The sequence below is a fragment of the Anser cygnoides genome, chromosome 6 (genome assembly GCF_040182565.1).
Source record: "Anser cygnoides isolate HZ-2024a breed goose chromosome 6, Taihu_goose_T2T_genome, whole genome shotgun sequence".
In the NCBI taxonomy this organism is placed as follows: domain Eukaryota; kingdom Metazoa; phylum Chordata; class Aves; order Anseriformes; family Anatidae; genus Anser; species Anser cygnoides.
Window position 1 is genome coordinate 40,235,741 of NC_089878.1, and position 51,992 is coordinate 40,287,732.

The following is a 51,992-nucleotide window of genomic DNA, read 5'->3' on the forward strand; positions in this document are numbered from 1 at the left end:
CAGCACCACCTCCGTGGCACTTTCCTGCAAAGCCCAGGATTGTGGAGCGGGGCTGCCGCAGGCCTGAGGCCAGCTGAGGGCCTGGGGGCTCAGCAGTATTGGTGTAAAACCTGCCTGTTTTGGGGCAGGAGCAGTGGCAGCGCTGGGACAGCCTTGCCACGGTAACGCCACATCTGTCACCTCGCTCACACAGCGCAGGGGCCCTTTGCTGCAGCACTGCACCGAGTTTCGTGGCTAACATCAAGAAATCCTCAACTTCATTTACAAATGATGTAAGCGTGGAGACGACGAGCTCATTAGCCGAAACAAAGTAGGGAAAAGCGTTCCCACGTTTTACAGAGAACAGTGTCTCAGAAATGAAAACATTCACTTTACTTACTATTCTGTACAAACACGCCTTAAAGACTCACAGCCTAGCACATTCTCAGAGAATAAACGCTATCTCGTGCTTTTTAAATTAGGAATTAAAGTCTTGTCAGCCCTGGGAGACTGGGAAGGAAAGGTACATTATAACATCACAGGCTGAAAGCTGGGAAAAGACGGGGTTTGGAGACAAATGGTGTAGAAATGCAGTTTTAGGTAATGACAATCCCTTCCAAACTCCAGGCGAATATGACATCTCATAAAAATTCAGTGTCACTGGTTCCCAGGTTAATGCTTTACAGCCAGCAGCATGAATGTGAGAGATCCTGACCGGCCTTTCGCCAAAATGAGGGGAAAAAAAAAAAAAAACAGAAAAGGCGTGTCTGCTTCCTTTTAGCACCCAAGTTTATTTTATCCCATGACATGCCAGGACACAGAGGAGACCTCAGCCACAAAACAATTTAATAAAGTATTTAAAGGGGGGTTTCTGCTCCTCCGACCTGTCGCCAGCCCAGCAGCTCACAGGCATGGGATCGCTCCATCTGCTCCTGCAGCTTGCGCCTCGACGCACTGATGTGGGCTATTTTTTGTAATAAATGAATGAAAAGTCGCTTTGTAAATTCGGGGCCGGAGCTGACTCATAATCTCTGCTGACAAATCTCTGTCGATGTTTACTGCCACAGCCAGAGATCTGTAATGTTTAAAGTATCAGTTTTTATGAGAAAGCTGCTTTCAGGAAGTGTCTGGAAAAGTGCAGCGCACTTTCTCACATTCTCTCATTCATTTCTGCCTTGTCCCAGCCATGGAAGTGTGGGGCGTATGCACCGGCAGGAGGGAGAGGTGAGAGATGCTGGGTGCCGGTGTGGGAGCCCCTCCACGGGAGCTCCGTCTGCAAACCCCAAAGGGGGAAGCGTGTAACAGGGCCGCCTGGGGAAACCTTTTCTGCTGGGAAATGCATTTTTTCTGTGGTCTGCCATGGGAATTGCTTTGGTTTTGCAGCTCCCCTCGGTGCTGTGCATCTCAGCACATGTCCTGCATCTCCCATGGGCAGCCCATGAGCTGTGCATCGGGAATATACCGAGCACAGGGGAGGAAGAGGAGCTTGGAGAAGCTTCCATAATGCTTACATTTGCGGTAGGAGGAGACACTGTTTTTTGTTTTTGTTTTTGTTTTTCAATATATATGGCTTTACTATGCAGGAAGGACAGCACGAAACTAAGCGGGTGCAATTAGCAGACAGCTTTAAAAAGCCCCAGCCAAATTCAGTGCTTGTGTCCCCTTCCCTGTCCCACAGTCCCACAGCTTTTGGGCTCCGGCTGTACGCGATGCAAATGTGCAAGATTTCCCTGGATTTACTGCCATCAACTACCCCAGAACTTAGCATGCATTAACAGCATGGGCTTTAAATCAAAGGAGCGTTTCTTAATACATTATTTATAATGAATCAATTTTTAATAGGAAAAGCTTTTTTCTCCCCTAATAAATTATTATAAACTCTGCTGTAACATGCTGTAGCAATATGTACTGTACAAATAATGTTATATGCGTTGGTTCATGAGGACTTTTAAACAGCTCACTAAAATGTTATCTATCAGAGGTTTCAAAGCACTGTGCTCGCTTCAATCTTGAGCAACCAAAGCTCCCTACTGCAGGTTTATTTGGTTTGCGGAGGGGCAGGTACTTCTGTAAACCACTTGATAAATATCTCTATTATTTACATTGCAATGTGAATAAAACAGGGGGTTGTGTTACTGCAGATACACAGCCTGACCTGGAGGAAGCAGCAGCGTGTTCCCGTGAGGCCTGTGTGGGCATCCTGCCTAACCCCTCCTGGCGTATCCAGCATCTTTCCCTTTATACTTTTTCTGTTTTCTCCTTTTTTCTTCGCAGTTTGGGGCGCAGCTTATGTTTTCTCTCTGTTCTCAGGCCCGGCGCTGTGAGCAGAGGCCAGGCTTTCCCTTCATTTGCCCTATCTCGACCCCGTGGCTGCTCCTCGCTGCCCGGTGGGGACTTTGCTCGGAGCTCACTGCGGGCTTCATGTTTGCTCTCTTTCTGTGAGTGTAGGGCAGAGAGAGCCTGGAAAACGTCCTCTTCCCTGCTGAGTATTTGCAATAACCACATCACAACAGTAGGTCCAGGCTTGGAGACAAACACCCATGAAACACGCAGTGGTTCCTCTGGTACCTCTGGCTCTTGTTCAGCGCCCAAAGGCAGAGCTGAACTTTGTGGGCTTTTTTCTGCCATCTATTATTTTACATTGTTTAACTCTCTAAAGCCCTTTTCCTTGGATGGAAATTTTAGGACTGATGACAGATGAAAATATACTTTCCCATATTTCATTATTTTCCACTTATGTTCCCGTCGGCCAGCAGATGTTGTAAAACATCCAGCCCTGTTCCAGGGAGCGGCTGTTCTTCCAGGCAGCTGCCCTTCCCCCAAAATTCAGTGCCAGTTAGCACCAGGATATAAGGACACAATATTCAATGTCCAGCACTTAAAATGTGTGGCATCACTTCTGGAATTCATTCTCTTCTGGAGGAGCCCCCACGTGGGCACCCAGGGGTGCAGCCAGGGAGGACGTGCACGGTGTGACAAGGATGGGGGTTAGATGCTGCAGGGGGCACAAGATGTGGGCTGGCAGGCCAAAAAGAGCCAGTTTGTGCTGTAAGTCTGCGCAGTAATTATGTTGTGCGAAGCAAGCGGTGGGTCCTTGCTAAGAAAAAACAACTCAGATGGCAGAAACGAAAGGGGAGCTCCACCGCCGCAGCGGGTGTCTTATTTACCAGTCCCCGCGCTTGCTTGGGGTTTGTGTGCTCCCACTTGTGAGGATGCAAAATTTACCCTCCCAAACATCCTCGTTAATTTTCCTGTGTGCTTTTAGAGGCCTGATCTCTCTTTGGCCTAAATCCACACGGTCCCAGCACACTCAGCAGCCGTCCCAGAGGCTCCTCAATCCCCAGCACGTCCCCGTGTCAGTGGTGATTACCGCTGGGATGAAAGAACCGCAATCAAAACTCAGCTTGTATCATCATATCAAAGCACATTTGAGAGTCTTCTTTTTAATTGAATGCCTCTCTTTCCTCACTTTTGGTCACTTTTGTTTTTAATAGCGCCATCTGCATTTCAGATCACAAGTCTGTTTCTCAACCAGCCGTATAACAAGGGTGGCACGAAAACATCTTGCAAGGAGAAACTTGCGTGTTTTCAGCAGGTGAGAGGCAGCCCCTGGCTTAGCCAGCTCTCCCAGTGAGGTACTGGGAGGGACAGGAACGGCTTTGCCACAGGACAGCCCCTGAGCAACAGCATTTGGGCCAAAATCTTCATGTGTTCACGCAGGAATATAAAAAGCAACACTCCTGCTCGTTGCGGTGGGTGGAGGAGGCTCTTCTGCCTGGTGCTGTCCCCGGGTCACAATGGAAATTGTTAAATGGGAGCGGTTCCAGGGGAGAGGCGCGGGGATGATGAAGGAGCTCACCTGCTAATGAACGACGCTGGGAACTCAATTTGTTTTCTGTAAAAAGGAGGTGAAGAGACAATCCGCTCTCAGCCTCTAATTACTGCTGGAATTTAAATGTGATAATGGAGGGCTCCCCAGCCGGGCAGATGAAAGCACACACAGCCCCGTGCCTGCAAGATTCAAATTCGGGTTTAGATTAAAAGCACATTTTTAACGGTGCAGGTTATTAACCACGGAAACAGCCGTTGAGAAATCTTCTGATTTGAAGAGGCATTTTATTCTTCGAGACCTAAAGCTTTAGTTCAAATAGAAAAAGTCCCCAGGCACATTTTACACGGGAGTTCAGACCAGATAATCACCTTATAACGTATGAATATGCCGTCACCCTTCTGCCCTCCTTTTATGCTCTGCTCATCAAGCAGCAGCTCTTTCGGTAAACACCGAATTTCTCCAACTCGTCACCAGGAGGGCTTTTGCCTTCTCTCGAGCTGCCCCTGGGCTGCGTAGCGCTGCTGAGCCGCGGGCTGTTCCCCTTTCCTTTGCCCTGCCCCATCGGGTCGGTTTGGTGCGAGCAAGGCACGTTCCCAGCACGCAGCCCCCACCACGGGCCTGCAGCCCCCCTGCCCGAGAGATTTCTGGTCTCAGCATCACAAAAAACAGGCAATGCCCTGAGGATGCATCTGTCCAGCCTCAGCCCTCCGACGTGCTCAGCTCCACCAGCCAAGGAGGTCGCACCAGCTCCTGTCCTCATGGGTGAGAATCTGAGCAGGGTGACCAGAGCTTGGGTTTTCCTAATGCACACCCAGAGCCTGACCCTGGCCTCAGGGGTGTACCCTCTCAGGGGGTTCAGCTTGGTGCATTTCTTTGATTTGTTTGCTCATAGCTGCTGGGCTCAGGAGGGATAAAACACGGATAACCTGTAGCGTGATGTTTGCTGCTGCATGGGGTTCTTGAGGCTGTTGTGATAAACTTGACACCATCCACACGTGCCACAGAAAGCATCACCAAAGCTTGCTTTTCCTTCCAAGCAAGCAAAACATCTAAATACATAAATAAATCCCATAACATTACAGCCCATGGGATGGGTAATGAAGCAACAACCTGTTTGTGGAAGATGCTTGGACACCCAGTGATATATATATACTATATATATATATACATATATATATATATACACACACACCTATACATATATATAGGGATATAGATAGGTACTCTGAAGCATGGAACATGCCATCCTTTTTTCAGCTGCTTACAATGTACACTGTACTCTGATTATTTACATGAGTGCCTGCTGAGTACTTCAGCCTAACGACATCAGGTGGCACATTAGTCCTCAGACTACAGGATTTAACGCTAAAGAAAGCTCCTTCTTTTGGCCAATTTAATTACTTTGTTACCCAGTTCACCTAATTCTCTTATTCTAACTTGTGGGAAAAAAAAAAAAAGTGAAAAAAAAAAAAGAGAAAAGGAAAAGAAAAAATGACTGAGATTTTCCTTACCTGTTTTATCCCCTCTTGATATCTAAACTACCACACTTTATCAAACGTGAAATAAAACTAGCCCCATCTAGTTTAAGTGCACATCATAAATCAGTTCCTTTAACAAGGTGACAGGAAAAATCCCCCAAAGCATGTTTCTCACTTTGTCTTGCCCTTCCCCGAATGTCTCGGGACAGAGACATTACAGCAATCTCTGAAAGCCAAGTTGACATCCTCTATGTTATTCATTGTTTTATGTATTTTTTACACGTGCACTTTATTTTGTCTCTTGTCCTCACCTCCTAGCTGCATTCCCCCAAGGCCTTCAGAGGCAGTACAGGCAGAGAGATAATTTTCAGGTTGAATAAATCCTTTTCATTCTAGAATAAAACCTGTGTATCAGAAGCTAAACTCAGTGCAACTGCTATGTCCGAGAGCTTCTTCGTCCCAGCCGTGCCTTGCTTCAGGCTGGTAAGTGTTTGCGTTACTGCCCGCCTTTGCCCACAGTGCTTCAGGAGGCTGGGCTATCACAGCAGGAGCTGCCACCACAACGGGAGGTGCTGCCACCAAGGTGGCAAAATTATTAATATTTCAGCTTTGAGAGGTCTGCCAAGAAGCTCCCTGTACCTAAAAGCGCATCCCCTTTGCCTGAAATCTAGCGGTCTGTGACTGCTTCCAGCCCCGCTCCTCAGCTCGGGTAGTACTGGACGCGCCACCCAGAGCCGGCTCTCCGCAGGGGAGCAGAGGGGAAACGCCACCTGCATGTTGTCCCTCTGTGGTCGTGGTTAACACAACTTCTGTCTGACCTGTCCGAGATTGTACTTGTGTTGGGATGCACTTGGGGTCCTGATGTTCTCCAACACCACGACGGAAGGTGCTGCCACGATGGAAGGTGCCGCACGAGCAGGGACAGCAGCGGGATGGCCCCGTGCTCTGAAAGCAGTGCCTGAAGACTGCCCTGCCACTGGAAGGAGCAGACGAACATCGGTCACAGCTGGTCTCCGAAAAAGCCGGTGCTGCGTGCTTGCAGGGCTCTGCGCAGGCACAGCAACGTGGGGCAGGCTCCGGTACAACAGCTCCCCTTCCATGCACCTGCAGTCCTGCTCCGGAGCATGCCGTCTCTGAGCAGAACACCATTCCCACGTGGCTTGCTTTAAAATTCATACATAGGACGTAAATCAGCTGAAATGTAAATGGCTTTGGTTGTGGTTTGTGTTTTTCACACAAAGCAGCAGGAGGGACGGAGCAGCAGGGGCGCCCAGCGGCCGTATCCCCCACTTCTACACATCATTTGTAAGAGGTTCGGTGATTTTCAGCAGCGAAGGATGAGGTTGAGGAATTCTTCTGCCTTTGAAGGAATTGCACAGAAAAGACACCTCCATGCAAGACCATCCTTTCCACTAGAAAGCTGCTGCTCCTGTCCGTCCCGGCAGCCCAACACAGCTGGGGATCGGAGGGGCAGATCTGGCACATCTCCCCATAGACGAGTGACTGGAAAGGTTATTTTGACATCCTGCCAACGCATGAAACCATCGCTCACGTTTCCACACGTCAGCTGCTTTGGGTCCCAGCTGTGCAGCACTTACATCAGCGGCACTTACCGGCGTTACCAACAGCAGTGGCAGCAGCCCTGTGGCTGGGAGCAGTCTCACCCAAAGCCGCTCTGATGACAAAGCTTCTCCAAGCCCTGCCCACCTGGGCTGGCCTGGGAGCATGAAGGCAGCTGAAAAGCTCAAAAGCCTACAAGCCATCAGGGCAGTCTGGCTACAGTACCAAAACCTGCTGTGAAAAGCGATCCGCCCTGCCCCATCCTTTGCTGCACTGTCTCCAGTTTCTGCTATCCACAGCTCACATTTTTCCGCCCTACAGTTCTACATTTCGCATTTATTTTCCGCACATTCCTTGTGCCTTTGATGTACACTTAATTACAATATTAATCAAAGACCTCAAAAGAAGTTCCTATGCAAATGAAGTTATGAAATTGCAGTTTGGGGAAATTGTAAAAACCTATTCATTCTACTTATATTGAAATATTTCAATGTATTTTTAATGCCTTGGCCCTGGCAAAATGCATTTTCATTCAAGCAAATAATATATTGAGCAAATATTATTCTCCTAGGTTTTATTTCTTTGTCAAATAATTGATTTTTTTTTAAGTCTCATAGTATAGATAATATTACATAAAATGCAGAGAGAAGAATTGTTTGGTTAATGCACATTTTTCACAAAAGCCTCGTCACAAGGGGTTACAAGCCCCATTTCCACAGAAGAAATTGTGTGGGCTGGGGACTGGCTGTTTTTAACCCGAGAAAAGGATGCTGCTGTCTGTAGAAAGTTTGTGAAATCATGTTTAGAATGCCATATATATATAAATATATATAAATATATATATATATATATGCACAGTGCATGTATCTGACTGTTTCTAGATAATCACAGCCTGCTCCAAAGAAAAATCCATGCTGTTTTTCAGGGGAAAAAAATGGACAGCTACCTCTGCAACTTACTCAATGGCCACACACAGGGCCAGAGCTTGTCAGACATGGGAAAATAAATATTCAGAAAGAGCAAGAGGAATGTGTGCCAGGAGAGCAGCTTACCAGGACGGGACCTGAGCCCAGGCTCCAGCCCAACGAGACCAAAGGGTGAAAGCCCCGGGCAGTGACTTGTGCCAGGGCTGGTCTGGGCTCCTCTGCTAGAGGCTGGGAATGACCAGGACAGAAGCAGCATTTATTTCCGTCCCCATGGGTTCGGTTACCCCAGCCAAGGGACCTGAGCGAGCACCTTTGACGTGTCCCCGTCCCCGTCCTCCCCGCGTGCCTCTGCGCAGGTCCGCAGCTGAGTTAGCTAAAAATACCCCTCCGCCTCGTGCTCCCTGCCTTCCTGCGCAGTTTCTCTGTAGACAAAAGTGGTGGTCGCTGCCAAAATCAGACACTCGGGGACCTCTCCTGCTTGTAAAACCAGCCGCTAGCACGTGACAGCTGCGAACATCTGGAAGCCATCTCCCCCCGGTGCGGCCGGGCTCCAAGGGGGGCTCGCAGGGCTCGTGCGGCCTTCCCAAAGCCGAAGCAGCGCCTGCTGAAAGGGCTTCGCAGGTAACTGAAATTTCAGAAAAAGTGGAGAACAATTAGCGCTGTCAAAAAGACCAGGGGACGGAATGATTTTGGAACTATTTGATGATATTTCTTTTAAGCGAAGGAAAGCTGCCCAGGTCTCGCACCTCGAAGGGACGCCGGCTCCTCCCGCAGTGGGTGTTTGGGAATCAGCCCTGCGGTGGTGCACAGGCTCTCCTGGCCTTCAGCGCTCAGGAATTGGTAACAATTTATGGGTGGAAATGCTGATATCCAGCACAGGCAGTGCCCCTTTTCTGAGGGAAATGCCAGCATGCCGTCTGTACGTCAGTGTCAGGTTAATGCCTGACTTTCAGTCGGTATTACGGGGAGTAGAGCTTGCTCCACTACCAGGCACTCAGACAGCATCACCCGGACGGGTTAGTCCTAAAAATTGCTTATATGATTTCATAACACAACACATTGGGGTCGGACCCATGCCAGGGGAAGAAGAAAGATCCCGGGATTGATGAAAAGGGTGCGGAGGACTTAAATCCCACCTCCTGGGGGCTCCCGGACTGCTCTGGCAGCAGTGCGTTCCCTGTCACTGCTGTTGCACGGATCCCGGTGCCTGGGATTAGTCCTCTGTGGTCAGAAAGAGCAGAGTTATGCCATTATTGTTGTGCTCTCTCTCTCTGACTAGCGGAACTGTGATTACTTTATCTGGAGGAGCCGCTCTGTTCGATGCAACCGAGATGCTCCCCTTCTCCCGCCACCGGGGTCCCTAAGCGCATCCCGGGGCACAGCTCGAAGCACTCAGCCCCTGCAGAGGGCTCAGGAGCCACCCCGGGCTCCGCAGCAAGCTCTTCCCTTCCCCTAACCCTGCAGCTTTCCTTTGTGCTCAGGCACAGGTCCCGCGGGCCTCCCGGCTGACTGCGCGCAGCTGAATCGCTGTCGGAAACATCCAGCGAGCCGGGGGAGAGCACGGGAACAGATGAGCAACCCCACAAGAGAGGCATGGGAAGAGAGAGGAGGAAGACACCTGCACTGCCGGCTGCTTCCCAATTAATATTTAAACGTTTTACACAGAGCTGGGACCCTCCCAGAAGAGTGCTTCGGAAAAACTCCGCGGTGCTTTAAGCCGGAGCTTCCCCAGCTCCCCAGGCAGGTTTTATGTGCGCTGCAGCCGGTGCCCAGCTCTCTCCCCTCCCCTGGCACAGCGACGAGTTCCTCCTCTGCAAATTACTCTCACACTAATTAGACCACAGTAAATGAAGAGCAGGATCGGCGTGCAGCCCCAGCATGGGACGAGGAGGGCACGTCAGCCCCACTGGCGTGCAAGTGGGTGCAGACACCCAAAGGGCTCCCCCACCACGCATGGCCGCGGCCAGCACAGCCCCGGGGCGCGCAGGAAAAGTGCCAGAGGTCATCTTCGAGGGGCATTTTAAAAATTGTTTTTAATGAGTTGTTTGCAGCCATTTGAGGTGGCAGGAGATAGTGCTCGGCTGGACACAGGCCACACGCACGAGGTTTGCAGAGAGCGAGCATGGGGCACATCTGCAAGCTCTGTGCAGCACGAGAGCAAGTCCAAATTGTAGTCATTGGCTTCAGAGAAACTGCAGGTCTTATTCACATGCAAACTGCACTGAAAAAACACTGAAGCATTACAGATTTCTATTTTTCCAAGTCTTCCACCTGTAGATGGCTAAATCCCTGCTGCCTGCTCTGGAGGCAAAGTAGACTCATCCACTTTCAGGCCTGTTGAGAGGGGATGAAACTTACGGGTTTTTTTCCTCTGTCCACATGCGCTGTGACCCCATGCACTTCTTGCAGCCAGAGCTGCCTGGCCTTGGAGACTTTGCCCCATCCAAAAGGCACCGCGGCACTTCCCAGGGACGCTGCCAGCCAGGACAGGTCACTGCCCTGCCTTGCTTGCTACGGCGTCTCCTCCTCCTAAATTAAATATGCAGTGCTAAAAAAAAAAGCCACAACCATTGCCACAAAGCAGGGCCACCCTCTGCCTGCTGGGACGACCTCTGGGTTTTCCCTAAAAATGAGACCTTGCACCACCTCGTTTGCTGACCCCCAGATTGGCCCCAAACACAGCAAAAATGATGCCCGTGCACACAGCGCTCCCAAACATTCACAGAGATGGTTCGCATTCCTCTAGCACAAACGGATTAATACATTTTTTGCAGAGCGTTTCCTCTTGTATCACATAACTTGTCACAGGAGGGGAGCCCTCTTCTCCTCGTATCTTGTTCCCGGCGAGCAACACCCTCGCGGCAAGCCGTGCTCTCGGCAGTCAAAAGCTTCGGTTTCACTCTGGTTTATATCCCCCAAAGCTATTTAATAGCTCGCACATTCCTTCCCATAAAGTTTTCCCTCTCTGCAATTTACAGCTCGGCTGTGGCGAGGGCAGCCAATGTGCCAGAGTTGCGCTCCCCGACTGCAGCATGCACCGAGTTCCCCTGCTGCCCCCGGCCACGCGGACACCATTGCTTCCTCTCGGGCACATGGCATGGGGACCTGAGCCCCATTCAGGGAACGCCATCGCAGAAGGAGTGAGGAAGACCATGGTCCAGCCCTGGGTGGGCTCCCCGACATCTGCCCGCCCCCTCCACCTCGCATAGCCGTCGTGCATGCTATGCGGCAGGGCGGGCGGCGTCCTGCCTTTCCGAAGCAGTCTCCATTTCACACAAATCGCGGATTATGTGCCAAAATTGGGCTGTGGGGAGGTCGCCTGGTTGCTCAGCAACTGTGTTTGTGCTGCGAAGAACTCGGGGCTGTGCTCAGCTGCCCGCAAGCACCCACTGGCAAAGGAACCGGCCGAGACCCGGTGGCAGCGATTTGGGTGGCAGAGCAGGCACCGCTCACCGGAGAGCGGATGAACCCCGGTTTAATAACCCCTTAGTTAATAAAAATCAGCACTAGAGTGCTGCAGGAGGAGCAAAATACTCTCAACTCTGCCAGCTGCAAAGCCTTGGGTTGGAAAAGTGTCATTTTGGTTTGTCTGCTCTTCACCGCTCCATGGCTGTGAAAGGGAGGGGAATAAATAGCAAGGGAGATGCTAAATTCCCGCCTGTCCCACCCTGTCTTTAGCCTTCCAGCCCAGCACAGGTCATCTTAGGGTTTCCATTTCTTGCATTGAAGTAGAAACTACGTGCCATCGGTTGTGTGGCAATGGGTGTGCAAAAACATGAAGGAAGCGCTCCTGATACCATGGGGTTTTTACTTTTAAAATGCACTTTTTGAAGTCATAATATTTCAAAGCACATTTATAATATGTTTGCAATATGGGTAAAAAGATTACTTTAGTCTCCTGGAAAATGTAATTTCCCAGTAATTGGTGTTCTCCTACAGTAGCTCATATACATGCATTAATCCCTCTCCTCCAGCCCCGCACGTATTTCTTACTGTGTTACTCTACAGCAGGCTGCTAAACCTCCCCAGTAGCTCTGATTTTTAAACTTCCACTAACTCCTTGTAAAATCAGCTTTCCACAAGGGCAGAGAGTTTCTAATTATCTGTCACGTGCGCAGAGGTTCAGTTCTGTGCCCCCAGCACCATCCACAGCATTTCCACCGGTCACAAAGCGGCCAGCACCCACAACTCACTCCCAGCAGATCTGAAAACAAGCTAATGTTTTCCTAAAAGGTTTCCCCTTCAGGATAGCAATGGTTTGGGCAGCAATACATGTATATACTTTAAAGTGAGTTGATTTGTATTGTAAACACCATACATCCATCCTATTGCTGTGCGGACACTTTGACTTATGGATCTCTGCCATGAAAAGACCTTCCTCCTGCTTCCTGGGCAAACAGGGCAGGTTTTGGTGGGGTTCGTGGGATCCCCTCCTCAAACCCGATTCCCGCAGTGGCCTTCTTCTCCCAGCCCTACCTGTTCCATGTCTGTGGCAGGGAATGATAAGCAACTGCTGAAAATGTGATCAGTTCATCAAAACCTTTGGGGCATTGTATCAATAATTAATTCAACATGAGTCAACATAACTCAAAGTAGTCGTATTTCATGGAATAAAAAAATACGGAGATGTAAAGGTCTATTAATATACCTATGTTCTCCTGCTGTCTGTGCAGGATTGCTCCATACAGGGTATATTTTTCTCCACTGCATGTTTAAAACTCAGTTTTTGGTACAAATGCAAATTATCATTCTTTGTAGCTGCTATTTTTTTATGTAAATGACTGGTTTAATTTCTCTTGTGTAAGGGAGTCTCTGCCGTCCTGTATGGTGATGTCGGTGGCTCCCCAGCAGACAAGACTTTGACATCAGGCAGGGGTTGCTCTCCTCCCAGCACCCGTCCAGCACCAGCACCCTCACCTACACGGCCCCAGTGGTAGGTACGGGGACTTGCTAACACGCTGTGACAGGAAGCCTGAGGACAAACAAAAAAAAAAAAAAGAAGAAAAGATGACCCAAGGAAATAGAAAGCTTCTGCATCCTATCAGGATGGAAAATCATATCAGAAAATGTTCCAAAACTCACTGGTGCATCTTCACCAATAGATGAGCTGCCCGTCCACTTCGGTAGTTTAATTTCATACACCAGCAGTTTCTAAGTGAACAAATACGAGGACGTTCTGGTCCCCAAACATCCCAGTCTATATTCTTCCACTCACTCCACCCCGACTTGACTATTATACACTGCTGTACAGAGAGTTAGGGCTCAGAGAGGGCTTTTTGTTTAAAAAACGAACATCTGAGTACTCTGAAATTCATGGGCTGAATTAGATTATCTGGAAACATGCTGCACCTCATGGATGCCTGGTGGGGTGAGCAGCAGTCCACATGGCTGTCCTCTCGGCGAGGACACGGGGTGTAGCTCACCTCCCCTCTGCTCCCCGGCGCTATCGCTCCAAAGCGAGGCCTTCAAATGCAATTACCTTCTGCTTTGCCCTCCGACAGCCTCAGTTCAAAGGTCGGTGCCCAATTAATGCGATTTCTGCTCAATTATCTAATGACCGTTAATCCTGTTAGGGTGATTCTCAGGTCCATCTGTTCCTGACGTCTCTTACCGTTGCCTTTCCCATTCCTTCCATCTTTCCTTTTCATTTCCCAGGAATTCTCTAAGCACTCCCAATTTTTTGGCATATCCAAAGCACTCTAACCTCTTTCTCTGAACTGTGCTGAAATATTGCAACATCTCAAAGTTCTCCCCAAATCAGAGATTTACGGATTTTTTTCTTTTGCTTTATTTGGAATTCTCAACACTTCTGTCCTTAAACCACATTTGAAATGCCTCCAATTTTGGAATATCTCTCATTTAAGATCTAGCAAAATTGTACAGAAAATACTACTTTTTAAGTTGTGGCTTTCTATATGTCCTAAACCTTTTCTAAATTTCCAAAAGCTATTTTATCCTGTGCTCAATGAATAACCCAGACTTTATCTTGATTATGACAGAGCCTAGGTACAGAAACTCTTCCACTCTCTCAAGACCTTCTCCTTCAGTTGCACTGCGCAAGAGTTGTTTTTCTTTTGTTTTGGCCACTGTTTCAATCTTAGATATATGGGAGCCTACCTTCATGCTCTTTTTGTACCTCTCCTGACTTTATGCTGGCATAGGTGTTTATGAACTTCTCCTTAACCAAAATAAGAAAAAAGAAAAAAAAAAAAGTGGAGGGAGGGCGTTTACCAGAATTATGCTGCATGCACTCCTAGGATTTCAATAGCGTTGATTCAAGCAATTGTCTAGTGGGATTTTCTCAGCTGCAGGAGGATGCTTAGAAAGGGTAAAAAAAGAAACCTTTAAAAGAGTGCGTAGAAGAAAACTGAAAGTTTCAGATCCTCAGATATGTCATTTTTGTGTCAAATTGTAAAAATCCCAGGAATTATCCATCTGACAGTATATGTGCATGCGTTCCTATATTTAGCAGCTAGGAGATGAGCTTAATAGCTAGGTTGCATTTACCATCAACAGGTCACGCGGCAGGCGCACGCATGGGACAATGCTCTGCTCTGCACGGTGAGCTTCTCTTACATTATTTCATTTGTTTTTAAAAAGAAAAATACAACCATAACCGAGATCTTAACTCACTCCTTCATATGCCTTTCCTGCAAGTGTTTGAATTAAAGGTATTTGGGTTTTCCTGCTGACAGCTTTAGGGATATTCTGCAGGAGGGGGGGTGTGAGGAACAGCCTTTGCTACCCTGAAACGATATATAAAATATTAACCGCTAGCAATATCCTTCTTGCACAAAGGCACTGGTGCCCCGTTCCCATATTATTACATGCAACTCAAAGGGATTGCTGGCGAGATGAAAACTGAAACCCTCTAATGCCTTTTCCCCCTCCCCTGCTTGCTGTGCAGCCAGTTCCAGGCGAGCCCCTGCCCCGCAGGTCAGCCCCTGCCCACTGCCCGCAGGGAGGCTGCACTGCCAGGGGCAGTAACCAAACGTGGTCCCACCACCACCTCCCTTCTTAGCCCTCCCCAGCCTTCTTCTTCCTTGCTTTCCTAAAACCTTAAAGATATGTTGTTTGTATCCTCCTGTTCGTGTTACATAGTGAATTTCTGGGGAAAAAGGATATTTACTGGCTTCACTGTGATGCGACACCCAAGCTGGGCACTCCTGAGGTGCCCTCATCTGACTTCGACAAGCCTCTCGGCGCTGCTTCTCTTCTCGCCCCGCTGTTTCCGTGGGGCGCAGTGATCAGATGTGCCGCCACAGCGCACAGGTTTAGGCAGCGGCTTGGTCAGCCGCGTGCTGGGTAGCTGAGAAGTGGCTTTGCTGCTGAAAGCCCTCGTCTTTGCACAAGGCTGAGCAGTAGCTGTGGGACTGCAGTGCTGGAGGCTCGTGATCCATCCGTGATGAGAGAAAGCACGCTAACAGAAACCTGAGGAGTGCTCGAAGCTAAAGCCCTGCCTTTTTTTTTTTCTTTTCTTTTTTTTTTCTCAGAATACCAACCACAACTGTTTTAAAGCCCTGGTGAGATGCTGAGGCTGCCGCCAGCATCCGTGCCTGGGTTTATGCGTGCAGAGAGCCTGCCTTGCTCTCCATCCTCCCGCCTTCCCCCCTCTCCCCACCTCTGTTAAGGAGAGACTGAAAAGCAGAAAAGCTGCTAACACCCCTGCTATCGAAACAGCCCTGCATCCTCCAGATAGACGTCTCAGCACTATGCAGCTGGGCCAGCTGGCTGGCTGCTCTCATTAGGAAGAGCACATCGTTAATGCCCCGGAGCTCTGCGGAGCTGCCAAGGACAGGATCTGACCCATAACGCTCCTCACGTTGAGCTCAGGCCGTTTGGCAGAGGCCTGAGCAAGCTTGTGATATAAATTCCTTCTCGTTAACCAGGAAGTGGGAGAAAGCCTTAATTGGGATATCAAATTTCAGGAAAATGCAGTAAAGGCCACTCAGCTGAGAGGCCTGGGTCCTGGTACAAGCAAATGCCGGCGGCTCACAGCCGATGTGCCAGGCCTCTGTGGGTGGCAGACACAACAGGCTGTGACTGTCACGTCATTTGTGAGCTGAAACACAACTACACAGCAGTCTTTGGGTGAGCAGAGGCTGCCTTCCCCAAGAAAGTATAAGACTGTTGAACAAATTAAGGCAGCAAGGTCATAAAAGGGTGTGAGATACCACCTAGTGCTGGCTGACTGCTCCTCACGTACTGGAGGACAGCGGGCTTCACTGGCATCTGGTGCTTCGTTTACTTCAGATAAATAAAAGAAAAAAAGCATTGAAAACCCCCCGAAATGTTTCCATTACCACTTCCATGAGCATTTTAAAGTTGTTTTTGGTGGTGGTGGTTTTGCTTTGTTTTGGTTTGTCTGTTTTTCAGACAAACTGAAGTGGCATGGAGAGGGAAGGCCGACCAGCTGTGGGACCTGCCGTGGGGCCGGTGGTGGCACCTGGGGCCACCCAAAAACGACAAAGCTGAGGCGAGGATTTTCCTGTGAGGTCCCCTTCAGGTAGGGAGCCCAGGAAAATCTGCTTGTGAGGCCATGCGGGTGCTTTTTGGGCTTTGAGCTGGCAGCACACCAGAGCCCTCAGATGGCAGAGGTGGTGACTGGGGCGGGCAGGAGAAGCGGGGCTGGCACCATTACACGCTCCTCAGATCAACCCGTTGTGTGTTAGCTGCGATCAGGCCTGCTCTCCCTTTTCCTCTGTCTCCAAACTGTAGATCAGAACATACCCAGCTTTTTACTTTCTTGTTCCCAGCGGTGCATAAACATTATGATTTGCATAGTTTTCTGCTCTAACCTTTCTGTTCGGGGGCCACGTAAAGGGAATGAGGTGCAGCGCTGGGGTGGGACCTTTCTGCAACGGGGACAAAGGTTTGTGCTTTTTCACTCTACCCTCTTGCTTTTAACATGCACTGAGTTAATGTTTACAAGTATTTAGAGAAAAATACTCCATTTGCCATAAGAGCTGGTTATGGGCTTGTAATGATGAAATAAAGAGCAGAGTGATTTCATCCTGGCTGTTGGTGATGGGCCCGTAAAACAGTCCCCGCGTGCACGTGGGCGCTGCAAGCATGCAACGAGTGGAGACAACAGCTAAGGACAAAATGGAGCAGTTAAGGGACAGATGTGAAAGCTTTGAGGGAACGGGGGGGTGCAAGCCTCTCCTGCAGAGCCTGGTGCAAGCTGAGGGATTGCAAACTGTGGGTGAAGCCCGGTCAGAGAAGCAGCGCCCGCATTCCCTCCGGCATGGGACGATTCCCCCTGCTGCCAGTCCTCCCACAGGGGGAAGCAGCGCGGGGGGAGATGAGACGTGATCTGATGAAAGCCGTGATGGCATGGACTGCCGAGTTCCCTGACAGACTGGGAAAACCACACAGCCTGATCACTGCTTCGGAAAAAAAAGGAAGATGAATGCAAGCACCGCTGCTTTGGAAGGAATGAGATGTGTGGATGTTTTATTAGATCTTAAGCAAATACTTTGCTGACTAGAGCAATACGTCTCTGTCACAACTGAGCTGGAATACAAGATTTTGGGGCACATCGCCACTGAAACCTTTAACAACAGCCAAGCTGAGTCGGGAAAGCTGCAAATCACAAACAGTGAGAAAAATATTCAGGTATGCTGAAACATTTATTATTGCTTTTGAAATGAATTTGGGGATCAGAAGGGCCCTCGCGCAGCCTGGAAGGCTCAGCCGTGGACTTTAAAAGATTCACAGGTTCTCAAAAGCCAGGTTGGTTCAAAAGAAAAGCCTTTCTGCATGCCAGCAGAAGGGCTCGGAGCAGCTCATCTTCCAGATTAAAAGGCAATCCAGATAAGGGCCCAACCCAGCAAAGCCCTTGTGAGCATACTGGGCCTAAGCACCCATTTTGTCAGGGCTGAGTGAGCAGTACAGGTTCACCTGCAGCCTGACGACATGGAAATGGCATTTTCCTGTTATCCGCAGCTGACCACAAATAACTTTTCCAATGCATGACTCTGCCAGCCATGCTCAGGAGGATCTGAAAGCACAGGCATCTTCCTTTCCCTTTGGTCCCATAGATGCAGAGGGGCTCAGCCCTCCCTCCCCACGGTCTGAGGATGGGGCGCAGATGGCTCTATGGGAAAAGAAGGTGGCATGGCATTAACAGAATCCAGCAGATGAAGGCACATGGCCCTGGACAGTGTCAGCCTCAAAGCTGCCCCAGTCTGAAGCAGGGACCACCTCCAGCAGCGTGCTGCCCGAGCAATACCTCCTCAGCAAAATGTCAGGCTTCACCTCTCTCTGGTAATACCTGCACGCAAAGAAATTACATCAGAAATGACTTCCCTCAATCTCAGTAAAAGCACATTAGGAAAAACTTCCATTTCTAGGAAAACGACTTGACAGCTGTGTTGAAATTACCTCTGGTAATTTTAACTGAGTGGAAGCTTTTATATTCGATTGCACCAAAAATGTAAAGCGTGTCACTTATTAAGCTTTTACATCTGACATTCAGTCTGGTACCTGACGGCATCTTTCCAGCAATCTGGAGATCATGCAGCTAATGTACTTGGAAATGGTAGAATTAGGGATGGTGGAAAGTCATTAAATTTGAAATTAAATGGGCTCTCTTCGTTCTTGAAGGTAATCTTTAAGAAAAAAAACACACAACAGAAGTGTCTTTGCAGAAGTCAGAAAGCATCTCCCACATTAGCTGTCTGAGCTTTCTTTTTCCTCCCGTAATGGTGCCAATTAGCTGATTTGACTATCGCACCGGCTTCGCTGTGATCGAGGGGGGGAAGCTGCAGGCTCCCTTTGACACAATGCACCAACCCCTCCTCACCCTTGACACCAGCCAGGGCCCCTGTCTTATTCTGAGCTTTTTCAGCCCAGTTTCAAAGGTGAAACAAAATGCCAAGCAAGTGGTCTGAAGCTCTGGCAAGCCACACTATTTCCTACCCAAGGCTTTTTGGAAGGAAATGTCTAGCAGCACATCGCAACGTTCCCTTTGGGGGACAACTGCGGGAGGGACAAAATCTCACTTAGTCCATTAAAACCCGCGTTAAAATAAATATACAAAAAATAGGTGAAAGAACAATGCCTGTAAAATGTTTAGGGCGAATTAAACAGCCTACAAACGGCCGAGCAGCGTTGCCATGGTTTCGTACACCAGCAGGATGCTGTGCCACCCTTACCCTGCGATTCCTGCCTGGGATCTGGCAATCCTGGCCCCTGAAGGGTGAGCAGCACAGCCATAGGGTGTTAAAGGTGGAGGGACAACAGGCTGCCATCCCTCAGAGGCTGCCCCTTGCTGTGTATTCGGGGTCAGTACTCGCATTAGCAAGCGGCGCAGGGGACTTGTGGAGCTCTCTGGAAAAAGTTGGTTCCCACCTTGGGGCTGAACTGAGGCCCTGCTTACCCAAGCCCATGCATCCTGTGATTCATTAACGTGGTAACGATCTCTGGGCGAGCATTAATGGCCTTTGAGCGAGCGTAAAATGCCGCATTGCTGCCAAACGTCTGGCTGCGGTTAACAGCTTCAACTCTAAAGGTAAGCACCGCGGAGGAAAATATAAATGCGTTATTAAGAAAAACCAACCTCTCAGAATGAACCTTAAAGGACAATAAAAACACAGCAGTCGCAATGTAAGCACACCCTTTTGTGCCTCCCCGCTGCAGCACGCACGGTGCGTAGGATCGCCCGTGTACTGATGGGGACGGGCTGCAGCAGGACCTGCTCCCCCCTACCCTGCCCGATCCCATCCCGACACTGCCGCAGGGGCAGCGTCTCCCCAGCCTGATGCATCGCATCAACCCAGCATGGACTTTGACCTTTTTGTGACTTCTTAAGGTGAAAAGTTAAAGTACATCGAATAGGCATGAAGTCTGCGCTCCGGTTGCTGCTCTGCCCAGGCCAGCCCTGCTGTCTGCAGCACAGCGGTGCTGGGGACACACCGCGTGCAGCGGGGTGAAGCGCAGCCGAGGGATCGAGGGATTGAGGGATCGAGGCAGTCCCAGGAAACCTGCTTTGATTTGTTTAACGAGCTGCTTACTGCCAAAGATGAAAGGAAGGACCGTGGCAGCTAACAAACCTGAGAAATGCTATTAATGTTGTTTTCTAGCACTTCTGATGGGGAAAAACACACACACGTTTCGTGCCTTTATACACGACTATCACGAAGCTCTGTAAAGCTACGCATAGTGTTCCTATGCCCTGGGATAGGCAGGGAAGGGGTGGAGGGTAAGAGCTTATCAGTCACATCATTAGCTGCCATCTCAGTCATCAAGAGAGTAGTTTGAGAGACGACATCGATATCGTAGAGCTGAGATGGATCACCCCTGGCTTCCCCACTATTGCAACAAGGAAGTTCATCTGCATCATATCTGCACGATAACAGGGTATGTCTGTGCAACATAAACACGCAGACGGACAGATGCTGCATGCTTGAAGTGTAGTTCGCGTTAAGCACCAGCAGGTAGTAAAATGCTTCTAATTATTCCCATGTCCCTAAATTTTCACAGCTCCACTTTTTATATTGAATTCTTCTGTTTACTTTTTGGAGTTAATTCTTTTTTTTTTCAGGCAAACAAGAGCACAAATATGGTTTGTTACTCAAAATAAGCTGCCACGATCTGTGATTTGTGTACAAAACACGCATGTTATGGGAATGACATATACAGCATGCTGCATAAAAACACATTTTCACAAGGAACCATGTCAGACACAGCAGATTCCTTCTCTAAACAAAGAGAAGTTTTGTTTGCTAAGTCATTTTTTTCCCCTCTGGCTGTAACAGCTAGGGAGCAGTTTTTAAAATTCTTCATTTCTATGCAATTTACACAGTTTTCACGAGGTATTTTCCAGCTCCATGTATTGCCCAAAGCCCAGACTGCAAGCACAGATGCTGACTGCGAGCAGGGAATGCAGAGGAACGCCGAAAGCCAGGAAAAGTCTGAATGTGAGCGTGCAAATTCAGCACTCGGTGAATTTGTCCCCACATGTCCCTATTTTTATCAGCAAGTTTTGGAAACTGATGCATTGCAGAGGTGGCTTCTTAGCAATTTCTGGCCAGGATTTCCCATGCCCTCTTGCACAGGACTTACACCTGCAGATGTGGCTGCCACCAGTGCCCGCTGCTTGGACCCCAGCTCCATCCCTGCACCAAGAAGCATCATCCTGCTACCATGTGTCACAAAACATCCTCTGCTCCTTAAGGCACCAACTTCGACTCCTGCAAAACCATGAGATTCTCAGCAGTCACTATTTTCAATATTGTCAATTATTTCCACTTATAGGCTTTTTAAACTGCTTAAAAATATTCACCTTCAAAACTCAAAAGGCAACGAGCTGTACACGGAGGGTTTTAGGAACACAAATATGGCATGGGGACCTGCATCCCGTGCTGTCTGAATGCTTATGGCTGACAAAGAGTTAATATTTCCGTGGCCTGAGCTTAGTGTGCTATTGTCAATTTTTATTCTGCTATTGAATGCGTAGCCTCAGGCAAGCATTTGCCCTCTTTGCCTCAATTTTTCAATCCATAAAATAACAAAGAAATTACAATACTTTGACAGCTGTGAAAACACATGACATTTATACTCATTTCATATAATGCTTACTTTTCAAAAAATGGATGCATTACCACAAATTTCATGTTAATATGCCGGACTATCATGGAAAATACCTCCACAGGCAACCAGAAACAGTATAAAGTTCATGGCAGGTGGGACCAAAACTTCACAGCATGAGGCTGTAACAAAAGCCCGGTGTCTGGGGAAAACCAAACCATATTACAACGGGAGCCCAGATGAGCCGAAGAGCGTTATCACTTCATCTGTTCAAAATTTCCTAAGCCTAAGGTGCCACAAATACATTTATATGAATGATTTTAGACTAGATAGATGTCTTAATATTTAAGATGTCAGATGGAGTAATATGTAAGTAATTATGTTTTGCCTTTCATTCAGTCTTTGTCAGGGGTACAGACTGATGGCCCTGGAGATTGAAGGCTTCTGTCTAGATAGTGAAAATGCTCGTTTTTAACACGACGAGCACAAGCTTTCCCCGCCGTGCTCTCGCAGCGGGGCCGAAGGCAGGGCTGAGCCCCCCCAGCCATGGTGGGACCGTGCCCAGCAGACGGCTGTCCTCCCTTGGGCAGGCTGTGGGCGTGCCATGATGCGTGGAGCTGGTATGGAAGGTTGGCCCGATGAGTGCTGCTGATACTAAAAGTATTTAATATAAAAGCTGCCACCTCTGGGGACTTCTTGCCTTGCAGATCTACTGCGAGCAGGGAGGCTGGGGTCATATCTCCACCAAACCTGGGACCTGTGGGTTAACAAAGCTCTGCCTCTCCTCAGTCGTTAGGCAGCAGATCTGCTTGAGTTGAGGGGGTTTTGCTCCTCCAGCACGAAGGCAGTGAGGAAGCAGAAGAGGGGGAAACTACGAGCAGCTGGAGCGAGAGGCAGAGGTGGTGGAGATGATTTGGAGAAAAGCGTCCTGGGCAGGGAGGTAGGCACTGGTAGAGGTGTCAGGTCAATGCACACCGGAGAAAAATGAACACACAAGCTGCTGGCTTGAATGCAGTTTAAGTTCAGTACAGAATACAATTCATCAGATAGAGAGACAATATAATATATATACATATATGGACATTATATATGGACATGCACACCAGGCTTACGCAGCCTAATAGCAGAACTACTGACACCCGCCCACCGATGTAACCAGTAACATGAACAAACATCCTAATTTTATCTGTTCACTTTTAGCTGTTGCCAGCCTTGTGTGGTTGTGAGGAATCTGCAAAGGCCATTTAGCAGCAGTATTTGACAATTCTGCTTTATTTTGCCCAGCTTTCCTATTAAAAAATGGCAATTACTTGCAAAGTAATTTGTGAAAATGTGAATATGACTCACAAAGTAAATGCAACCATTGCTTAAACATTCATGCCTGCTCCAGACCTGCTAAGATTAATTCATCCTGCAAACATATACATTTCAGTGAAATACATGATACAAAAATTTTCTTCTTCCAGAAACTCAGAAACACAATGGCTTTTGCTTTTCCCCTCCTGCTGTGGTTAATGTGACCTAATTTGCCCCCTTGTGACAGAGCCAATTCCATGTGTCACCATCATCTAATTGAATTAGTAACTACCCACAGTAAATATTTCAAAAGGAAAAATCTCATAGCATGATGAGCAGACTTTTGCAAGCTGGTGTAATACCAGTAGGAGGAACAAAAACCTCAAAGAAATACCACCAAGAATTATCAAAGGGTCTCTGGCTTTCACGTGCTAGAGCTGTACCTACAACTGCAGGCAGCCGTTGCATTTTGCTGATCTTGAGGCTCATTAGTGGAAACACAGCTGTTTTCTCCAGGAAATTGCCAGCCTCTTGATGTAATACTGACTTGGTGGAGGTGGCTGCTTTAATTACCACCTGGAAATAGACAGCAAGTGTTTACAAGTTGCAATAGACTCTCCCCTGGGGGAAAGCACATAGCTTCCTTAACCCTTTACTGCTGTGACCCAGGGATTTATTTACTCCTGTTTATATTTGCACAAAGCCTGGGAGTGGTGACGGATGTGCCTTTGGACCAGCTGGTGCAGAAGTAGCAGCATAAATGTCAGTTGACATGAAGTTAAGGACTTGAGATGTGATAGCTCAGACTGAGGTGTCAAGCGAGCCAGGTGCAGCTCACTGCAAGGCCTTTGGCACATTTGTTTTAAACATTTTATCTCGGTGCCACTCTCAGCACACAGTGTTCATCCCTGCAGGAGCACACATGCCTGATTGGAAAGGTCTGTATCAGATACGAGGGCAATTGCTGGCTCCAGGCACCTGAAATACCTAGGAAACTAAATTGTGCTTCAGCTGCTGTTGTCCATCTGGGATAGTTGCCCCAGAGCTAGAAGAAACCTGTGAGGGTCATGTTTTATCTCTGTAAGAACTGGGCAGCTTCGGGGGAGGCTAAGCAAGCAGACATGTTAAGTAGTCCATGACCCTAACAAACACACTGTGTGCAAACTGGAGGCGTAAGGAATATTTTACACACTAGCATTGGTGATGATCCCCAACCACTATAAAATGAGCGTAGGTGACTGCCTTAATACTGGGTATCTGAGTTTTTGTAATACAAATGTCGTGCTTTGGGGTCTTAGATATTTTATGAAGTATTCAGTATGTGATTCCTGTGGCAGCGCTGAGTCTGGAGGCTCTTCAAGGTTCCCACACTAAAAAGCTGAGAATATGGCAAGCTAAAAATGTAACATAGGTCCAAACCAGCATGGGCTTATTGCTTAAATACGGTGATCTGCATTTGGCTTTGAGGGGAGGCTGGAAGCTAAACATAACAACTGTAGTTGTTGTAAACACTGTCACTGCTATTTTGTTTTTTGGTTTGCTTTTTTGTTTTTAAATCTATCTTCATTTTCCTCTCTGTTTCTTTCCTCTATGGCTAGTTCATCCCCACTTGCTCTCTGCAGCCCTGCTAGAGGGATAACCCACGTACCTGAACTCAAACAGCTCCACCGCACAGGTGGGTAAAACACACCAGCTGCCTCCAAAACCAGAAATTGCTGCCATGTTTCTAAGCAGGTTTCTGGAAGCACAGATAAAGCTGTATGGATGTAAGGCTGCTCCTAGTTCCTGTGCCGTTTGCATCTAAATGAGCCCCCCCCAAAGGAAGACCTCTTCCCTATTTAAATAACAGCGCTCTTCCCTGCAGGCCTGTCTCTACCCTATGTAAATAAAATCGCAGCCCCTCCAGGCCTGTCAATGCTAGGCATTAATGAGCCTGCAAAATCGTTTCTTCTCTCATTTGGCTTGGCAGTGCAGATGCTTAAGTCTCTCAATGTGTTATTCAGAAAGTTTGGAAAATGTAAAGTATGCCCGAGAGAAATGCCAAATCCCTTAACTCATGGGGGAAGTGCTCATGTAACTTAGAGGGGAAAAAAGAGCTCTCAGTGGTGTTTGCTGTGTGCATTACAATTTTCCAGTTGTTAAGAACTGGCTGTATCTGCACAAGAGCGATCTGCTCATAAAGAGAAGCAACCAGACGATGGTAAAAATGGTGGGTTTCTGCAGGGTCCCCATGTGCAGGCCAGGCAGGGCACATCTATGTGCAACATCAGAGAGAGATGTTGCTTTTACTGCAATACTGGAAAAGGCTTGTCAGAATTCGTGACAAAATGGAAGGTTTTGTTTGTTTGTTTGTTTTTTAAAGCATGTCTTGAGTGAAAGTAAAGCCCACAGATGTACACCAGCACTGCCCACTGGCTTCAGTGTCAGCCATGTCAGCATCAGATGGGACTGGGCTATTCTTATGTGCAGGAAGGGTTAAATTCCTGAATACCCCGGTGGCTTAGAGATACTGGGGTCTCTGTCACAAAGCCCTTGTACTCGACCAGTGCTGCTGGTGGCATCTGGACCGCGAGCGTGGTGTCTGGAGAAGGCCAGGAGCCTGAGGGCTGGGCCAGTGATCTGGGATCCAGGAGCACATTTCCTCGGCGGGCCCTCACCCCCAGTAGGTGGGCATTTGTGGGGAGCATCCCCCCAGGAAGAACAACCTGCTGGCTTCTGCCTGCTCTTCCTTCAGGTCCCTCCCTCCTGCCTCAGAGCAGTGCTGTGGGGTGGCCATCCCCACTAGCCCCGCACTGAGGTGAGCGGCCTGCCTTGGCGACCTGCCCTGCTGCCATGCCGCGTTGTGCTCCTGTGGCTCTGCGGGCTGAAGGCGTGCTTTTTAACAAGGGATTAACTATGGCAGGCTTCTGGTCATCCCAGCCATCTGTGATTTCAGTGTGAAGTCAGTGAGAGCTTGGTTTCCTGCCCCTGCTGGGAACCTTCGCGTGTTCTGGTACCCTGGGTTTGCCAGGGAACACCAAGCTACTCCCGGAGCACACCTAGGGAGCAGGGCATGTAGCTCTGTGTACAGCCTGCTGCCTGGAGCCCCATCGGGGCCGAGTTGTGCCTTCTTTCGTAGCTTCTGCCTTGGAGAGGATCCATGGTTCTTCCGAGCCGCCAGGCCCAAGTGACAGCACTGCGACGTGGCCATGCCACGCTCGGCATGGAGGCACCGCCACTCCGATGTAAGGGGTGCAAGGAGCACCAAGTGCCTTCACTCTGCCTGTTCCCTGTCCTTGTACCCAGACAGATCTCTGGGAGATCTGGGCAAATGTCTTGAACATTTCCAAATTTTGTTTGAAAGCGGTGGCATGTGGCTCGTGAAGCTGGGTACAGTCCGTCTGTCCCTGCTAACGCCCATCCCCTCCAGCTCTTGGGCTCGGATTCTGCACTGCAGCCTGTGGAAATGGCTTTTCAGACTTCACTTCTTTTTCAACCAGCTCCTTATGTTGTATTTCTAGAATAAAAATCCTGACATTATTTCTCAATACCCGCCCTGTACAAAGATAACAGAATGTTGTTTTTTTATTGTCATACAGCATTTCTTTTGGTAAAGCAATGTAGCTGCTCATCATCTGTACTGCCACTATTAAACAGGCAGTAGCAGTAACACGGTAGGGAAACTCACCTGAAAAATGGCTTAAACCCAATGCTCCAGCAGCGGTGACTGCTGCCTTTGCAGGTAGTATTCCTTCTTAACTCAGTTCCTTTTAGGAGATGTTTTTTTAAGGTCATTAATGGCTGTCAGGAGACAAAAGAAAGCTGTGCTAGGCAAAAGAGAAAAGGGACTTGTTTTCTAGAGGACGTTCCACAACCCTCTGTAGCTAAGGAAAAAGCAAGTACAACCAGATGGGTCTCGGTCAGTTCTGGACTGTTGTACAGTTTGACTCAACTTATCAGTGTCTGTTGTTGTGTTTTTAAAAAAAAATCATAATTAATTGTTAATTATTTTTTTCTTTTAAGTTGCCTGGTTATCTTCACACAGCCTGTCGCAGAAATGAGGGAGGACTCCCACCCTCTAATGTTAAGTGAAATGGTGATAAGTATCTACACACAATTTCACTACTTATGCTCTTAAAGAGAGGAATGGAAAAGGTCCTTTCATCAGTAACTGTGGCAGATTGAGGGGTAGAAGCCTAAAGGACAAAAAATGAGTTATTTTGAATTTAATTGGGCCACCCTCATAAATGTTTTCCTGCATGCAGCTAGGCAGGCAGCAGAGATAAATTGGAGGGAAGCTACATATCCTGTAAACACCCATCAGCCTCACTAAATGCAGTGGAAGGAGTCGCCACAGAAATGTTGTGCAACGGAGAAGGAATTTTCTCAGCGTTATCTTGGCCCTGCTCTACAGCTGCTTTTCCCTCTTGCACAAGATGTACAACAAAACAGGAACGTGTGTGTTTGCTTGTGGGAGCTTCCTGAGGGCCGAAGCGGAGCCAAGCGCGAGCCTCAGCTCCTCCGGATGCACAGACTGCTGAGTTCATCTCCTCCTCCTCTCCTGGTGGGAGTCCGTCCCCGTGCAACCCCAGTGGGCGGCAGGCACTGACTCACCAACCACCCGAGTTCGCCCTCAGCTGATGACTATTGTGTGCTTTCATCCCGGGTTTTATGATTCTGGGCCTCCAGTGTGGCCAGATGAAGATGTTCAAGTCTGATAATTGTCTTAAAGAGCCAGTTATTTGCTAGCAACACTATTTATTTTTCCTACATATCATCTTGGAATATTTTTTTGATTTTTTTTTTTTAAATAAGACACATGGATCCCTAGAGTGGCAGGCACTTCTTCCTTAAGAAAGTGTCTTTTTGGCATTGCAGTCTTTCAGGAGACATGACAGGTCTTTTGTAATATGTGCTTTTTTTAACAAATGCATAGAGGAAGTTTCAATGCAACTCAAACATTGCAGAGGCAGTTTGGATGACAACGATTATACCTGCTAGAAAGGCTTTTTTCCTCCTGTAACAACCTCCTTACCATACATTTTGCATGCATCTTTCACACTGCACAGGTACAACAGGGAGCAAAGGAGGCTTTGTCCTCCCTTTGCCACACCAGGGCAATGCTTTGTGTCAGTGATAGCAAAAGCACTCCAGTAAATCATTCTTCTTCCATCCACCCCCATCCCCTCCGGTCAAAAATGAGATTGCTTTTGCCTCCAAATTGTATAATATCTTCTTGCTAAGGGATGTCAAATTCTTTTTTCAGACAACAGAAAGAGGTGTCCACTGACCATAGGGGGGTGCTGCCCTGCCAGGAACTGGGCTCTGATTCTGCTGGTGTTTGTGGCCAATTTTTGTATTTATTTTAAGTCTTTGACAATGGGGTTATGCCTTAAGTCAAAATTAGGCATTGTATTTTTACTGTGTGAACTGTTACGTGTCCCCATCTGGCAAAGGGCAGCAAGTGTTGGCACAGCAATAAGAACAAATGTTTTGTTGAGGTCCCATGAGCGAATTTGCTATTAAAAGTGTAAATCTGATGCTGAGAACACTGAGTCAGCACCAATCATTTAGATCTAGGAATTATATCTAATATGCTTTCCCGGATATTTTCCAATAGACACAAATATTAAATGCCTTTGTCAAGAGGAGTTTAATAGCTATAACAGTGCTTTGCTTCCCGTAAGAAGTAACTGTGAGAATGAGAACCGGCAAGTCTTTTACCAGACCTAACACCGACCTGTTTTGTTGTATTTGTTTATGTATTCATGGTAAGGACAAAATCAGACTCTCTTTTCTTGCTAAACATCTATTGTTTTCCACAGTATCTGCATCATGAAGGAAGGAAGAAATGCATATCCCACTTATAATGTTATTCCACTGAAATGCTGTTTATATCTTACAGCAAACACTGGTATATCCTGGTGGATCACAGCTGACATTTTTTTTCCTGCTAAAAAAGCAGGTTTCTCTGGGGTTGAATCTAAAATAGCAGCTCAGGCAGTCACAGCCTGTACATGCCACAGCCTCTTTGCTATCAGCAGCAAAGACCCTGTGGTAGGACACTTGCTCCGTGCCCTGCCCTTGCTGAGCTACAAGGAACCATCAAAGATGACAAAGGTGATGCGTTCCCAGCCAGTGCTTCTGCAACCCCCCCCTGAATAAGTAGCCCCAGAAATCCAGGAGCATAACAATAGATAGTATTTACTAATCCACAATGGACTAACATCCCATTTTACTATTTACCATAGTTCCGAAACAGCAAATGCAAATTTCATCTTGTCTAAAGAGATGACATCCTGGTATGGGACCAGAGACAGCAGACGGAGACGCCAGGAACAATGAGGTGGAGCTGGCTGGCAGGGCAGGCGATGGCCCCAGCACTCAGGTGGCAAGGGGATGAGGTACGAGTGAATCTGAAGAGGAGCTACTACTACCAAACCAGGATTCAGCAAGGTAATTTTATTCAGCTGCAATCTTTACAAGATTTTCAGGATTTGACCTAAAACCCAGACAACAAAAAGCAAGCGGTATCTTACCAGTGCTGTTGCCAAAAGTTGACTCAAAAATTGATGTTGCTCAGCCACTACTGACCTGCCAGTATTCAAACTGATGTCGGCACCTCTGGTTTACCAGCCCTAAGCATTTATGGAAGTGCATAGGAAATACTAATGCTATGAAACAGAAAAAAACAAACAAACAAACAAAAAAAACCCTTGAGGCTCTTCAGCAAAGAGAATGGAAGACCAAAGCAGAAAGAGCACTAATTTCATTAAAAGATTATCCTTCTTAAAGGATTTTCTCTTTTCCAAGGCTGAAAAACTTCCTGTCCTTGCTTAAGCAATGTAGGTAGTACCCAAAAACGCCAAGTGTTGCTAAACTGTCAGTGGTCAGCAGGGAGTAGAGGAGAACCTTTTCCAGGGCCTGACCCTGGGCACCCATCTCCAGCCCCACCAGGAGCCCCCTGGGGGTACTACTGGCTCCAGAGGAACTTGGAAGAGATGGAAGTACTTAAACTCACCATTTTCCCTCTTTGACAGTGTATTTTAAAACACGGCGCCGGCACTATTTTAACAACTTTATCTTTCGTTGGCATAATTGCAGTGGATAATCAGTTATGACAAGAAAATGCCTTAAGCGTGATGGGCTTCCAACTAAACGTCTGGGGGTTGGTTAAAAGAACATGCACGCAATATTTTGAATAACTTTTTTGAATAACTTTACTGAGTTCGTAATTTAATTTCATAAAACTCTGCACGTAAGACAAAACAGCCAACACTCTATATGTTTTGACAAAGTATTTCTGAACATTTTGATTTCACAAAATAAATATTTTTTCTAAATTGGTTTTACAAAAATATAAGAAGAATGGGCATTTTAACCCTTATAATGGGTCTAATATTTAAAAAGTTAAACAAAAAAAAACCAAACCACTAAACTGTCACATTCCTATGGGCTGGCTTGATCCCTAATTTCAGTGAATGAGACAGAATTCTGTAGTAATCATTCAGTTTTAACTCTAAGCATTTAACACTAGAAATTAAAGTTACAGACAAGACAGGAATAAACAAGTATCATTCCGATAGCTCTTTAAAGTCTAAACAATATACATAAGGGTGTTTTTTAACTGTTTATATATCCAGACCTATCAAAATATGATTATCTCTGTGCGTCTGTACAGTTCCTAACAAAACTTGAAATTTAGGCTATATTAGATTGTCCCGTCCTTACTCAAGGTAGCAGAAACCCCACTGCCTGAACCTCTGACACTGCTCTGGAAAACAAAACTGGGAAGTATTAATAAGGCATAAAGGTGTTTCCGATCTCAATTACAGCAACTAGTTTTGATGTGGACGGATCAGTTTTGCACAGAAAAAAAGACTGCTCATTTGGTTTACCTACAACAGAAGATGATCTGGATCTGAAAGACTATTCTACTCCCGCATCAGACTTAAGAATTGTATAAACACAATTTCATTCAAAACTCTAATAGCCCCAAGATTCTCACATCGAAATTATGGATATACTTTCATGTCTAAATAAGATGCTGTCAAGGGATGCTGCAGAAGCCGTTACAGCTGGGAAAAGAACTGTTATTGCTCCTATGAATACAAACTCACTTATTTTCTTTTCTCAAAAACTTCTAGTGCCAACTTCTAAGGTCCTTTTCATGGCATGACAAGCTGCAAATTTATTGAGCATTCCATCTCCTCAAGTATCAAAGCTCTACCTTCTTCATGCATGTCAATCATGAGAATTTTCTTCTGCAAATAAAGGCGGCAGCAGCAGGCCACCACTCCTGTTTTCAGTGGTCATCGCTTTGCCCAGAGAAACATACCTAAACTTCAGTGCAGTCTTTCATACCAGCTTGGGCCACCCAGCTCTGTCTCTCTCTTCCTATGAGAATGAGAAATCCTCAAAAATTCTTTTCTCATCACATACTCCCTGACAGCAAGACAGAATGAGCATTACATGTGCCCAGAATGCAGGAAACGAAAGGAAAAATCTGGACAGAAGAGGCCTCACTGATATGAAGATCATTTGTTTCCTGTTCTGAACTTAAATTAGTATTTGGGAGGAATGGGCTTTTTCACCTTGATATGCAGACTTCCCAGGCTGTGCATAGGAGAAATGAGACAAATCTGAAGTGACACTGAGGTGCATAGGCTGCAACAGTAGTTTATTAGAAGCACAATGTGTAAAATAACATGAATGCTATCTTTCTACCTGTGTTGAAACAGGCTCTGAACCTCTTTGTTCACTTCCCTTGTAAATTCAAAAACCTCTAAAGAATTCCCTATCACATCAATGTGAGTAGCATAAGGAATAACCAAAACAGAAGGGTAGTGGGATTTTAGAGTTTCACACACCAATTTATATTTCTGCTTTTCATCTCTGACGTACCCATCAAGGCATATCCTTTCTTTACATAAAGTGTTATGAAGTTTTAGAGACTGATGTTCAATTTCCTCTTTGATTGCTAGTACCTGTCCAGCATCAGGCCTACTTCTAACTTTCTGAAGATATAGTGTAGTTATATCACCATCAGTGACGTCAGAAATTGCAACATCAGTATTTGCCAGAAGTTTCTTGGGAAGAAAGTTCTTCATATAGAGATATGTATCTGTGTCAAGAACAACCACTTGCTTTTCCCCTTCTGCATCATGAACAAAATTATTTGTATCTGTGGTAAGTCTGCACTGCTGCTGCTGCTTCTTCGGTCTCTGATGGGACTTACTTTCTTCATTTTTGTCCTCTGAAAGGGATTTTGCTTTTAGTAAAAGGAAGTCTCTTAGCAATTCGATTGCTGGAAATGACCCTTGAACAGAAATATGTCCACTGGATTGCAGAGGGCCAAAGCTCAAAGCTGTGTTCTTCTTTTTAATTTCTTGTATCAGATCTTCTAAAACATATTGATCTTTGAAAACAGACATATTGAGGACAGACGTGACAGAGCTGAAGACCTAGAATTTTGAATTCGAGAAAAGTTAAGTAATGGTTAACATAGCAAAGGAAGTACAATAAGATAAATAATGAATGAACTTACATTTTTGCTGTAAGGAGTTACTTTCAAAGGATAGTATCTGGACAGTCTCTTGTCTTCTAGTCGATGCTCGTTCTTCTTTAGAACACTCTCTGCAACTAAAGAGAAAGTCACTTATTGCTTATTTGTTCTGCAGTAAGATAATGCATTATTACCAGTCTGATGGTGGAACACTTCGTGGGTGTTTTCTTCTTGATGCTTTCCCCAACAATTTCCCATACATACACACAGGTGATTCAATACTCTTGCCTAATATTTTATGCATTAGTCAAAAGTGCTGAGAGAGAGATGGAAGGCTGTCTTTTTACAACATTAATTGTCAGGGATTTATTCCCAAAGGCCTGACTACAAAAATCATGTTATGCATGGTATAAATTTATTTCTAAAAACAAACAAAACAAACACTTTGCACAAAGCCTCTTCAGAGTCATGACTTCACTGAACAGAAATAAAATCCTAAAACTCTGACTAAGAGAGAGGTGTTAGTCTCCCAGACACACAAAATCCTAGTACCAGTAAACAATTTATAATCATTTGTTTTAGGGTAAACAATCTAGGGTTAATTCCTGGGGGAACATTTCCTGCAGCATATTAGAGTCAATACCTTCTTGATCTTCAAAAGTTATATATGCAACTCCTTTTTCCATTGTTGGATATATTATGTCTTCCACATCTCCACCATTATTCTTTGACTTTTGGAAATGAATCACCAGTATGTCACTCATGACATCATCCTTCAGAATGCCATCTGGAACACCAGAGATGACAACTGTCCTTGCTGATTTAGCTGCTCGTCCCGTGTCCTGCACATAGAGAAATGGGGTACTGTAAGCACAAGGAGTACCAGTGACCTGCCGTAGTGGTTACCCACACCCACCCTAACTGCTGAAGTGACTCCCCTTCATTTTAGTCAGACAAGTTCCCCTTTTCATAGATAACTAAGACTGCTGAATCAGATTCTGATTTCAGCGAATACCAGACTCCCTCAGGCACTTCTATGTTACTGTGCAGTAAAAAATGTGTCATTTACACACTCTCGGTATCCTCATTTGTTAGAGCAATAAAAATTAGAACTAAATTTAACAGCTTCCAAACGAAAGGCCCAGTGTCACATGGGTAAGATTGTTTACTCTAATATTCAAGATTGAAAGAAAATGAAAAATGTTAATTGCATCAATAAGCATTCTCTTTTCAGAGTGGCAAGGTCAGATTCAGACAGTCCTTACTTGTTAAATTCATGAGAGCTGGGATCTAGCATTATGCTCTGACTCATCTCTCTCCACTTATTCAATGGACAACCTTGTTAAATTGGAAGAACATAATCCCAGTCATCTGAGACTCGCAGTGCGTAAAATGACTACTACACACATGATTTTCATCAGAGCCAGACCTCCCAATGCTGCAAACATGAAACCCATCCTAAATAGGATTTGCATCTATGTCTTGTTAAGGCAAGTGTATTTTCTTTCCACTCTTATTAGGCAGAAATAATAAACAGCATTATTTCACTGGAAATATGGCAAAATCACCATAAACGGTGGGACACTGAGGAAATTTTGTAACAGTTCATTAACTTTTTTGGAAGAAAGAAAATAGTTTAGTATGTTTGCATGGAGTGTTTATGGGAACAAGTTGTCAATAACTTCAGAGCAACTATTCCAGGTCAATCCCTCAGTCTGCATTCTTCGGGCATCTCTTACAAAGTTTCTTCTGGACTCGGGCTGTATAAAATATTGAAGCCTGCCTGGCACTTAGGAGGCCTGATTTTAGCACCCGTCCAAATAAAGGGCTAGGCACTCCGGTTGTGTCGGTAATTATTCCTAGCAACGTTTGTGCAAACAGCAGGTTCCTGCACTAACGAGACAGCACGGAGAGAATACAAACAGGGCGCTTCGGGGGCTGGCGAGGCTTTATGCAGGATTTTCTCCTGCCTCACGCAGCCGGGGCGCTCCAAGCTGCCAGACAGCCCCCACACCTTGCCAGCTGGCTCTTCGGAACAAAAAACCACGACGAAAACGCTGGGGATTTATGCTGGGATTTATGCCGAATCGCTTCTGAGGCACGTACGCGCCCGGTGCCTGCCGCGGGACTGCGGGGCGGGGCGGCAGGAGGTGCTGCAGGGCCACACGGGCACAAAGCCGGCTCCCGGAGGGGGGCACCCGGGCTGCCTCACGACCCCCCGGCCGTACCAGCCCACCTCACGACCCCTCACGGTGCACCAACCCGCCCCAAGCCCCTCCGGCCATGCCCGAGGGCCCGGCGGTGCGCTACCACCCGCCGCCGGGCCCGCGCCCTGCCCCGGCCTCAGGGCGCCCCGCCGCCATTTCGCGACCCCCCCGGGCGGCCCCTCCGGCCCTGCCGCCGCTGCCACTTGCCATGGCCGTCGCTGTGCCGGCCCCCGGCGGCCCGGGGAGGCGGCTGTCCCCGGCCACCGCGGCTGCCGGAGCGGGGAAGCGAAAGAGAAAGCGATGGGCGGGCGCCGGGAGGGCCGGGCCGGGCCGGGTGCCCGCCTCTGCGCTGCCGTCTCCTTCCCCCTGACGGCGGCCAACGGTGAATTCCCGGCAGGGGGAAGGAGAAGGGCAGTGCTCTTTGCAGCGACATCGCCTAAGTGCTGCATTTTCATCACTAAAACCGTATTCCGGCCTTTACGTGGCACAGCTAGTGCTGCAAAATAAACTTTTATCAATTCATCAGTGAGAAAATCGAAATAGAGCGTTTTAGAATGTTAATTAAAATCTCATCTTGATTTTGTGCGGTTAAAGCCTGCTTCTTCTCACTTCTCCCACACACAGTGAGACCACAGGAGAATTTTAAATGTTTTCCTTTTTCAAGGACTTCTTTCTCAACGTTTATCAGTGAGGTATGGTTAAAATTACTGACAGTCTTCGTCAAGTTTTCCTCCTCTTTTCTTTTTAAGGCGTTTGATCTCATCGATATTTTAGGACTGTTACAGGCAAAAGCACATAATCCCCATAAACAAATCATTCCCCTTTCCTTTTTTTTCCTATTTCACAATTGCCAGATAATCAATCCCTGCCTTTGCACGTACTAAACAGTAAGAGGAGCTACAGTCACACGTATCTCTCCCACCAGCAAAGTCAGCTGTGGTGCTAGCAGTCTTTTAGTTTCCTATATGTATTTGTTGTCTATTAAAAGTTTCTCTTAGAATTCCACCTGAGATATATTTGTAGTGCTTCCCTTAAAGTGCTTTTTTTCTGCATACTGAGATGTCAAATACTACAGAAGGGAGTTAGAGCGGCCTTCCAGTACCTCAGGGGGCCTACAGGAGAGCTGGGGAGAGTGCTGGAGTGCAGGGATAGGACCGGGGTAACGGCTTTAAAGCAACAGATGGCAGCTTTAGATTAGATATGAGGAGGAGATATAAGTCTTTACTCAGAAGTGAGGCCCTGGCCAATGCTGCCCCATCCCTGGTGGTGCCCGAGGCCAGGCTGGATGGGGTTTGGGGAGCCTGGGCTGGGAGAGGTCCCCACCCAAGGAAGGGGTTTGGAACCAGGTGGGCTTTAAGGTCCCTTCCAGCCCAAATCCCTCCGTGGTTCTGTGTTAGAGCTGTGATACTTGGAAATTAAGATTATTGGTGCCATACTGTTTTTGCCCCCGAGGATGGCAAATAAACATGAGCACAGCAGAAAAGTAAAAACATCCACCTTTGGACAAGAAATCCTTCTCTGACTTTGCAATTCCGTTTTATTTCAAAAATCTGAAAGGATAAACTGGAAACAAAAGGGGAAGTTAACATGCTGAAAAAATAATTCCTCCTAAAGTTTGTACGCCTTTTTCAAATGACCTGTCTAATACACACCCTCACAGAGCTGGCAGCCTGGCCAGTCACATGCAACTAAATAAATTCCTCAGACCCAGTGTTCAGCATCAGATTTTTTAATCCAGCACTGTTACAAAGAAGTCTGTTTTAAAGAATCATCTGAAGTCTTAACTGTAGTATTTTCAATTTGAAAAAAAAGGAACAAAGATGTAATTGTAGAAACAAATATTAAACAATAAACCAGGCTATTGATTTATGAGAAGTTCAATAGCATTTGGATCAGATCCTAGAGGAAGTATCAAGGAAGTAATAGCATTTTGACAGCTAAAAGCAGTATTTTATTTTTTTTTCCAATCAGTAAAAGTCCACAGGTTTCCAAAACGCAAATTTTAGATTAAGTTTTATGTGCTGGTAAGGGTTTTTCCTTGACTTTAACCAGGAACATCTGGAACACAAAGCAGTACATTTTACCGAATTTCTATGCAAAGTCTGTGCCATTAAACAAATGAGAAAGACAGGTAGTTCCCTTTTCAGATATAAATTTCTGAACATTTAAGCACAATTCTACAAGAAGTGTTGTTGTAACTTCCTGCGTCTCGGATGAAACAAAAAGTCAGAACTTCATGAGTTTGATCTCCCATTTTCCATTTGGCATTCTAAGCGTCCTCCTCAAAGCAAACCCATGTAGCTCCTTTTGATACGTATTTGATTCTCTCTGTTTCTCCACCACCATTACTAGGCTTTTGAAAATGAATTTCAATCATGTCCTGTACACTTTCCTCATCATCTTCAGTCTCTGCAATTCCTTTCAGCAGAATGGAATTCTTAGAAATCCCAGAATAGAGCTGTTTAAGACAGAAAGAGAAAGTTGTATTATACATCAGCTGTCACACGTACATCTAAAGGAGTTGACAGATACTGGAAATAAACATTCTCAATCAGCTATGGCTAGGATCTTTGATCACCTTTTAAGATTTTGGTCAATGTGCTATGTGTCTGTCACTGAAATTAACAAGTTCTGAACTTTACCATACAGTGCTAAGTTTAATAGAAATTGTGCCTGGCCTCCCTAACTGGTTTGTCCCACACTCCTTAATGCATACACTGGTTTGGGGGATCTCTAATGGTTACAGACCGTATCACTCCATCAAAATCAATGCTGATATATGATACACATCTGCAAAGAATGTCATATCTCTTACGTGCACAAACGCTAGTCAATGCTTTAATTATAAAGGCCTGATTATATACATAGCACTGACTTGATTACAATCTATTCATACAATGTAAAAGAATTTCAGTGAGCATATAATGAGCAAGCAAACTAGTGCTAAAGGAAAAGAAGTTACTATTTGGGTTGAAAAACTAAATGAAAAAAAAAAAAAGAATGAGCAAGTGTTCAAGTGTTTCATAGAACAAGGGTCTCTCCTGAGATTATCAACAAGGCCTCTCATTAGGGCTGAACATGACAGTGCTTTGTGACATGGAAAAACGTTGCGCCTACTAATAACATACTTCACAAACAATTCAGTATCTGCCTCCTGCCTGGCACAGACATTATGGTAAGTAATGATATAATTTAATCAAAGAAAGACATGCATGCCCTTTTAAAATAAATTATAGCTCTCACACTACAAAACATAGGATTATCTGCACAGCAGCATATTGCAGATGCACACTTGCTATTAAGTTTCACAAACTGAGTACAGAAAAGCTTCTTCAGTCCTCAGAACTGAAAATTCCGCCCATATCTCATATTTCCCACATACCTGCTCTGTTTAGGGAGTAGCCTGAAATAGATTTTTTTACCTGAAGCTTTTCCATGTGTACGTTGGTGCTTGGAGACACATGAAGCCTGTATTGCCTTCCATTTACAAAGAAAGGACATTTAGTACTTCTCACAAAGCCATTGGCTGCTGTAAGGGAGACGGAGAAAAAGAGGAATAACAGTAATATAACTTCAAATGCATTTTGTAAGCATATCAAAGAGCAGGCTAATCTTCCTTATTTGGATTTAGAAACTAATATATGACAGCGTGTTTGCAGATTCTTCATATGCAAATTGAAAAAAGTCCATTTGGCAGTTCCAAAAAAGCAAGATCAGTAAATACCCCCAAAAGCTTCTGAAATAAATCTAAAGTAGCTGCTCTAAATAGATGTGGCTCCACTGATCTTTTCAGAATTTCATACACTTAAACCAAAATGCCTAGAGTTGGGCAAACTGAATGCTTCTCTAAGTTTATTGTCATGAAACATGAGCTAAAAATCAAACACGTTTTCCTAACTTTCTCTTCACAATATGTGTCTAGTAATGCAAAGGAAAAAAAGTTTTTGACAAAGTTAAGATAGAAACAAAGCCGAAGAGCTACATATCAGGTCATGTTTGATCAAAAAGGAATGTGATGAAGTAACAGTATATTTACAGATATGTGTGTGAAACCACATCTTTTCCTGATATACTTAACTCTCCAGGAGGGAGAGCTTCCCAGGAGGGAAGGATTATTTGCATTCACTGGTTAAATTAACACAGAACATAAGGGAATGGAAACAGATGAGACGGCCTGCCCATCCAGCTAACAAAAGTATTACATACTATACCTCCAGGTTTGAGGAATGTAATAACAGCTGTTCTAGACTTCTTGTCATATTTTACATTTTCTACTTCTCCGCCTCCATGTTCAGATTTGTAGAAATTCAGCTCTAATTTGTCTCTCACCCAGTCATCAGGAATTGATAGCTCAGGTACTTCTGAAACATCAATCTTCTTCCCAGAAATAGTGATATGGAGCTAACAAAAATAATTTGTGCATTTTGTGATTGAAAACACCCACAAGACTGAACATAAAGTCTTTTATGTACTGCAAGTATATATCTTTATAGTTTTATATTTTAGTTAATTACCTCAAATTTGATTCCCATTCCAAGCGCAAAAGGCATTGCTTTCACATCTGTTGTTTTTCTGTCCAGGTTCAGAGTATGCTTACCCGTTTTTATCAGTCTCTGGGCAACTGAGGAAAATAACAAGTTTTCAGCTGAGAAAAGCCTTGTTTAATCATTATAAAAACATGACTATTCCTCAGTCTCTTAAGCAAAAGCTCTTTTTAAATCAGTAAGTAAGAAATGAGTAAGTTTGGCAACCATATCCCACTATCTACATCTTCAGGCATGTCTATGTCTGTTAAATCTCACCAGTTATAGTCAACAGCTAAAATATGATACTATCTTTAGAATAAAAGATGCTGTCAAAAGATGCTCTCACTGTGTCAAATATTAATACTAGCCTTTCTGTATTTTATTTAAAAGATCCATTGATAAAAACCACATCATTGCCAGCTGGAGAGAATGCCTATTAGGAATGTTAGATTTTAGCTGAAATACATGAATCAAGACACCAGCTTTACATCTGCAGTATACTTGCATAACTGAGTTAGCCAGCACGCAGGCCCAGGCAGACTGCCTGCAGGCTCCTTGCAGGCAAGCACCAGGCAGGCCAAGCAGCAGGCATCTCAGCGGCAAGCAGGCAACTTGCAGACCGCACCATCCCTCTATCGTCTGACATCTACCCATCACCTGATGCATGTAGACTTAACCAGCGTAACTTCTGTCAGAATAAAGTACTGAGTAAAGAAAGTAATCAAATTCTGCTGTCAAAACATTTTGAATCATACTTAACAAAACTGAGGTAGAAACATATTCCCAATTTCGAACACAAAGTATTGTTTGTATTAGCTGATAGCAGAAACGCGGTAATCAAACATGCATGCAGAGCACTTGGAAGAATTTTTTGTTAATGACTGGCAGCAGAATAGTGAAAAGTTCCATGTGTACTCTTCTTTGGCTGTTGCTGAGGCTTTTTTCCCCCTAAATGTTTTTGTAAACCTTTTCCCTTTGGTAATGAAAGGCACCAGAGACATTAATTTTATACTTAAAACATGCATCATACCTTCTGCATCTTCAAAAGTAAGCAGTGCCTGGTTTTGATTCAGTTTGAATGGGATTTTTGATGTTACAGAAAAAACACAGCGAGTATTGATATCTGAAAAATCATCCTTCGTGTCTTCCATGTGAGTGAACTCCACTTTCATGTCTGCTACCTTTTTTTCAATCTAATATTTTAGAATCAAGATAGAGAAAAAACACTTATGTAATTATTGCCTAACAGGAAAACGAACGGTACAGTCTTGACTTGAGTTGCCATATACACGTATTTTTCAGGTTCAACAGTCACGCAGATTGAAGTCACAGCTGGTAACACACGTCTAACTGCTAACTAACTGACTTGTTGCACATGTCTATTCCTCAGATTCTTGTCCATGAGTTTAGGTTTGTTTTCTATTTTTTCCCTTGATTAACTTTGAACTTGGACTTGACCCTATGCAGTAAAAATTCAGAAACACCTGTAGACTTCAACTATCTGTAGAATTAGAATACTTTTGGTAAGTAAAATCTGTAAAATGCAAGTATCAGAGTCGTTCATGGTACCACTTACTTTTGCCCACTTGCATCGCTGCTCTACAGAAATGTTAAATCTGCTAATGAACTGCCTTGCATGTTACCATCATAGTAATAAAGACACGAATAGCCAAGTATTTTATAACTACCATACACTTAAGTGTTCATGAAAATGTTGGTTAGGGAAAGCTGCTTTAATAGATTTGAGGGAGTTTTAGATACCTCTTTTTTTCCCCATTTACATAACTGTTTCAAACTAAAATCCTGTGTAGAAGAAAAATATTGTTTGTGTCAAGATAAAATAGCCAGAGCAATAAAAGCATTCCTGCCACATATCTTTGAAACTAGCATCTTATCTGGGAGTCTGTTTTCTTTCTGTTCCCTCTACTGCCAATGGACACATTTTTCCTTCCATCCTCTTACCCGAGAAATATAAAATGCAAGTACTTGAAAATTAGCAATGCTATGTGAATTTTTTACTCCAGTGTCTTCCATTTAACCATTTTCTGCTTTTCTTCATTCTTCTCGTGTTTTCAATATCTCACACACTTGTACTTGTTTCCACATCCTTAACCTTCTTCACACTATCTTGCCAGGTAAAATAGGAAAATAAAGCCTCAAGCTTTATTTTACATTGAAATCAATAAAGGTTGCTGAACAACTTGGCCCCAATGGTCTAGAACTGGCAAAATAAAAATGTGCCCTTCCAAAAGAAAAACTGCAAAGTACTTCAAACCTTACCTTACCATCCCACGAAAGCTCTGAATTACATTCTGCAAGGTCTTCTTTGAGCTTTTCAATCTCTTTCTTCAGTTTGCTGTTTTCTTGGTTTAGTACACAAAGTTCTTTCTACAGCACAAAAATATTAAATGCAAAATTAAACACGTAGAAGATATTCCAGCAAAATCCGTAGACAGTAGAAACTGTTTCAGCTTTCAATTATTATACACGCATTATGTCTTCACATTTAACCTATTAATTGTATTTTAGTAGTTTGCAATATTGAAGCCTTAATTGCTCATCAGCATTTCTCAGGCCAAACAAAACTTCACTGAAACAACCTCGACAGCCTACAGAAAATTCTCCTGTTACTGCACCAATGACTACACAGCACTTTGAGGTAATGCACCAATTATTTCTAGAAAGAAGAGCCATCTTCAGACAAGTTCTGGCTGAAGCCAGCTTATTGTCATTTAAGAAATGCTAATCCCTTGGGTGCTGTAACATCTTCTATCAGGTGCTGGGATTTGAGGAAGCAGTGGAAACAACCCATTCAATTCTTTCTTTATCACACAAAACTGAAACTTACCTCTTGGCAGAGAATCTCAGAAAAGGAAGACTGGTTTTGCCTGCCTTCATTTTCTACACAAGATAGGTCTCAGTTCCGCCTTCGCTCTTCCAATGTTACTGTAAGTTTTATTTTATTGTACCAGTTCTTAATCTGCCATTGAAAAAACTGTGTGCAAGATAGCCTCGTCTTAGAGTCTGCAAAGTGGTGAAGCTGTTTAAACTGGAAAGGAAATCCTACTCTTATCTTCTCTAACCAAAACCTCCCTCACAATTCCCCAAATATTGAGAGCTGTAAGCCTCCATACCTCGTGGATGTCCTTAGACTTAATACTCTCTTTATGAAGGTTCTCTTCAAGCTCCTTTAACGATGTCAGCTCATCCTGTAGTTTAACATATTCTTTGTCAGCACTTAATTTACAAACTTGAAGGTCAGCTTTTACTTTTTCAGCGTTTTCAAGTCTTTCCTGGATGATAAAAAGAAAAAGACTCTTCGAAATTTTTTTTCCCCACAAGAACAAACAAAACTTTAGCTAAGCCCTTTATATTTATTTATTTATTTTAATGCTTTGGATAAATACTTCTTTTAGACATACAAGTATAGTTTCCACTGAGATTAACAAAAGCATGTAAGTACCATTAAAGAACAGAGAGCAAGTCAGGAAAACATCTGTTATGATAGGGCGAGAGCCGACTTGGATTTAGAAGGGCGAACTAATGGTCTTCGAAGTATCTTTGAGCTAATTTCCATGATTCTATACACTTTATAGAACTTGCCTTCCATTTTTGCAGTTCTTGTTTAAGACTTTCCATCTCATCTTTGGATGTGTCAGAAGGACCAGGAGTTGTCATACACTGGAGAGAAAAGAAAAGGCAAGGCACGCGGAATTTTATTTCCCTTTTAGGGCATAACCAAGACACCCCAAACAATTCAAACTAGTCTACATGATTTAAAAAAACAACCCTTTGCAGCTAGACAACACATTTTGCAATGGCAGTTTTCAATGTATCAGCAGTAGTGAAAGTCCAATGCTTTTTGTCTGTATGCCCATTTCCTGTTTTTCTCCAGTTGTGCAGGCAAGATATGTGGTAAGTCAGACATTTTGAGAAACCCATCATACTTCATAATTAAATCTTCCTAGTATCCTCATTCCACACGATAGCATATACCACTTTATTTTTTTAAAAAACATTCAGACAATTAGTCCAAATCAGTGAACTACTTTAATTGGCTAGACAGGACAAAAATCTAAGAAAACAATCAGTACTCATTATTTGCTAAATATCCAACTGAAAATATTCACAGGCTAATATTTTAATAAATCATAAAAGTATGTTCTTCCACAGGGAGATAAGCCCCCCAAACCTGCAAAGGTTTATCTATAAGCTTTCTCAGCACTTTCTCTAAGAAGGTGTAAAAAGAATATACAAGCCTAAAGAGAAAAAAAAAATGCAAAATGGGATGTTTCCAAGCTCAGGCAGGTTAGACAATGAATGGTAACATCAGGTGGGAAAGGCAATAAAAGAAGAATTTCAGATTTTAATTGCTTCAGGGCAGAAGTTCAGAAGCACAGGGAAATTACCACTGGATAAAGCCCATATTCTCTGTTCTGTTTTGTTTCTATGACTGCAATATTCTGCAGAAAAGAAAAAAAAAATCCAAAGAGACCTGCTGAAACAATCCCTCCCTTTTACTTAAGATTACATAAAACTTGAATGTGAACCATGAAATTTAGACATGGAAAAGGCCTGTTAGATAATCTAGTTAATTCTCTTGCTAATTCTGTTTTTTTCCTAAAAGCAATAAAACATAAAGTATTTTTTTTCCTACAACTTCGTCCAGTTTCAAATGCCTATTAAGCAACAGGGAAATCCCCATCTGCGTATAACTTAGAACCGGAAAAAAATTCCTTCACTCAAGGGACTGAGTGCAGGAAAGCACAATGATGCACGTTCAACAGCTGTAAGATGATAAGAAAGGATGCCTGTTTGTTACGGAAAATGCTCAACCGCAACAGTTTTCAACCTCAAAGAAATAGAAAAATACCAAGAAAACACAAGAAAACCAAGGGAAAGTCCCATCCAAACTACTTGCCATGCTGCAAGAACTGGATCAAGGGAGGCACCAGGAAAAAGGAAATTCCCTTAAGAAACCTCCATGGAAACAGATGAGCAGACGAGGAAATTCTAACAGTCTGTAACGCAGACACTTTGGAATGGGACTCTCCCTATGGAGACAAGAGCCAGTTAGGAAAGAAAGAGAAAGGGAAGCCCTGCTACAAACTGAGGTATGAGGTTTGAGGAAAGATTTATATTGGGCACTGACATCTGGAATTTAAGATGTTATTAAAGTGGGGATGGAGAGGACGAGGAATGTCCAAAGTATTAAAGGATGGAAGAAAGTGAGACAAGAAGTTTAAGAAGCACTGTCTTAGCAGTCCAGGCACAAATCTCCATGCAGAGATCCTATTATCAAATACAGACTTTACCAGGTAACACATCAGGAAATACTTACAAAACCGTTATCTTCTAAAGGCAGCAGTGAACTTGATAAATCCATTGAAACCTGAGGGAACAGAAAAAATAATTACAAGAATTGTATGTATTGGCTCTTTTTGTAGCAAATAGTCCAGAATGGAATACCGTAAGCTCTGCTGGGATAAAGTGATACAACATTTTCTTAAAAAAAAAAAAAATTTATATATTGGGTTTCTGAAGCCTCCTTCCTTACTACACCTAAAAAGCAGAGATGTACATGAAAAATTCTATATTGCACAACTTAGCATTTCAGTCCTGAAACTTATGTTAACTTTCTGCTCCATATAGTGTTACTAAAACATATAACATTATGTGTGCTCTGTGATTAAGTGGTGTAACACTTAAATCTGCTTAAAGCACATGAAAATACCCTTTTTTTTTTTTTTTCCACAGCTGATAACGTAACACCTGGAACCTGTTGCCACAAGATTTTGTGGGGGGCAGATAAAAAGGAATTTAGAGATGATCACAGGCCATTTATCTGCAGACAGACAGACATGAAGGCACACCAGTTCTCAAGCAAACCTAGGCCAGGGAAGTACCAGGACTTTGCACCACAGGTGCTGACGGTGCTCACAACCTCCCAAAAATGCCGGTATGGGTGGGCACCAGTGCCCTGACCTCGCTTAGCACTCATATCCCCAAATCCTGTGCCCAGCGTTTGTGTGACACCGCAGCACCTGCTGAAGGCTGGAAGCTGAGGCTGCCTTTGGTTAGCTACCAAGCGTCCCAGTCTGCTCTGTGCTATGAAACCAATATTTACCGAGGCGTACGCCTCAGGTTATGGTCAGAGGAAGTTAACTGAAATAACTGAGGAGCACCTCCACGCCTCCAGAGCACTGCCCCCCCGGCAGCCAGCCTCAGCACCTCCCCTGGAGCTCAGGGAGGAGGACAAGGGGCAGCCCAGCCGTGAGGCCGGGGGCTCGCCTTCCTCCCCGGCCCGCCGAAGGACGGAGCTCGGGGGCAGCGAGGGCGGCGGCAGCCGGGCCCCAGCGCCGTGGGGCGGCCGCGGGTACCTGGGGGGCAGCCGGGTCCCGCGCAGCGCCGAGCCCCCCGCGCCGCCTCCGTCCCTCTCTCTTTCCCTGTCCCTCTGCCTTTCGCTTTCTCTTTCCTGCCGGCTCGCCGGCCCCGCGGGGTGTCCTCTTCCTCGAAATGACGTGGAGGAAGGCGGCACCTTCCTCCTCCTCCTCCTCCGCCCCGCGGCTCCCCGCCCGCCCGGAGGGCCGGCCCCACGGGGCGGGGGGCCAGGCGGACACAGGCAGGGCCGGGCCAGGCCGTGTGAGCAGCGGGCAGGCACAAACTGTGACATAATTCTGCTGAATGTGTGTTTTAGCTGTTTATTCCAAACCACCTTCTCTGGAAGCATGTGAGTTTTATCAAGAATGGGTTACCAGGCGGTGGCAAAAGGTGTAAACATCCAGGGACAGAAATAACCCTCCGCTAATGGATGCAACATCCTTAAAAACAACTTCTGGAAAACGTAGAGCTCTGGAAACCAAGAGGAGGGCAGCAGCCACATGTTCCTTGGGATGCAGGCAGTCTGCCATCCTGGGTCCAAGGGATGAGCCAGAGCCTTCCCTCAGCAAGCAGAAGGCTTCATCTTCCTGCAGGAGCACAGTTGCTTTATAAACGCCTCAGTATATAAATTTCCATAAGCATAAAAATTATGAATGGCTGACTCACAGAAATGGGCAACAAGTAATTTATGGTCTATAGCCAACGCCAATTCATTCAGTAAATGTCTAAAGCCTCTTGGAGTGTTTTTCAAGTCCCTTGGCTGGCTGTATCGCGAGTTTGGCGAGTCAGACTGGAGCACCACTGACAATTATTTCCCTTTCTCCCCCTCAGAAAGTCCCCAGCTTTGGCCAGATCAGACACCAGACCTGCAGCCACACCTGCTAGTGCCAGCACAGGGACAGAAGAGGAGAGCTTCTTCGAGTATGGAAGTCAACTTAGAGAAGCCATGAAATGTGGGCTGGTGTGAAGTGACTTATCTTTGCAAATGTTCACTGTCTTAGGCAGTGGGCACTCATTCTCTAATGAGACCTCAGGGAAGAGTTTCTAAAGGGAAAATAAGGGTTAGATTTCCATGACGATCACTTTGAGGTGGAGAAACCACTGGCTTTTCCTGGGAGAGGAGGATAGAAGGTTTTGCTTCCTGAGGGATCCTTCTTCATGTAGGTAACGAAGGAAAAGTCATGTACGGATCCTGAGAGAGCTGCTATGGCTCACTTCATTCTGCAGACTGTGTCAATGGGACAGACTGAAGTCGTGAAAGGAGTTGCCAGGTGGAAGACACAAAATGTGTATGCTTAAACATGGGGAAGTGGGAAAAAAAAAAAAGAAAAGAAAAAAAAGTGCCACAAGTGTCTTTTATTAATAGCCCTTGGATTCAAGAACACACAATGCCTCCAAGATTGTAGCCAAGCAGTCGGACACAGCTGACTGAGTTCAACACGGTTAACATCAATTTAGATACACATAGCAGATGTGTTGCAGACATGAATAAAATTTGGGCAATGTCTGTGTTCTAGGCCAGGAAAAGAAGAAAGTGTATTGCTTTCAGGAAAAAAACTGTCAGGTTTCCTTTAAGGCTAAGCTGACTAACTTTTAAATGTTACCCTCAGAACTGCAACCAGACTTGTACTCATTGGCCAAAGTATTTTGTATGGTTAGCAGTCAGTTGGCACTGATTATTTGAAGAATTTAATCCTCAGAAATTCAAAATATGCCAAACAGACGAAGAATAGATGCTGGCATTGTCACTTCAAAATTGGAATGACGCTTTCAGGGCAAAGCAGGAATATCCGTATAGCAATGGAGCGTTACAGTGAAATTGGTTGGGCTCTTCATACGCACTTGAGGGAGCCTGTGCAGGAACAGGCAGAGCAGGGGGTTCAGAACTGCTGCTTTCCTTGGCTGTGCAACGGGAACTTTGGATTGCACCCTGCTTGGACAGCGGTCACCTTATGCCGCTGAATTCAGAGGGAGTTTTACCGATAAGGTAATTATTATGACAGTTTCAAATGTCCTTATCTGTTTTTAAGGTTGGTGGATGAAACTATGACCTTGTATTCAAGAGATTTTTATTATTATTTTTCTGCCTTGACAATGGATAACTATGTTTACTATTGCTTTGTAAACACAAAGCTGGTTACTAATGAGATGAGTAAAAGGGAGAGGTTTAGCTGGAGTAGCCAAGGAGGAGGAGGTGATTATGTTATGACCTAAGTACATCAGATTTTAGATTTAAATGTCAGAGTGGCAGGCTGTCCTCCAGTAACCATGGTCATGTTGGGAAGTCACCACTGATCTGAAAGAACCTTATTTCTCCGAACACCAGGGAATGCAGCAAATCCAATCTGTTCACATGGCCTGCTTTGGGATTTGAGCTGAACAGTGTGTTTGTGCTTGTTCTGGGAAGGAAATTTATTGGAGATACTGAATTGGACCAAGTCCCTTAACTGAAAATGGAGTTGACTTTGATTTGTTAATTGATTTTCTATGAATTCACAGTGTTAACCACATATGAATCAGACTAATGGGAAAAACATTGATTTCAAAACTCTGAAGAATCTAGCTAAAGGGGAAAATCAAGGAGTAAAATACAGGATAGAGTACAAGAAGCTTTAAAACTCAGGATTTCTCGGAGCTGTCTGCATTGATACCAAACTCATTCTTTACAAGTCTGAAAAACTCTTGATGGGCCTAGAAATATGAACTAGAAACTTCAAAAGAAAACCATTATCCTTCTGGCAGTGTAGGATTAGGGCTCATCTGTAGCGGGCAATACCCTGATTAAGCTGGAAGAGAGCCATAATTTTATATTTTATTTGTACCAGAACAAGTTGACCATGCCTCAGCTTCTGTTCAGTAGCTGTTTAGAATCTGATGCCATTATCTTCAGAGGGAGAGTATGTTGGTTCTTTTTAAGTTAAAATAGATCCAAAGAAGGAAGTAGAGTTTAAGTGCTTAGATCATAACTGTGATCATGAAAGCCCTGCTCAGTGTGCCTATGTGACCCCTGAGGTACCCTGGCTGCAAAGGACCCTTGTTTTCCAGGCAGGTCTAGTGGCATCTCAGTGTTGGCAGTTCTGATTGCTTTAGCTATTTACTGCTAAGAAGTCAGATTCAACCACTGAGGTGTTCTAACGGAGCTTTGATGGGTCTTTGATAATCTGATGGAATCATCTTCCACTGCTATCCAGCGTATTTTGTGCTTACTTTTAAAAGCTGGCTTGCAGAGGCATAGTGATGTCTTCCCTGCTTATCCTCAAGATTTACAGAGTCTGAAAAATGATGCATGCTTCTGTAGACCATTGGTACCTAGAAACAAGAAATCAAATTTCAGGTTCTTCTTTAAGGACCTGCTCAAGGATTCTGTCCACATACTGGCGCACAGATACGTAAAATTATAGAATAACCCCAGTTGGAAATGGCCCACAAGGACTGTCAAGTCCAACTCCTTGCTCCCCAGAGGACCCCCAACAATGTGACCATGTATCTGAGAATGTTGTCCAGTTGCTTCTTGAACTCCGGCAGCTCAGTGCTGTCACCACTGCCCTCGGGAGCCTGTCCCAGTGCCCGACCACCCTCTGGGTGCAGAACTTTTCCCTAACCCCCAGCCTGACCCTCCCCTGTCCCAGCTCCATGCCGTTCCCTCGGGTCCTGTCGCTGTCCCCAGAGAGCAGAGCTCAGCGCCTGCCCCTCCGCTCCCCCCGTGAGGGAGCTGCAGGCCGCCATGAGGCCTCCCCTCGGCCTGCTCTGCTCGGGGCTGAACGAACCAAGGGACTCAGCCGCTCCTCACACGTCTTCCCCTCCAGACCCTTCACCATCTTCGTAGCCCTCCTTTGGAGGCTCTATCATGCAGATAGTTCTAGATCTCACTGCTCAGGTACCAAAGCCTGCAGTTCGTCAAAAGTTGGTGTCAAAGAGACACAAAGGACACACAGGTGGTGGTGTCTCTGAAGAAGCTGCCCCATCTACCCCTGCCATTCATTTTTGCCCTGTCCCGAGAGTTTGTGCAGCCATATGGAGTAGGAAGTGAACCAGCTTAAAAACTAACCATGGAAAAAGTTGTGTTTCAGCTGGGTTGGGTTTTGCTCTGATCCAGTTTATCCTGCGGTCAAAAATTAGCATGCCGTCCCAGGAGGGGGTGGCATGGAGCAGGATCAGTAGGCTCAGTGGGGCTGAACGGCAGCTTATTTCAGTGGTGCTGCCAGCGTAACATGGCTTAAAGCATTCAACAAAACACAGCTTTGTTCTCTGATGTGGTGCACAGAGCCTCAGGGCCACAGAGGATGTTGCAGATTTTGTTTCAAGAGCCCTACATGTTAAACATCACCAAAAAAATAATAATAATAATAAATAAATAGTGCTTTTTCAGTCCTTTCTCTAGCAAAACAAGAGAGAGAAATGCACCTGAGAATGAACGTCCAGCACCTTCAGGTGTCAAATATTTGCCTCTTACAAATGTACAAGTCAATTTACAACAGCAAGTTGTGAAATAAATACTCTATACCAATCTACATTCTTTACAGGAAAGATTCTGGTATGTGTCCAAAAGGACTTGGGAATGTTTCAGCTTCTCTAAGATGTGTGTCCCAGAACACAGTAGTATGAGGCAATGCAGCGGTTTAGTAAATAGTCCCAGCATGACTGCTAGAAAGCAAACAATGAAGAAGAAATCATCTAGGATGCATGTTGTTAGGCTTGAATCCCATGCCAGTTCTTCAGCTATAAATCACTGCATGCTAATGAAATGCTTCTTTCTGATAACGTTGTTGGTGTTTCAGTGAGGATTATCGGGTTATATAGGCAGAACAAATTCTAGCATGCAAGCCTTTTTAACTGAGAGGACATAAATGAGAGGGAAGGAAGGGTAGAAGAGGGAGTAGAAGAGAGTCTGTCAGTAGTGTTAGTCTCTCCTTCTGTTTTCTGTGACGAATGGCTAGAAGTGGACTGTTTGTATTCCTTAGGAATAAAAACCACTGCCTCCACAATCCCAGGTGTGAGCAGGGACAGGCTGACCAGTGGCCATGAAAAAGGCTGTACCAGAGGGCACGGTGCTTCTGGGGCGTGCCTCTGGCCTGAATGACAGATCCCAAGATTGTCCACGTGAAAAAAAGATCTTTTCTGTTTCTTGCCAGACTTTGTAGTCAGCAGGGTTTCTTCATGCCTCTAACGAATAGTCTATCTAGGTAATCTTTTGGGGAATGTTTATGTAAGTGCCTTATTCTCTGGAAATGCTTTTTGAAAGAGATTTTGAAGTTTCTCCCTTATTTAATTTCCAGAAGTTATTTAATACATACCATGCTTCGTGAAAGAAACACTTACTGAGATTTAAGATTCTGTCTTGAATAGAAAGCCACGGTACAGCTGAGCTAAATTAAAAAGTAAATATGTGTAAGTTAAAGCATGGTGACTGCTTATGTAGAAGATATCTCTGGGAAGTAAAGTAATCCCAGTATTATGTAGCTTTGGCCTTGACATATGGCTTGAAAAGCTCAGAACTCTAAATGGGGAAGGAAGGTCATTTTGCCTGAAAAATTGTTAATGAGAAAAGAATGTGTTAGTTTTAGTTTATTCGCACCAGTGTTTTGGTCAGTTCATCTCAATTTCTAGTTCACACAAGCCCAGGATTTATTAAATTATGAACCAATATTCTAAGGATTATCTTCTATAGGCTTTAACAAACCTAACCTGACTGGGAGAATTAGGTGAGTAAAAATGAAAAGCTTACATTTTTAGAGAACGCAGCTTCTCTTTCCATCTACTGCCTCCATCCTTAAGTCTTTTGGCAGAGCCCAAGCTGCAGAATGCTGAATAGACTGCCTGCAGATATTTGCATGTAATTCATTTTCTTCTGCCCTTTCTTATTGAAAGGCCCAGGGTGAAGCCAAGAATTGACTAATGGCTGTCTCTTATTCTCCTGTGGAAATCCCACTTACCTTCTCCACAAAGATATTTCCATGGACCAGTCCTCCAAGGAATATATAAAAATTTCAGGACTTTTTTTTTTTAATTATATTTCTATTTTTATTTTTAAATTACCCTGGGTTTGATTGTTCTGGATGAGCTTGCTTTGTAATTTCTTCCTGTACTCATGCACACATAGCATTCTTTTGAAAATAAAGACACAACAGCTGCTTATCCAGCTCGATTCCAAACAGTGTTGTTACCTCTAAGAGCTCTGTCTAGTTTTTAGATTTTTTTTTTTTGAACACTATTTCTACGCCACTGATTCTGGCTGAAGACGTTTTACTGTGTCTAGCTTTTAAAAAAATGGACCATATTCCCTGATACTCTGCTTCAGGTCTGAAAGTCATCGTGGTTGCATGTTAAATCAACATTAAAAACCTCCATTGTGATGGTATTCACAGCTTATGGCAGCTTTAGAATACAGCATATGAATGAGTATTTTTATAATTTGCCCATAGAAAACTCACTAACAGCTTTAGGGAAGGGAAAACTGTTAATAAATATGAGCAAAAACAGTTGTGGCAAGTAAGAAAATATATTGAAAGTGTTTCAAAATGAGACCATTTGATTTTTCATTTCAGATGTTTTAGAAGATATTTATATTCCATGACAAAAACATTTAAAACCTGAAACGAAGTACTTTAAACCAAACAAAATGATAAACTCGACCCAAAATTAGTTTCACTAAAAAATCACTTTATTTTGAAGTAACAGAAAAGTTTATTCTTTTCCATCTTTTATTCTTTATGTTTGACCAGCAAATTAAAAGTTTGTGTGTTTTATTGTTTTACTTGGACCTCTGTACAAAGGATTCCAAGTAATGAGC

At 45.0% G+C, this 51,992-nt stretch overlaps 2 protein-coding genes and 1 long non-coding RNA gene across 8 annotated transcripts; 1 reads left to right on the forward strand and 2 right to left on the reverse strand.

Moving 5' to 3' along the window:
* The first annotated feature begins 18,633 nt into the window (after positions 1 to 18,633).
* LOC136791150 (uncharacterized) lies at positions 18,634 to 45,008 on the forward strand. Its single transcript, XR_010832538.1, has 3 exons — positions 18,634 to 19,290; positions 28,835 to 29,039; positions 44,579 to 45,008. It is a non-coding gene; the product is annotated as an uncharacterized lncRNA (long non-coding RNA).
* Positions 31,247 to 34,763, reverse strand: RBM43 (RNA binding motif protein 43). Of its 2 annotated transcripts, none has more exons than XM_048081009.2 (4): positions 34,503 to 34,763; positions 32,732 to 32,930; positions 32,131 to 32,225; positions 31,247 to 32,047 (listed from the first exon to the last, which is right to left on the reverse strand). In XM_048081009.2, exons 1-4 carry the CDS (start codon positions 34,503 to 34,505, stop codon positions 31,307 to 31,309), a joined length of 1,038 nt encoding a protein of 345 aa, XP_047936966.2. In that variant the 5' UTR covers positions 34,506 to 34,763; the 3' UTR covers positions 31,247 to 31,306. The 2 variants fall into 2 exon arrangements, with proteins under 2 accessions (XP_047936966.2, XP_047936967.2); XM_048081010.2 differs by lacking the exon at positions 34,503 to 34,763 and adding an exon at positions 34,103 to 34,418.
* NMI (N-myc and STAT interactor) lies at positions 36,009 to 48,520 on the reverse strand. 5 transcript variants are annotated; one of them, XM_066999883.1, is made up of 10 exons: positions 48,410 to 48,520; positions 44,163 to 44,213; positions 42,425 to 42,502; positions 41,956 to 42,114; positions 41,102 to 41,209; positions 39,852 to 40,014; positions 38,810 to 38,916; positions 38,507 to 38,696; positions 37,718 to 37,824; positions 36,009 to 36,753 (listed from the first exon to the last, which is right to left on the reverse strand). In XM_066999883.1, exons 1-10 carry the CDS (start codon positions 48,503 to 48,505, stop codon positions 36,565 to 36,567), a joined length of 1,248 nt encoding a protein of 415 aa, XP_066855984.1. In that variant the 5' UTR covers positions 48,506 to 48,520; the 3' UTR covers positions 36,009 to 36,564. The 5 variants fall into 5 exon arrangements, with proteins under 5 accessions (XP_066855984.1, XP_047936964.2, XP_013053584.2 ...); XM_048081007.2 differs by lacking the exon at positions 48,410 to 48,520 and adding an exon at positions 45,202 to 45,403; XM_013198130.3 differs by lacking the exon at positions 48,410 to 48,520 and adding an exon at positions 45,007 to 45,141.
* Between the last annotated feature and the right edge of the window lie 3,472 nt (positions 48,521 to 51,992).

Bases quoted from the DNA above. Each gene is read 5' to 3' on its own strand.
- RBM43 (XM_048081009.2), bottom strand. The intron at 32,226-32,731 runs GTATTGACTCTA...CTTTCTCTTTAG, and splicing joins AACTTTTGAAGATCAAGAAG to TTGCAGAGAGTGTTCTAAAG. The intron at 32,048-32,130 runs GTAAGTTCATTC...TCAAAATTCTAG, and splicing joins TAACTCCTTACAGCAAAAAT to GTCTTCAGCTCTGTCACGTC.
- NMI (XM_066999883.1), bottom strand. From the start codon at position 48,505: ATGGTCTACAGAAGCATGCATCATTTTTCAGACTCTGTAAATCTTGAG. The intron at 42,503-44,162 runs GTAAGTATTTCC...TTTTCTCTCCAG, and splicing joins CTTTAGAAGATAACGGTTTT to TGTATGACAACTCCTGGTCC. The intron at 36,754-37,717 runs GTAAAAAAATCT...TGTCTTAAACAG, and splicing joins TACACATGGAAAAGCTTCAG to CTCTATTCTGGGATTTCTAA.